This window comes from Sceloporus undulatus, chromosome 1, assembly GCF_019175285.1.
Source record: "Sceloporus undulatus isolate JIND9_A2432 ecotype Alabama chromosome 1, SceUnd_v1.1, whole genome shotgun sequence".
NCBI classification, from domain to species: Eukaryota; Metazoa; Chordata; class Lepidosauria; order Squamata; family Phrynosomatidae; genus Sceloporus; species Sceloporus undulatus.
This window is the reverse complement of record NC_056522.1, coordinates 197,236,446-197,308,534: the sequence shown is the minus strand read 5'-3', so window position 1 is coordinate 197,308,534 and position 72,089 is coordinate 197,236,446. Positions and strand designations below refer to the sequence as shown.

Genomic DNA, 72,089 nt, shown 5'->3' with positions numbered 1-72,089 from the left:
AGGCCATGTGCATTCAGCCTGCCTTGGGAGTGAGCTGTGTGTGCAGTGGGATTTCAACCCACTTTAGGATCAAGACAGATCAAGCCACTTTTTCCTGCCTGTCTGCTCCAGCCTTGAGTCCCTGTATCCTGCACTTAATCCATGTATGTTGACTGATAAATTTTCTACCTCTATGGAACATATCCAGGGGTAGATGAACAAACCAGTGAAAGCTTAAAATATAATGTGCATTTTGGTTGGCTCAAGAAAGGTATCACCGTTTTGCGGATTTTGGATAATACTATACTATGGAACAGTTTGTTTTCCAGCTGAGTCTAATGGGGTGAGATAGTTACTGTGATTTTTCTAAACTCCACCTTGAACAGAGCAAAATTCATTTTTACATTCACAGTACTTCTAAGTATTGTCCCGTGCTTCATGTATTTTTTTTCTCCTTGTGCAGATCCAGCCACTTCAAATCCAGTAGAAACAATCATAGTGCCTAGAAACATTTAGAACCCAGAAGAAGAGTTTATATATTTATTTAATACCTTGCCTTTCTCTTGATGGGACCCAAGATGGCTTACCATAAAGTTAAAATAAGACAGAGCTAAAAACTTGATGATAAAAAAGTTTTTAAAAACCAGTTAAACAAGCTATTAGACTATATTTTTTAAATTATAAAACCATTCATATTTTATTGCATATTTTTTGTAGAAGTTATGCTTTTTGCATAAAAACATGGACGCATGCAAACCCCAATATTTTTACTCACAAATTGGCGCATTTTGTGCAAAATAGAAACTATTGGCTTGAAAACTTGTTTTCTGCTCAGCTAAACAGAAAAGTGTATTTTTGTAAAATTTTGACCTAATAAGATTCCAAAATGCAAAGAAACTGCTGGCTCATTTCTTTTTCCTGGGTGGGAGGTCTCAAGTGTTTGATTTATTAATCAAGAATGAAAATATTATTGAACACGCTTCACATTCTTATTACACAATGCTGCTGGCAACACATGGCTGTAAGAGGTTGACATGGGGATGGGGAAAATGTATTGCACACACTTCTGTAAGAAATAAGGGTTTTTGGGGGATTCTCTGGACAAGTTTTTAAATCAATAGTAAAGATATGTTGAAACTGTTATGTGGAATTTCCCCCCCAAACCGTTTATGTTATGTCCCTAATCTGAAAATCCAAAATCCAGCGTGCTCCAAAATCTGAAAATTTTTAATGGGAGACTGAGATGGTGACGCCTTTGCTTTCTGATGGTTCAGTATACACAAACTTTGTTTCATGCACAAAACTTTAAAATATTGTATAAAATTACCTTCAGGCTTTGTGTATAAACTGTATATGAAACATATATGAATTTTGTGTTTAAACTTGGGTCTCATATCCAAGGCATATCATTATGTGTATGCAAATATTCCAAAATAAAAAAAAATCTGAAATATCCCAAACATTTCTGATCCCAAGCATTTCAGATAAGGGATATTCAGCCTATACATCTATTTGGGAGAAATTTTTTGATCTACTATAATTGTGTGAAGTTGTGCATTAGAAATTCTACTTTAGAATGGTAATAGCATTTTGTTTGTATGCTTGTTTTAAAGAAAGGGTACAGCTTCAAAAATAAAATAAAGAGGTAGGTTGGAAATAGTTAAATGAAGCTTAAGTAGTTATTTTTCTCTATAACTGTCCACTAGGTATCCTTTATTCATTGTGAGTATTCTCACATCCCTGGTGGCATTTTAGCACCAAACAGCTGGAGTATACTTTTTTTATATAAAACCTTTTATTATTAAAACATATCTATACATATATAACATATCTATACATATCTATATATACATAACACATTGACAACATCAAAAATCTCATTCCATTATGCATCTTTTCTTATGCTTATGACTAAGACACACTAAATCTGAAACCATCTCATCATTTGCTGAAGCCTTATTTGAACGTCTAAAGACTTTTCTTTTCCCATTCCATCTCCAGACACCATAACTTCATAATCAAGTCACCCCCTTCCTGATCCTTAGCTCTGTTTTTTGTTAACACCCTGCCTGCTGAAAAGATCTAGCAATCTCAGATGTTTACACATTTTGTGCCCTTTGGGTTGATCTAATTGATGTATTCTCCGGAAATTGATTTTAACACCTTTAAAGTCATTTCTGTTGGTCCCTGTGAGGTTATGGCTGTATATAAATAGCCAATGAAAGGAACATGGAAATTTTACATGGCACCAAGTGATGCTGATTCTCCAAAATTCTTAAATCCTTCTGTTTGGAAAGAAAATAATCATTCAAAGCCTTTCCTAAAATGTAGCTGGCATTTCCTCCCAGCTTACACTACTAGTCTGTAAAAATATGCCCCAAAATTCCACAAATAGAAAAAGATCCAGAGGACTGCCCTTTTCCAGTGGTTTTCAGCAGCTCACCATAACTTTAATCTGATCCTCTTTCACACACAGTAAATGTCTCTCCATTATGCCTGTGCCATGGGCTTTCATTCTACCAGATGTCATTTTTAAAAAGCAACAGCAGTTCCTATTAGAAAGTGAACAGTGTGTGCAGGAATTCAGAGAAAGCCATCGGAAGACAACAGCCAACTGACTAAAACAACTGACCAAGATTTTGCAATAAAGATTACAAATTAAACTTTGTTTTATGCTCCCCAATTGTAACTGTGAATTATAGTTACAAATACAGTGTCTTAAATTATCCTTATTTTCAGCAGGATGTGATATCTAATCGGAGAATTGTTGTCTGTGGAATTATAACATGCCAGTAAGCCGAGTGCATCCAGACTGCACTGCAGAAATAATGCAGCTTGACACTGCTTTAACCGTCATGGCTCAATGCTATGGAATTCGGGGAATTATTGTTTTTTCAGACATTGAATCTGCTCTGGAGCTCTGGATCTGGAACAAACTACCATTCCCATAATTCCCATGGCAGTTAAAGCAGTGTCAAATTGCATTATTTCTGCAGTGCAGATGTAGCAGTTGTCTCCCTTCCATCAGTCTTGCAATCCTAGGTTAGAAATCTCTGTGGCACTCTTTACACATTGGAACAGAGAATTCCTTTAACATTAATTGATATGAGGAAGAGAGAAACTATGCATAGAAGCTCTTTTATCCTACAAATTTCTCCACTTGTCCCCTGGAAGCCTGGTTTTATATTTTTGAAAAATGGAGAATCCAGCTTCTCATGGTTTCCTCTGGTAGAATCCCAAATGGGGCAATGACACATTAAATCTGAAACCATTTCACCATTTGCTAAAGCCTTATTTGAATGTCTACTGTTAACCCTCCTGTGTTCATATGTTCAGATGCAGACTGCAATCTGGAAGACCTTCTGTGTGTGTCCAAGCCATTAAAAAAAAATCAGTACCTAAAAATGGTGCCTCTCTATGATGGGATTTAATGGAGTTTATCACACGGGAGGAATTTCTTTTAATTTCAGATGAAAAGGAAGTGGGGCCAGAACACATTCACGTGAATTCGCTAGTGCCCATTGCTCAAAATAGCTTGCCATTGCCCAAATTTGCATGTGATCACCTCTCATGCAATAACATGAAACCCCATGATTGCGTTCAGACTGACTTCCCATTCCCTGAAATTGTGTGTGGTAGTCTATCACGCAATAACGTTAAACCCCATGATTGTGTTCGGATTGCCATTGGATTATACTTCCAATTTCCCTTGTATGATAAACTCCAATGTTTCTGTCCTTAGAAAAGAAGGACTCTGCCATTCTCAACAAGAAAGCACCTCCATATTCATGTTCATTCACAAATGAATTCAAAGCTGATGAGTCTGAAAGTGATCAGCCAGACTGCAAATGTTTCATATAGTTAAATTTTATTCATTGAAATCTTTCCTGCAGTAACATGAAACAAGCAAATATCACAGCATGGTCTGGAGTAGTTCAAGAGCACTCTGAAAACCCAAAGCAAATGAATAAGTGGACTGTATCTACAGCTTCATCTACACTGCAGAAATAATCCAGGTTGACACTGCCTTAACTGCCCTAGCTCAATACTATGAAATTCTGGGAACTGTAATTTTGTGAGACATTTAGCCCTCTCTGACAGAGAGCTCTGGTGCCACAACAAATTACAATTCCCAGAATTCCATAGCATATAGCCACAGCAGTTAAAGCCATGTCAAACTGGATTCTTTATGAAGTGCAGATGCAATCCCTCCAAAAATCTTATAATTATTCTTTAAAGTGACACAAGAATTTGTTGTTTTTGCTAAAAGCAAAGATGGCTGGATTAGCCATTAGAAAAATTATAAAATACATATTTGAGCAGCACCTAAAAATGTTGGTTTTTGAACTTTGAACACTTATCTCTTTCCCTTCGACTTAAAAAAAATCTTTGAAAAAGAATCCCCAATGGTTGTGCTAATGGCCAAGATGTGCCAAAAAAAATAAATCTATTTACTTAGAATTGCAATGGGATTTCCTCGCAAATAAATCGTCAGCTCTTATGCAGAAAGGTTCTCTCCAGACGTAAAAAGAATAATACTGATCAGGCCACTCTAGTTAATGTCCAAGGAAATAAGAAGTTTATTATACAAAGACTTCCTTGCATTTTCTGGGGCAGTAGTAAAATTAGAAATTGCCAAAAACTGGAAGAGTGAACTGCAAATTTCTTTCCAAATATGGGAAACAAGAATGTGGTCAACTGCATTACTGGAAAATTGACAAACCAGCTGGGGAAGAAAAGTAATAGATCCACAAGGACAAGTCATATTTTATAATACATGACTTACATTTCTCTTATATGCCAACCAGTACAAAGACTCTTTGTTTCCACCATAATACCACAAAAACCTCTTGGAATGCACAATATAATTATGTAATTATAATATGTGCATGTGAGTATATACATATACACATATATTCTTTTAGACTAAACATAAGGATAGTGTCATTATGAAACTTGGTTATATAAAGCCATGTCATGTAATGCTCTTGTGATTTAGTATCCTCCATCTGTTTTAATAGTTTTCAAATATTTTATTTTGGATGTTACAAGAAAAAAAAAACATTTTTAAGAGGGAGAGGGACAAAATTACCTTGTTGCTGTGTTGCCCAGATAAGGCTGTATTATGTATTTATTTGTTAGTCATTGATGGCCTCATATACTTATTGCTTCTAAGAACAGCAAAAACTAATTCTTTAAAATAATGATAGCTCTGATACATAGGAGTTTATCAGACAAGGGAAATTGGAAGTATAATCCAATGGCAATCCGAACGCAATAATGGGGTTTCACATTATTGCATGATAGACTACCACACGCAATTTCGGGCAATGGGAAGTCAGTCCAAAAGCAATCATGGGGTTTCACATTATTGCGTGAGAAGTGATCGCATGCAATTTCGGGCAATGGCAAGCTATTTTCGGGCAATGGGAGGTCAGTTCGAATGCAATTCGAATTCACATAAATTCACTGAACTAGTGAATTCACATGAATGCGTTCTGGCCCCTTTCTTTTCATTCAAAATTAAGAGAAATTCCTTCCATGTGATAAACTCTTCAGTCTACAAGGTTACTGGATGCATTGATCATTAGTTCAGCCCAGTCCTAGCATGGACTAAAGTCACTTTGCAAGTATCATCTTCTCCACATAAGCATTAATTTCCCAGAAATACTTTCCTTAAAATCAAGTCTGATTCAGATTAAAGTCAAAGCTAGTGGGGGTTTTTTTAAAAAAAAAAATCACAGATGGAATTTAAATTAACTGTGCTTCTTCCATGGTTGCAAACTTCCAGAAAAATGCCTTTTGTAATAGTACAAACCGGGTAACCACTAAAAGCTTGGGATACAAAATTGCTATGCCAGATGCTGAGCTATTATAAGAAGAATCCCAGAGATCTATTACTCTGCAGTTTCAAACCACAGTTCTAAACAGCTAACCTGGAAAAAAAACACATGTGTTATATGTTTTATTTCAGTAGAGAACAGTTCTTCTAGGCCCTTTGGGTCAACGATGTGTGCTTCTGAAAACATGAGAGCTTCACATATTATAAAAGGACTTAAACCTACTTCACAGTTAAGGCTTCCAGACAAGAACACCTTTCGACAGAAGGTATCTGGACCCGAAAATATCTCAGGAGATTTTCATATGGGGGGGGGGGGAAGCCAAGAGTAAAAGGCATATTCTGAACAAAGTCGCGTTATTGCACTTAAGATTTTCAGACACATTGCGCTGATGCAGAACTTATTCCTCACTGTGAGGTCAGAATGAGGTACCCAGCCACATGATTGAATATAGGCACCTCATTCTGACCTCAGAAGAGAGCAACCTGCCACTGCAGCACTGGTCAACACAGCAAGACATGTGTGCAAACAGCTTCCTGGTGTCAGAATGGAGGGCTCCAGGTAATGGAGGAAGGTTTGGACAGCTCAGGGGCCAGGATACTTCAGGCTGCTCCTGAAGTCTTCTGACCCATGAGACCAGGGCTCAAATCCATGCTCAGCCATGGAAACCTATTGGCTAGCCTTGGGCAAATCATACCATCTCAGCCTCAGAGGAAGGAAATGGCAAACCCCCTCTGAAACAATTATGTCAAGTACATCCATTCATAGGTTCATCTTGGGGTCTCCAAAAAGTCAGAAATGACTTGAATGTGCACAAGAACAAACAATAAAAACTGTTTTAAAAAATATGTGTCACTTCCAGCACCACACACTGATTTTTAATGGATTGATATGTTACAATGAATTCTGGGAAGAAGTGGCTGACAACTGTCTAGTTTACATTCCCACAACCACAACCACCCCTACCCTGATTCATCTGTAATATGATCCTAATAAATCCCAGCAGCCTTTACCTGTTTAGCTATTGGCTATTAGATGAGGCTTATGTGCTCCAGCTAGTAGTTGGAGAAAAGTGTTCAGCGGGTAGAAGTGGGGACAAGCGTATCAACTCATGTTGGAACAAAGCCAGACAAGAGATTTCCATATACACACTGCCCTATCCTTCACTTTCACCCTTGTTTGTTTCTTGACCATAAAAATAAATATTCTTTTCATACAGACTGAGTCCAGCTGGGGTTTGACATTCTCTCTCAGGCAGATTATTTGAGTTGAATTTTATAGACACATTTATACTATAATATTTGGATCACTCTCTTCTGGAATAACTAATTAAAACTTCACTGACAGCATTTGGTGCAGTCATGCTGGCAATATGACCACCAGAGCAGTCCTTGGACAAACCCTAGCTCTTTGGCTTAGTAATGGAGATGAGCAGTGCCCCCTACAGTTAGTTACAACTAGACATTCATATCAAGGGCTACCTTTACCTTTACATTTTTAACCACTGACATTACCCACTAATAACCAATTTCAAGTCCATGATGGCTCTGTTCTCTCATCCTGCTATCTCAAATGTTTCCGTCACCTGACACTATCTCTGGCCTTGCCGAAAGCTCAACATTTCAGGGAAAGGAAGGAAACTCCCTTAGGAAACCGCTGTAGAAATTGAACAGCTGGGATTCATGTTAAGATTCATCATTCAGATCACATTGTGTTACATTAATTCTGCTTTACACCAAAGTCGGCAACTGCCAGGAAGGCTGCATCCAGGGTTATGCCCATATATTGCAGATCTCCACATGAATGAGCAAGAGAATGATGAGGGGTTGGGGGAGGGAATGTGTGAGATCTCCTCATGAGTGAGTTAGTAAATGATGAGGGAGGAGAGGAAATGCAAATAATAATAATAATAACAATAATAATAAATTTATTTATATCCCACCTCTTCCTTATGGATTGACATGCTCTGCACATGTTCTGATCAGGTAAGGAGAGGATTGAAATGGGGGGAAGAGTACAAAGGGTAAAAGAAAGTGTAACAGTTGGACAAGGGAGAGTATCTCACGGCCAAACATGCAGAGAAGTGAGAAAAAAATGGTGGAACATGCAAGGTTTGCCAGACTCAACCAGTCAGCCTCCAAAAGCAACTCCCACTCCCAGCTCCACACCAAAGCTGCCTTGGAGCACCAGCCACACGCTGGAAAATCTGGATTTTTAGAAGCAGTTACAGGTAAAAGGTGACTTTTTACAAATCAGATCAAAGCCCTCTGAACCACATTCCCTACAAATTCAAAGTGACTTCCCTGTTAATTGTCAAAATTGTTGTATGCGAGGCTCATGGCCTGTGAGAAGAAGCCAGTTTTTTCATCCGTATAAAGCCCTAGTTCCATGACTGGAGCATTTCAATCAACAGAATAATATTATTAGATCCTGATCACAATGTTAAGTAAACCACTTCATGCCATTTTCCTGAAAAGCTATAAAAGCTTAAACTAATAAATAATATGACAGGAACCAATACAAATCTTCAGGTATGGCAATATTTAGAAACCAGTGAGGGAATATTTCAGTTGTCCAGAAAACTGCTTTCCCTGAGCTCAAATGTCTCACTCTCCAACAAGAAAATTTCCAAGAGAAAGTTTGCTGTCAAATTGTTGAATTAAAATTTTCTGGATTCATTACATATATTAGGCTGCAGAAAGGCGATGGTTTCCTGTTCCACTACTACAGGAATTCATGAATCCAGTAAAAATAAGATCTTTGTGTTATCAGCAGTCACTACTGTTACAAATGGTCATTCTGATCATTTTGGCTTTATGAGGAATCGTCACACAAGAATGTTGTGTGCACTGCATAACAATTTGGTCCCGTTTCTCTCCCTCTGTGGTGGACTGTACTTCATTAAAACCTATGCCACGATAAATCTGTCAGTCTTTAAGGTGACAGACTAACATAGCTACCTCTCTGGAAATTAACGCTGTGTTATTCCACAATGTGAGTCATGTTAAAACCAGGCCCAATGCATCCTTTCCAGTTTATTTTTCATCAGATGCTTTCCCGACTTTGTAATCCTGGAGCTAATAAATTAAACTGTGACAAGGAAAATAAGAGTGATGCATTTTCTTCCTTACACAATGGCTCAGGTCTATGAGCTATAAACAGGCAGACACAGCTGGACGGCAAATACTTGTCGAGCTTCGAAATGCTCTAACTATGTTCCCTCTGCCAGGAAACTTTTCCTCTGTGTTTTTAATTATTCATTTGCAGCTAAATTGTTGGTCTGCTTACCTTTTTATAGCTATAAGTATAAACAGGAGGATATCAACAGCTTTTGGGGATTTTCCAACCCCAGCTCTGCCATGTAACAATTGCTCCCTGTTTGGCTCACCATCATGAAATACAATTAGTATTTCACATTTCTATTTGCCTGCACTTTTAGAATTATTATTGTGTTCTTGTTGTTGTTAAAAGTGAGGGACTTGGTTCTAATACAGCACTCCAAGTGAGGGAGTTGCTGGTCTGATATCCTGAGGGATAGGGCTAGCATGAGGGCTAGCATAGGACCTTATCGCACCCTTCCCCCTCCCCATTATGGGCATGAGAAGGGGATGCTCGGGACCGCACAAGTCCAAGAAACGATGCATTTTACTGCACCCTAAAGTGTCCTCAATTCAGGGCTAAGGCTTTGGCTTGAACAGAAATTTTCCGACAGAAGCAAAGGACACACTTCAGTCCTGAATGGGAATGGCTTGGCACCGGGCGACAGAATGGGGCCATTTTGAGGACACTTTGGAGTGCGGTTAAATGCGGTTTGTCTCAGATTCGCACAGCCCCGGGGGGGGGGGGGGAATGGATGCAATAAAGTTAATAGAAATAAGGTCAGAAGGATAACAGTAAATGAGAATGTTGTGACGGTCCTAAGTGAGAGTAAAAGAAAGAAAGAGTGGTGTAACAAAGTGTAACTAAAGAGCAACAAAGTGAAACAATAACAAGCAAATGTACCGACTGAACAAGTGAAGCATTGTTAAACTGTTTTTCAAATAAAGTTTTATTGTCAATTATTTACAAGCTTGTCCGGATCTAAAATAAGTAACGGAGCTACGAGATAACATCTGAAAGTGAATCCTAAAAAGGGAAAACAAACAGTTTTGGTGGTTCATGTTACATAATTTGGTAGCAGCGGTAGGATGACAAAACCCATGGGGCTGTCACAATAAGAAAATAGTTGGGTAGTGGGACTCATTATGACAACATGCCTCTTGGCTTTGGGAAATTTTTAAAAAACTAATTTTGAATGGTCTAGGACCAGATTCCAAATAGGTGGTGACTGTTTAATTTCATAATGAACTGGTTGGTATTCTAACTAGCAGTATTTTATCACTGGGAATGCTTGCTTCTCAGCCCTTCCCCCTTCATTGAAACAGAAAGTACTGTATAGTACAGGAAATTAAAACATCATACAAAATACACTAAGGAATGATAACTTTATTGGCCGCCAAAATGCATCAAATACATAATGCAAGCTTTTGAAGTACCACTGGCTTCTTCTTCAGGCAAAAATCAGACAGTAGGAAGAAAAAGTGACAGTGGGACAGTACAGACTAGCACTAAAAGCCACCTTGTGGGCAGCATGGAAGTGTAGCGTATGCATGATGCCTGGCCTGTGCTGCCCTGACGCCACCCGGAAGCCACCTGCCTGTCCACATGTGCGCCAGCTTCATGGCACTCTGGTGGGACAGTGTTTAGATGCCACATGCTGCCCAAAGCTGCAGCGGCACAGGAAAAGCTAGCTTTTTGCCAGCTCAAAAAGGAAGGGCATTTTGCCACCTCTTTTGGAGCCAGCAAAAAGCTGGATTGGGGCCACAGCATGCGGTTGCTGTGGACCCAATCCAGCTTTCTGTTGGGCAGCTTGAACCCGCTCCTTCAGGGCTGTCCGTTTTGGCCCAGTGTTGCAGTCACAGGCTTACATTTTGTATAGGTGTTGTCTCTACTGAAGTTCAATCGGTTTGGAGGGATCTCAATGCAGGCAGAGGCCACTCCCCTCTTGGCCATGTGGGGTCTGAGACAAAATACAGTAAAATTTAAACCCCATTAGCAGCAGTAAAGTAACTCTCTCTCTTGTGAAGCCACAGGCCTCTTTCTTGGGCAAATAACACTGAATTTTTCAAGAAGTCTCTGTACTGCTACATCTGGAAAAAACCTTTTCAGATGTAACAGTAGAGACATCTTGAGAAAGAAACAGCTTAAAATTTCTTTTCCACTTGCCCAAACGAAAGCAGCCTCTGCTCCCATCAAGCGTTTTCTTCCAGTCTAGTTTTAAATGACTCAAATAATGAAGAATGTTCCATTTCCCTTAAGGAATTATCCCACAGTCTGAATGATCTCATAATGAGGATTTTTATCCCACACTGTTCAGACTTACATTTTCTTCCACTCATTTTACTACTAAGATGACTACTATTTGTGCTTCTTAAAACCATTTTCTCCCTTCTAGAATACTGCAGAATATAGTATTTCAGAGATACATCAGTGAAGGTCAATGTAACTTTACAACATTTGAGAAAAGTCCTACATAAATATCTTCAAAGTGTAAGGTTTGCATTCACATTATTTTTGCTAGTCCCTTCATAGATGAGCAAGAATAACAAGGAAAGCAAAAACAGCAGCAGGTTGGAGGGGGGGGATCAATATCCCAATAGCCATCGTCAACTGTCTGATTCAGACCAAACAAAGTATCACAAAAGTGTCAAGTACACACTCAATTTATTTTTCAGCAGCCTGAACATTTTCAGAAAAATAAGTGTATACACTGATAATCCAGGCTTGTCAGATTGGATAACATAACTTGGAAGGCTCTTCCAATTATCTGTTTTCCACTTTGCACAGGGGACTTTAAATATGGTTAAGAAGAGAAACTATGGTTTAAGCCTTTGTCATCACTATCTTAGGACCAGAACAGACTGACAGGAAGAGGCGGCTTCAAGCCACAACCACCGAACACAACTTGGGTCCGCGGCAACCACACACCATGATCCAAAGGAGCCCTCCACCAGCCACGGCCCCGATCCAGCCTAAATGGAGCCACCCTGATTGGGGCCAGCCATTTCAACCCTAACTTCTCTGTTAAATAGAGAGGTGCTTGTGTGTACATGTATCTTCAAGTCATCTGTTGCCTTATAACAACCTCATTAATTTCCTAGAGTTTTCTTAGGAAAGGATTACTCAGCGGTGGGTTTGCCATTTCCTTCCTCTGAAATGTAACCTACAGCACCTGGTATTAATTGATAGGCTGCCATCCAAATACTAACCAAGGCTGATCCTACTTAGCTTCCAAAACCAGATAAGATCTGGTGCCTTTAGGGTATTTAGGCCCTTAAATACAGATTGTTCTTGTTAACTGTCCTCAAGTCGACTCCAACTCATGATGATCCCATGGATGGAAATATCTCCAAGACGGCCTTTCCTCAACTGGAGATCAGCAGGGGTGCTAAGAAATCCTTTTTATATTGGTAGAAACAAAAAAGTTTAATTTTTTCTACATTTATTTTAATTTTATTTAATTTTTAATTTTATTATATTATTTATTTTATTTAATTAATTATATTTTGAGTTTTTTTAGTTTTCATTTTTACTTTTATTTTATTTTTCAATTTTATTTGACTTTGATATTTAATCTTAATTTTATTTTACTTAATTTTATTTTTAATAAATTATAATAATTTAAATTAATTTTTCTTGATATTTTGTTTTATTTTCAATTTCATTTTTTATTTTTATTTTTAATATTATTTTTATTTTATTTTATTTTTCCACATTCATTTTTCAATTTTAAAATTTTATTTTAATTTAATTTATTATTTTTAAATTTTATTTTTCTTATTTTATTTTAATTTCTAATTTCTAATTTTAATGTTTATTATTTTTATTTTTATTTTAAAATTTAAATTTATTTTTTATTTTTTTATTCTTTTTATTTTTATTTTATTCGTTTTGTATTTTTGTATTTTATATTCTATTTTTAACTTTTAATCTTAATATTTTTTATTTTCATTTTAATTCATTTTTTATTTTTATGTCTTATTTTTAATTTTAATTTAATTTTAATTTATTTTTATGTTTACTTTATTGCCTTTTAAAATTAATTTTTAATTTTTATTTTAAATTTAATTTATAACAAAAACATAAAAAATGAAAGATAATTTAAAAGAAAATAATGAAAATACAATAAAAGAAAATATAATAAAGTAAAATAAAAATTCAAATAAAATAAATAAAATATAAAATGAAAATATAATAAAGTAAAATAAAAAATAAAATAAATAATATAAAATACAAATAAAATACAAATAAATATGTATATCAGCATTTATCTTTTCATGTGGATGACATTTTTTTATCAACTTACCTTATGAAAAACCAAAGAAAGGGCATTTCATAGTGAACATTTACCCAATGGGTTCAAATAACACAAAGCCACCACCAGATTTCTGCTATAAATCCAAAGGATGTAAATACATCTGAAAATATTTTTAAGGCTTTTCAGATGAAAAGAATAGCCCAACTGACTGACAGGAAAACATGGGAAGCATAAAGGTAGTGGACAGAGAGAGGACTGACACAAATGGGCACTCCAGCCATCTCCCTAGGCAGATGCTGTCAACTTGAACTACAGATGTGACCCCTGGTTGATTCTGCCTATTTGAAGAAGAGAGATGGTCCACTGGGATCCCTGGCTGCTTCTGCCTGCCTGAAGGAGGGAGACTGGCCATTGTGACCTCAGGCTGATCATAGGATCATAGAATCCTAGAGCTGGTGCTCGTGTCGCATCCGCGGAGTCGTGTCCAGCAGAGTTGTTCAGGGTAGTTAGGGAGCTATCTCAGCTCCCTCCTGCCCCGAACCAGATCCTTGAACCTTCTAAGGCCTGCTGTGACCAATTTAACAACTTCTTCGCGGATAAAACCTCTCGGATAAGCGAAGGTCTTAACGCCGGCATTAGGGCAGAACCTAGGGTAGAGGTATCCAGAGCCTCCGTGGACTCCATTAAACTGGATCAGTTTGAGTTGGTTAGTACCGATGATGTGGACAAGATGCTTAGAAGCGTTCAGAAGACAACCTGCTCTCTCGATCCCTGTCCCTCATGGCTAGCGGCTCAGGGGGGACCAGTGGTAACTTCATTGTTACACCGGATTATAAATACATCTTTGAGGGACAGGCAATTTCCATCTAGCTTAAAATTGGCCATAGTAAAACCGCTGCTTAAAAAGCCCTCCCTCGACCCCCTGATGCATAATAATTATCGGCCAGTTTCGCTACTGCCATTTTTGGGGAAGGTGATTGAGAGGGCGGTTGCAATCCAGCTTCAATCGATCTTGGATGAAACGGATTATCTGGACCCATTTCAAACCGGCTTTCGGGCGGGCTACGGCGTTGAAACGGCCATGGTCGCCTTGGTCGATGATCTCCGTCTGGGCATCGACAGGGGAAGCGTGTCCCTGTTGGTGCTCTTGGACATCTCAGCGGCTTTCGATACCATAGACCATGGTATCCTTCTGGAGCGCCTGGCAGAGGTGGGAATCTGGGGCACTGCGCTCCAGTGGTTCCGATCCTACCTCTCTGGGAGGTTCCAGATGGTGCAGCTGGGAGACGTGTGCTCCGATAAGAGGGCCCTCATATCTGGAGTCCCTCAAGGAGCCATTCTGTCTCCCATGCTTTTCAACATTTACATGAAACCGCTGGGAGAGATCATCCGGAGACATGGGGCGCGGGGTTATCAGTACGCTGATGACACCCAAATAGTCTTCTCTATGTCTCCGACTGATGCAGTGACTGAGGATGGCCTCTCTCCTCTCGTGGCCTGTCTGGAGTCGGTAATGGGCTGGATGAGGGAAAACCGACTCAGTCTGAATCCAGAGAAAACGGAGGTACTCGTGATAGGTTCTCCTGGCCCAGGGATGGCGGTGGTTCCACCTGTCCTGAACGGGATCACGCTTCCCGTGAAGGACTCGGTATGCAGTCTGGGGGTGCTCCTTGACTTGTCACTCCACCTTACATCTCAGGTGGACGCGACGGTCAGGAGCACCTGTTATCAGCTTCGGCTGATTCGCCAGCTGCGTCCCTACCTGGGCCAGAGGGACCTTGAAGCGGTAGTACATGCTCTGGTAACCTCTTGATTGGACTTCTGCAACGCGCTCTACATGGGGCAACCCTTGTACCAAACCCGGAAGCTACAACTGGTACAGAATATGGCAGCCAGACTGGTCACTGGCATATCCAGGGCCAGCCATATAACACCAGTGCTTAAAGATCTGCACTGGCTGCCTATTCGTTTCCGGGCGCAATACAAGGTGTTGGTTATAACCTATAAAGCCCTAAATGGCTTGGGCCCAGGATACCTAGAGGACCGCCTCTCCCCATATAATCCGCCCCGCACACTCAGAACATCTGGGCAGCAGCTATTGAGGGTCCCAGGAGCAAGATTGGCCTCCACATCTAGGAGGACCTTCACCACCTCGGCCCCAACCCTCTGTAATTCGCTGCCCGGAGAGCTCCGCTCGGCCACCTCCCTGGCCCAGTTCAAGAAGGGATTAAAGACCTTCTTGTTCAAACTAGCATTCCCGGATACAAGCTCCAGTTAGTCTTCCCCCCCTCTGACAGCAGTGGCAAGCTGGCCAGAATTGGTTTTTAATGTGATTTTTAATTGTAATTGTTTTTTATTGTATGTATTATGTTTTGTATAATGTTGTACACCGCCCTGATTGCAAGAAGGGCGATATAAAAATAAAACTTTTATTTTATTATTATTTTTTATTCACTGCAGCCAGTCATTCATTTCTGGCAGCCAAGAGCTATGTCAGTTAAAAGTCAGTCTCTCTCTCTGACTTGTCTGCTGAACCAGACCTGCAAACCTACACTCACAAATTGGACCCACCAACTTCTACGTTAGGTGAGTATCTCCATTAGAAAGCCTAATATCTATCCCACATTTACTACGTTATTTGCTGAGTCTTGTATAAATGTGTGAGCGTATGTGCCTGTATGTTTAAATCCTTGTTTCCAATAAAAGAGACACTGATTGTACTTAGAGCCTCTGCCTCATTTCTGGATTTCTAGTTCCTGGTATACAGATCGAAGGGGCGATCCCTGAGGTGTGGTAACAGGCCTCCTCTTGTGACCTTGAACTAATTAAATTCCCCATTGATAATTTGGTCACTGTTCACTGTTACATTTTGGGACCCTCAGAGGCCGGGAAACTCCGGAGTGCAGCAACCAGAGATGCCCATCGGTCTGTGGCTGCCATCCTCCAAAGCCTGTTTCCCCTTTTAATGACTGGGCCTCAGTCATTTGAAGACTTATGTCACGCAATAAATAGTTAAGGTGGGAGGGAGGTACATGCAAATTAGTAATTACATCACAGTTGACGGAAGACCACTTGGCCAATCAGTGAGCAAGAGTGAGAGTTTCCTCTGGAAACTTTCAACAGAGGGATATAAAAGGCCTCTGGTTTCAGTTGGAGGTGCTTCTGCCGTGGGAGTCTGGAGTGATTATCTCCCTTGATGTGAGTCATGCCGGTTGGGAAAAACTGCAGTGCTGAGCAAGTGTCAAGAAGGCAGACATTAGGAATTTAGTTTGTGCTAGGCCAAGGCCAGTAACTACATCTCCGACCCATCTAGGCCAGAACATTCCATCTCTGTATCAGTTACTTAGGAATGTGTCAGTTAGAATGGTTAGGCCTTATTAATTTTTTCCTTTTGGCTTCCTTGAAATGAATATCTGATAATGCTCAGAGGCCAGGAAACTGCAGAGGGTGGCGACTAGAGGCCCTCGCCTCGCCTCTGGCTGCCTTCCTCCAAAGCCCATTTCCCAGCTTCTGAAGGACCCTTTGGGACCATCAGAGGCTGGGAAACTCCGGAGCGCGGTACCCAGAGGTGCCCGCGTATGGCTGCCGTCCTCCACAGCCCGTTTCCTGGCCTCTGAGAACCCTGAGAAGCCATGAAACTCCGGAGGGTGGCCAACAGAGGCACTCGCTTCTAGCAGCTGTTCTCCAAAGACAATTTCTCAGCTTCTGGGGGTCCCTAAGGGACCCTCAAAGGCTGGGGCACTCAGGAGGGCAGTGACCATAGACACCTGCCTGTGCCTGCCATTCTCCAAACCCCATTTCCCAGCTTCTGTGAGTCCCTAAGGGACTCTCAGAGGCTGGAAAACTCCGGAGGGCAGCAACCAGAGGTGCTTGCCTCTGGGTTCCGTCTTCCAAAGCCTGTTTCCCGGCTTCTGAGTGACTCTTTAGGATCCTCAGAGGCTGGGTAACTCCAGAGGGCAGAAACCAGAGGTGCACACCTCCGGCAGCCGTCCTCCAAAGCCCATTTCCCAGCTTCCTGGGGTCCCTAAGGGAGCCTCAGAGTCTGGAAAACTCCGGAGGGTGGTGACCATAGGTGTCCCCCTGTGCCTGCCATACTCCAAAGCCCATTTCCTAGCTTCTGGGGCTCCCTTTGGGACTGTCAGTGGCCAGGAAACTCCAGAGGGCAGCAACCAGTGGCGATCACCTCTGGTTGCTGTCCTCCAAAGCCCGTTTCCCAGCTTGTGAGGGTCTTTAGGATCCTCAGAGGCCAAGTGACTCTGGAGGGTGGGAACCAGAGGTGCTTGCCTATGTCTCCAGTCCTCCAAAGCCTTTTTCCAGCTTTTGGGGGTCCCTAAAGGACCCTCAAAGGCTGGGAAACTCTGGAAGGTGATGACCAGAGGTGACCACCTGTGGCTGCCGTTCTCCAAAGGCCATTTCCCAGCTTCTGAAAGACCCTTTGGGACCCTCAGAGGTCGGGAAATTCCAGAGGGCGGCACCCAGAGGTGCCCGCCTGTCGCTTCTGCTCTGAAAAGCCCGTTTCACGGCTAATGGGGGTCCCTTTGGAACCCTCAGAGGCTGGGAAACTCCAGGGGGGGAACGAGCAGAGGTACTCACCTGTGGCTGCCGCCCTCCATAGCCCGTTTCCCGGTCTCTGAAGGACCCTTTGAGACAATAATATTGTGCAAAAATATCAATTGCTATAGAGCTACTGTTGCATTATCTTAATAATATTGCGATTACAGCTGAATTGGCTCTGATGTGATGATCTCCTATGTTCCAAGTAGGGAGCATCACTAAGGGGGTCATGTCTCTCTCATTCAGGTCACCATCATCAGCCAGAGGTCACTATGGAGAATCTCTCTCATCAGTTAAGCAGTATGAGCCTTAGGTCACAAGGCCCAAGTATCCCTCCTTCAGGTAGGCAGCATGAACCAGGAGTCACAATGGTCACTCTCTCTCTTCAGATAAGCAACATCAGTGAGTGGTCACCATGGATAAACTCTCCTTCAGTTCAGTAGCATCAGCCTGAGGTCATAATTGCTAGTCTTTCTTCAGGTAGGCACCACCACGCTGAGGTAGCAAAGCCCAGTATACCTCATTCAGGTAGGCACTGTCAGCCAAGAGTCACAATGTTCAATATTTCTCCTTCAAATTTTAATTTAATTTAAATTTCATTTTTAATTTAATTAAATTTTGATTTGTCATTTATTTCATTTAATGTTAATTTAATGTTTTACATTTTATTTTATTTTACATTTTATTTTACATTTATTGTAACTGTAAATTTATTTAATATTTAATTTCATTATAATTTTAATTTTAATTCTAGATTTAATTTTATTTTGAATATTTTTATTTTTATTTATTTATTTTAATTGAAATTTTATTTTTAATTTTAATAATAATAATATTTATTTATTTATTTATACCCCGCTCTTCAGCCAAAAGGCTATCAGAGCTGCTTACAAATTATTAACTAGACATTTATGTTATTTTTATTTTATTTTTATTTTTATGTTATGTACTGTACTGCAGCCATTCACTCAAAACCACAAGGTTGTGAGTTCAAGACCAGCAAAAGGGCCCAAGCTCGACTCAGGCTTGCATCCTTCCAAGATCACTAAAATGAGTACCCAGACTGTTGGGGGCAAATTAGCTTACTTGCTAATTAGCTTACTTGCTGTTCACCGCTATGATCTTTGGAATAGCGGTATATAAATAAAACAAATTATTATTATTATTATTTTACAATCTTTTAATTTTTATTTAATTTTAATATTATATTAATCTTAATTTTAACTTTATTTTATATTCATTTTTATTTCTATTTTTATTTAAATTTTTTATTTTTATTTAATTTTAGTTTTTTAATTTTAATTTGAGACTTGTACTATTTCATTCCATTTTATTTAAATTCTAATTTTATTTTAATATTAATATTAATTTATATATTTAATTTTAATTTTCAATTTCAATTTACTTTTTAATTTTATTGAAAAAATGTATTCATTTATTTATTGTAATTGTAATTTTAACTTTTATTTTAGCTTGAGATTTAATGTTTTATATTTACTTTTTAATTTTTTAATTTTTTTTAAATTTTGATTAATGTTAATTTTATTTTAATTTATCTCATTTCATTTTAATTTTATATTTATTTATATTTATTGATTTTAATTTTAATTGTTTTTTTATTTTTAATTGATATTTATTTCATTTCATATCATTTCAATCACAGTCAGCCACGGCTCCATTATCTGTGGATTCAAGCATCCACGACTTCAAAATATTTAAAAATATATATAAATTCCAAAAAGCAAATCTTGATTTTATCATTTTATATAAGTGACATGATTTTACAATGCCAACTGTATCTAATGGGGACTTGGGTATCCACTGATTTTGGTATCCACGGGGGGGGGGGAGGATCTTGGAAACAAAACCTAGTGGATACTAAGGGCTCACCATATAATTATAACTTTTTAATTACTATTTTACATCTTTATTTTTATTTTCTATTTCATTTTAATTTTTTAAAATTTTTATTTATTACTATTTATTATTATTATTTAAATTAGTTATTATTTAATATTATTTATTATTTTAAAATTTATTATTATTTATTATTTTTATTTCAGTTTTAATTTTACATTCTTCTAATTTTTTAAAAAATATTTTATTTATTTATTTTATTTTATTTTTAATTTAATCTTAATCTTAATTTCACTTTATTTTACTATACTTTACACTCTTAACTAACTGGGTTAGTTGGGACTGGTCTGCACCCTTCATGATTGACAGTGGGCAGCCACTGTGAGCAGCACTTCCGCAACGTGTTTTGAGAACCATAGACAGTAGACTCCAGGAAGAGACGCTCTTGCCGCCATTCCCTCCGAATCTCTATGATCCTTAACCATTTGAGGCTCGCTCAGCCCGCGCGCGACGGAAGCGGAAATGGGATCCGGACGACAGGAAATGGAGGCTGCGTGCCATAGAGTTCCAGGAAATGTATTCCTAGAGCGGCAGTGCCGGTGTTCTCGTGGGGGGCAGAAAAAAGGAGGAGGAGGAGAAAATGGTGGCCGGGGAGCAGCTCCGCGTGGTGCGCTGCGGGGGAAGCTGGCTGAGCGGGAGCCGCGCCGCTTTCTCCGCCGATGGCAAGTGAGTGAAGGGAAGGCAGGCCACGTGGAGCTACGTTTGGGTTAATTCTGTGCTGTTGCTGTGAGCCATCAAGTCCTTCAGCTGCCCTGGCAACAGGGCTCCTGAATCGCGTTCCCTTCTCGTCCTTCCTGTTGCTGAGCTCTTTTGGATCTCTTTTCATAAGACGTCTCTCCTGTGAGAAAGAATCCTGGGATTTGTAGTGTATTGTGGCACCGGAGCGGCCTCTGACAGAGAAGGCTAAATGTCTCACAGAAACTACAGTCCCCAGGGTTCCCCAGAACTGAGCCAGAACGGTCTCAGACTGGGTCTCAGACTGGGTCACTTCTGCAGTGTGTTTTGGGTTCTCTTGGGTTGAAGAACTGGAGAGTAAATGTGGATGTTGCTCTTGTGGTGTGCTTTCTGACTTACGGGGGAACTCCGTAAGGGAACCCTATCATGGTGGTTTGTTTATTTATTGGGATGCTTCAGAGGAGGTTTGCTGTGAGGTTGAGAGAGTGACTTGCCCAAGGTTACCCAGTGGGTTTCCATGGCCAAGTGGGGATTCGAACCCTGGCCTCCCAGAGTCATAGTCCAGTGCTCTAACCACAGCACTGGCCCACTCTTTGCATGCTTTTAATTGTATCATTCTTTTATATCATGAACCAATATTGGGACAAAATAGGAGTACAAATAAATACAACAGCAACGATTGCACCGGTGTCTTCTGCATTACGTTGCGCCACAGGTATGATGCTGAACACGCTTTCATAGGAGTGAGCATCACTGAACCACCATTGGGATTCCTTCTGAATTGACAGAAGTGGTTTTGTGCTCTTGGTGTTTCTTTCTTTTCTTCTTCTTTTTTGTCCTATCATGTCTATTCATGTTGCATTGGGTTCTCTTGGCTTACTCCCAGGTAAGTCAGTACAGGTTGAGTCTCCCTTGTCTGAAATGCTTGGGAGGAGAAGGGTTTGGGATTTGGGGCTTTTTTTTTCCTGATTTTGGAATATTTGCATATACATAATGAGATCTGGAGCAATGGCTGGGAAGTGCCAAGGAGGAAAGCGCCAGGGTTGATGCTGAACTTTAAGAAAACAAAAACAATGACCCTGGAAGATCTACAAAAATACACCCTAGATAATGTGGAAATCGAAATAGTCAAGGAGTTCCCATTCCTTGGATCAAACATTGGTCAGAACGGAGACTGCAGTCAAGAAATTAGAAGACAACTAGGAATGGGAAGAGCAACTATGAAAGAACTGGCAAAGGTCTCTGAACACTGAAGTGAGGATCATACAAGTGGTTGTATTCTCCATTGCCATGTATGGATGGGAGAGCTGGACACTGGAAAAACTGATAGGAAGAAAATCAACTCTTTTGGTATGCAGTGCTGGAGAAGAGTGCTGAGAATACCATGGACAGCCAAAAAGAGAAACAAATAGGTCCTTGAACCGATCAAGCCTGAATCTCTGGAAGCCAAGATGACGAAACTGAGGCTGTCATAATTTGGCCACATCATGAGAAGCCATGAATAACTGGAAAAGACACTATGGCTAAGGAAGTCAGGGCAGCAGAAAGCGAGGGAGACCACATGCCATATGGATGGACTCAATCAGAGAGGCCACATCCCTGAGCTTCAAGGACCTGAGCAGAGCAATGGAAGATAGGCACTCTTGGAGACGTCTCATCCACAGAGTCGCCATGAGTCAAAGTTGATTTGAGGGCAGTTGACAACAAAATGAAACCTCTTGGAGGTGGGACCTAAGTTTAAACATGAAATTAATTTATGTTTCATATACACCTTATACACATAATCTGAAAGTAATTTTAAACATTGTATCTTCAATCATTCTGTGCATGAAACAAAGTTTGTGTACGCTGAAACATCAGAATGCAAAGATGCCACTGTTTAAACCACCCGTCTGGGGGATTTTGGAGTATTTCTGAATTCCAGATAAGGGAGATTCATCCTGTACTGATTTGTGACCTCAGATGTATGTCCAGCTGCCTCCTCTTAGCTAACTGTAATTTGGTGCCTATTTAAGGACCAAAGATGGTCTCTTATTACACAGTGCCATTTTTTGTAGGAATGGGGTACATTCACTTGACATGGAGCACCCAGATGTCAGACTCCTCTACCTTTAAGAGAAATATGGAAGAAGGAATATCTGGCCAGTTCATATCTGCCCAAATAGCTATTAAAGATGCAGGAGTCTAGTTGTACAGTCGGCACTCCTTATCCATGGATTTTTTTATCCACGAATTCAAGCATTCATGGCTTGAAAATATTCCAAAAAAGTATAAATTCCAAATAGCAAACCTTGATTTTCTATTTCATATAAGGGACACCATTTTGCTATGCCATTGTATTTAATGGGACTTGAGCATCCACAGATTTTGTTATCCACGGGGGATCCTGGAACCAAATTGCAACAGATAACAAGGGCCCACTGTATAGATCTGTCTATCCTAATGTGTTAAGATTTTAAGGACACTAACAAATGAAAGGAAGCAAGTAAATACCCTAAATGCCCAGTTCTCATGTGATCTTGGAAGCTAAGCAGGGTCACCTCCTGGTTAGTACATAAATGGGAGACAACCAACAAATATAAAGTGCTGTAGTATTCCTTTCCTGAGAAAACCCAATGAAATTGAGGGGGTCATCATAAGTCGACAGCTGACTTATCTGTGTACAATCTAAAGTTTGTTTGTTTGATAAGCTTCTGGAATTATCCAAGTTAAATAGTTTTTTATGAATTGTTTTGAATATCTTCTAATTTGCTGGGGTTTTTCATTTCATTGTTTTATAGGTACCTTTTGTGTGCTTCAGGTGATTATATAAAAGTCTACAGCACAGCCACAGAAGAATGCCTCCATATTCTACAGGGTCACAGCAACTTAATAACAGGAATCCAGTTAAATCCCACAAACCACCTACAGGTTATTATACGTACTGTGAAGAAAATCTTGAATCTAACATGTAGAGTTAGTAAAAATGACTGTTGTTGAGCTTTTTTCAAAATTTGAGGAAGATAGAAATACAAGATATCTGTATTCAGAAGAGTACAATAACATCCAAAATCCACAAAACAGTAATGTCTTCATTGGTCAACCAAAATGCATAAAATACATGATGCAAATTTAGTTAATTAAGTTAATACTTAAATAAATAAATAATTAAAATACCATTTTTGAATAATGTTTTGCCAAACACTGTAAAGACCAAAGCCCTAAAGCCAAGACTACACTGGTGCAGCACTACTACAGTACTACTTAATTACATTCATACTTTCTTCTGCCCAAAAATATGTGTGATGTTGGCCTTCCCAAGACTGGCCCTGGAATTCCCAGCTTTGGATGCCTGCAACTCACACCTTAGTGCAAGGCCCCACTTTAAAATCCTTGGATTTGGGGTGGCAGGGTCTGCAAGTGATCTCAGTGTGGACTAGTTGTGTTCTTTATGGTAAGCATGACCACCCCTTGGTTTAGAGTTAAAGAAGACAGTGTTAGTCAGAGTTAATCAATTTTGTGACAGGACCTTCTTTAAGACCTAGGTTGATTTCACCTTCCACCCTCAGAAAGTAACTTGTCACTTCTTCTACTTTCACCCTTTTAACACTGTACTTAAATGTATAAGGGTTAGGGTTCTAAGTGTCTCCTTAAACCAGCTTCAATCCTTTAGGTAGTGTGTATTTTCTTCTTCCAATTCTGTTAGAGTCAGCCACTGTAAAACAAACAGTAACTTTTGTTGAGGAACATACAGAAATAAAATGTCTCACGTGCGTTAACTTCAAGCTTAGTATGGTTACATTGGCCCGTTACAGACCGCCCAAAAGGGGTGGTCTCGGGCTGCTGCCGGTTGCAGCGCGGAGGAGTCGCAGCAGCCAAAGCACGCAACTCCTCCGCGCTGCAAAGGAGCGCGAAAATCGTGCTCCTTCCGGCAACCCGGAAGAGACGCCGCAAGTGCCAAAGCGTGCGCTCGTGGCGTTACTTCTGGGCTGCAACGTGCGGACGCAGAGCGTCCGCTACGTCAAAATGGCAGCAGCCGTGTGGAACGGCGTCACTTCTAAGGACGTCCCTTATGGCGGTCTGTAACCCGCCCTAAAAATCAAATGTTTGGTAGGCTTTAGCCACATTTTATCCTACTCCCTTCTAGACACACAGCTCTGTGGGCCGGAGCAGACAGGCAGGAAAAAGCTAATTGATCCTGGGTTTTCTGAAAGCATATCAAAATCCCACTGTCCACACAGCCCACTCCCAAGGAGGACCAAACATCCACACGTCATCAAACTATGCTGGGCTGTTGTTTTTCTTTTCCCATCTCCCAGATATTTCCAGATACCTGACTTTTCAATAAAAGTTGGCTGTATAATAGCTGTTTCACCTGCAGATAATAAGACCACTTTTTTCACCAGTTATTGGAAAACAACCGGGGAATTTGCTCCCATACAGTAGTCTATGCTTCTATGTGCATGCACATATGCACATGTTCACACATTAAAGAGACAGATGGCTTGAATATCACAATTCAAAACTTTCATATTTTCAGTTCTTACACTTATCTTTGGCAGAGGAGTTTGTCTTGGTTCCCAAAATAGTGAATTCCTTTCTAAAAGAATTTTGTTATCCTTTTATTGATCCTCCCACTCATTGTTGAAGAATGTCCTCTCGCTGCCCCAAATATCCCCCCATGCCTGCCTATTTTTAAATTTTAACTGTTTATTTTAATCTTAATTATTTTCAAGATTTAATTAATTTAAATTATAATTTGACGATTATATTTTAGTTAAGGGGTAAGGGAGGGAATTTTAGTTTGTATGTGCTATGTGTTTGCTTATGTAATTTTGTAAACCGCCTTGATCTTTTGGAAAGGCGGTATATAAATAGAAAATTATTATTATTGTCATCATCATCATACACACAGCAGGGATGGAGAATGTGGGTGTTTCCATAATGTTAGGCTGCAGCTTCAAGCAGCCCTTGCCAGCACAGCTAATGATGAGGGATTATGAGAATTATTGTACATCAACAACTAGAGGGCAGATTTTCCCCATCCCTGGTAAAGTCAACAATGATGGAGGGAACTTTTGGGTGATTTTATTTTTCTTATTCAACAGCTCTACTCATGTTCTCTAGATGGCACCATTAAGCTGTGGGATTTTATGGATGGAATTCTCATTAAGGTTTGTTGTGCTTTCTTTCTCGTTGCCTTTTTTCCCTCTGTGGGTCATAAACTTTTTCATTAGCTAAATTAAAAAATGCATCAGGTTAAAAGCAGTCAAGCTTGTCACCTAAAGCCAATATCACACAAGTGTGTGGTGATCAGCATGACTAAGCATTCCTCGCAGGCAGCCCAAATAACAGTAGTGAGGGTTTCTCAACCCTTGCAGGAGATAGGGAAACAATTGTCCCACTCCTTCTTCTGTTGATAGAAGATTATAGATAGAGTAGTACATGCATATAACTAAAGTATAAAGTGATAAAAACCACTTTCCTATCTGCCAGTTAAGTTAGTTGCATGACCTGAACCCATTTTTCAGCAGCATAAATTTTTCAGGTCAGTTATTAACCTGAGCCTTAATATTGCTTTGTTTCTTTGTTCTCTTGCAGACATTTGTTATTGGGTCCAAACTCTATGCATTTTATGCACTTGCAAGTTTTGAAAATTCAGTATTTCTTATCATTCCAAAGGATGGTGATGAAAAATCAGGTATTGCATGATTTGATAATATCTCTTTTTTAAAAAAACTGCTAATTTCTTAAAGAGTTTTATTATAGAATGGAAAGGTGAGATAAATAAAATAAAATTCCTTTTTGTATTATGTGTTGCACATTAAACAATGGAAGTGCTATAACTTTGTTAAATTCAAGGAGCTGGCTATTTAACTCATATTTTTAAAACATTTATATCCCAGCCATGTCACATTTATATCACAAGATTGGTGGTTGCTCTTTCTGAACAGATTTCTTACTTTCTGTGTAATTAAGAAACCTACGTCCAACAAAAAAAAACCTTAATTAAACTTTATGAGACAAGACAGTACTATGGACTTGGAAAACTGAAAACCATCATAGTATACTGAGAAATATATGGTGTAGACCAGTGGTTTTTAACGTTCCTAGTGCAGTTCCTCATGTTGTGGTGACTCCCAACCATAAAATTATTTTTGTTGCTGCTTCATAACTGTAATTTTGCTACTGTTTTTCTATGGTCTTAGGCGACCCCTACGCAAAGGTCATTCCACCTCCAAAGGAGTCACGATCCACAGCTTGAGAACCGCAGGTGTAGGCAGATTTAAATATAATTTTTGGTGCTCAGAGTTTCATTCTTGCTATTCAAGTTGATAAGTATTTGTATTAGGATGATATATAGTAGCCTGTGGTGTGTCCCAATACAGGAAACTCAACCAAAGTTTCCATAAGTGCAGAAGGATGAGCCAGTGCTGCCAAACACCCACTCTCACAGTATCCTAGCTGCACATATCACCGCTTGTGCAAGAAGGGGACAACATTGCATGTTAAAGCACACAGCGTTGCATTACCATGTATCTAAAGCCCTCTAGTGGGATTGCAAATTTATTCCACTCTTCAGAGCAACACAGAAGTGCTTTTTTTAAAAAAATGATTTATCAGTGTAAGCTGGTCTGTTGTAGCTAGGTATTTACAGGATCAAGGAGCTTCAAGCTATGTGTAAAAATGAATGCTTTAGGCCTAAATCCCATTCTTGCTGTTGTGTGCCTTCAAGTAGTTTCTGACTTATGGGTGACCCCAAGGTGAACCTATCATGGGGTTTTCTTGGGAAGAGGAGGTTTGCCACTGCCTTTCCCTGAGGCTGAGAGGGTGTGACTTGACCTAGGTCACCACCCAATGGGTTTCATGGCCTAGCTGGGAATCAAACCCCAGAGTTGCAGTTCAACACTCAAACCATTATGCTACGCTGTTAGTCCCAACTAAAGTAGTGTCGCTGAACCAATGAAACAAGTGTTTACATAACAAGTTCCTGATGATTTAGTGGCTGTAGTTTACTTGGATCAAACAGTTCAGTTTAGGCTTTACAATGCAATTAATGTTAGAGATTGGCTGCATTTGGATACTCTGATATCACTTTAGTAACCTGTATGATACAGATCAATGTTGTGTACCCACATAAGGCTGATTTACTTCTCCTTCCATATAAGCAAGGAAATAAACTAGGAAACTATGATTATTCATAGTTTACTATCACATCTTAGCCAAGAAAATGTGGTTAAATCGCTAACAAGCCTGGATATGGAAGTCACCTTTAGCCTTCGGAAAAGACTTCCGCAAAGGGTGGGGCATAGGTTATTTGGGTAGAAAAGTGTTTATTTTAGGACTAAAGCCAGAGAGAGAAAGATGACCCATGTGTGATTGGTTTGTTGTTACATATGACCTGGGAACTCTGCAGTGTTGCCAACAAGCCTCGAAGATAATTCCCGGAAATGTCTGTCCAAAACCCGCTGAATCCGACCAGATCACACGGAATATTCAGTCACAATTCCCAGAAAATTCCCATAATGTTAAAATGGCAGATGTTTTGCAAATAAATGTAAATATAATTGAATAAAAATAATTGTAACTTATTTCAACTCTCAAAATCACCATTGAACCAAACAAAGAATCTTTCAGTCCTTTTAAGATATTTATTTTGACATGAAGGGGGTTCAGGAAGCTTTGTGCCAAATAGAAATGTGTTCAGATGCAACCACACTGCAGAAATAAATCCAGTTTGAAACCCTTTTAGTTGCCCTGGCTCAGTACTAGGGAATCCTGGGAATTGTCTCTGGAGTTTGGAGTGAAGATGCAGCCTGAGTTGGGTCCAAGACACACTGCAGAAATAATCCAGTTTGTGACCGCTTTAACTCTCCTGGCTCAGTGCTAGGGAACCCTGGGAATTGTAGTTTTATGAGAAAGAGCTCTGGTGCCAAAATGAACTACAGTTCCCATGCATCTGAGGAAATATGCTTAAGTCTAGGAAAGCTCATGCTGCCAACTTTTCTTTCAGTGAGACTCAAAGGTGCTACAAGATCTATCTCACTATCATCATCATCACCATTATTATTATCATTATTAAATCCAAATGCAGCTGAAGAACTGGACTTAAATTGGCAACACTGATATCCTGTAGACTCATTCTCTGGGGCTGTGATCTGGAAGCATGGAGGCAATTCCCTTGTCAAACCAGGGAATCCTGGGAATTGTAGTTTGTTGTGACATGTTGAAACACTGCTTTTACTGGCAGCCAGGGCTCCATGCATGGAATTCTGGGCTTGGTGGTTTGCCCAGAATCCCATCATCGCAGGGAGCCTTGCAGTTAGAAGCAGTGCCAAACTGGATTATTTCTGCATTATGGATGGCAATGGAAAAGGGAACGAAAAGAGAGCCACAAACCAAATTCTTGGAAGACAGGGCAGCAGGGGTGCCAACTGACCAGGTGCTCTGCCCATGCTCAGAGGCATATTTAATCACTAACACACACACTCAGGGACATCGCATTCACATCTCACAACCCAAATGGTTCTCACAGTACAACAACAACCCTGAGAGGTAGGCTTGGGGCACTCTGCCCAAGCTCAGGAATTCAGAAATTCAAATGTCCCTCTCAGGCACACACAGAAGTCCACAATATCAAGCCATGATACCATTGTCAAGTATTGCCTTTGTGTGCCTTAAAACTTATTTCTTACTTGGAAATCCAAGGCAATTGGGATTAAGCCAGCCAAGAACCCTCAATCCCTGCCTCTCTCCAGTACTTTTGCCCCTGGAGCCTGAGAATGCCTGAGGGGGGTGGCAATAATCACTGTCCTCTCTCTGATTGGCTGAACTATTCCTCCAAACGGGCTTGCTCCGTCCTGGCTCTCAGAGGGAGTCATGAGAGAGAGAGAGTTTTTTCCTCCAGCCCTCTTGGCTGAAAACTGTTACACTCCAAAGGGTTTTGGTTGCTCTGCAGCAGGCTGCAGCTGAAACTGGCCAAAGGCACGGAAAAGGCACTGAATTAGAGCAAGGCGCGGAAATCACACGAAAAGCTCTGAAAAGTCCCCGTTTTCGTGTGAAAGTCGCGAAATTGGCAACACTGGAACTCTGGCCTGTTTCTTCTCAGACAAACTTGCACATAGTAATAAACAAGAGAGCCGTTGAAGTGTAGTGGTCTGAGTGTTAAACTAGCAGTCCCCAGGACACCAAAGTTTGAATCCCTGTTCTACAGTGGCAACCCAGGGGGTGACTTTGGGCAAATCCCACCCTCTCAGCTTTAGAGGAAGGCAGCAGCAAACACTCATCTGAGCAAATCTTGCCAAGAAAGCCCTGTGATCAGTTCACTTAAGGTCATCTTAAGTTAGAAATGACTTTAAAATACACAACAAGAACAGCAAATAACCCGTGGTCAAATGCCCCATGGTTTCTTTAGTAGCTTCTGCTTGCAGGAGATGAGCAAAAGTGACACACCAGTCTACACCAGCAATGCTGTTCAAGCACAATAAACTGAAGTTCCCTCAAAATCCAGACTTAGCATTATGTCCAGACTGGACTGATATAAGTGTACATGTATCAGTGATTTTATATTAAGGTTTCTGTTTCAACAGGTATATTTCAACTAGTTTCAGTGGCACTTCCAAAAATACCAGGACAGGAAGTCGAAGCCAAAGAATGGGAATTGATCTTGGAGGGCATAAGCTCATCACCCAAATGTACTTCATTCGGAAGAGATGTATGTGTTCCTTTTATCTTTATGAGTTCTGTAATACTAGAGGATTACAAGGAAAGATCTGGCTGCTGTTTCAAGTCAGCATAGGTGGCTTTTTTGGTTCCTGATAAAGGGAGCTTACATCTCACCCAGTTCTCAGGGCACAGTCATCTGTTTGCCAAGCCCCCTTTTTTGCCAGCACTGCCCTTTGTAGAAGTTCAGCCAGTCACACTCACCCTTCTGCTTGTCCTGCTTTTCTCTGGTGTCAGGACAAGTTGTCTGAAGTTGAGAGCAGTGGCAGCTTGTTTCCATGTCAGCAGGCTGCTTAATCTACTCCAGGTTTTTGTTTAAATTATAAAGACGTTATTCTGTATTCTCCAAAACAGACTCGGCCCTTTGCATAACTCCTTTAAATTCTGAGTTAAAAGCTGGAATGGAATCACCCTAGAGCCACTACTACAGTGGAGAGGAGCATTCCCATGTTGAGAGATGCTGAGGTCATGAACAGAACCAAGTGCAATTCTTATAACTTAGAACATTTCCCTACAAGACTTACAAAACACAGCTCAGATCTGCGCAACCTTTTTTAGCCTTGCAGAGCACAACTCAACTCTGTGCAGAAATAAGTTGACTTTCTCCAGTTACTGTTTGTAAATAAAGAGAAAAGGTCTGTGAGTTGGAAGGTGAGCCCCTGGGTTTGTGGTTTGCCATCCCTATTGTAAATAACATTTCTGTAAAATGGTCATAATCTGAATCTGTGTGATTTGTCTGACTGGTGTAGCATTTAACTCTCTGTTACCATTTTGCTCATCCATTATCACCTTTCTATAGTCACACACTTGTTTCACGCCACTTGGACCCTAGCAAAGGCTTAATTTTAAATTGTGCTTTGATTCTAACAGGATGAATATGTGGCATCAGTATTGGAACTTCACCTCGTTGTTTGTTTTTTCAAGAAGAAAAAAATGTACAGGTGAGGAGAAAAGTGTGTAAGCTCTTATAATACTTATAATTGTTCCTTTGGCTGTATAACTGGATGGGATTTGGAGGAAAACTGCTACTCCTTCATTTCCTGTCAATGTCAGTGTTTGGAAAAACTACTGTGGCTGGCCTGCCCTTTTCAGTTTCTGATAGTGGGCTTTTCAAACCTACAAGTGAGTTCACTTCTGCTTTTAGAAAAACATGGGGAAATGTTTTTACAAACAGACACACACCCTATAGTCTGTTCGTACGGAGGAAAGGCAAGCCAGGGAGGAGAGACCTGGATCAAATTCCCAGCCCTTTCTCCCCCAGCTTGCCTTTCCTTAGCCTAAATGGGCTCTGAGGAGTCCATTTGGGCGGAGGATTAGGCCCAGGAAGGAGAGGGTGAGCGGGTGGACGCCTCCTCCTCCCTTCCAGGGACACCTCAGGACTAGCAAAGCCCCAAGGAGAGGAGCAGGGGCCATGGGCCCATTGCTCCCCCCCCCCCCCCCCCCGGGCCCTTACTGGTCCCCAGCTGGCTCTGAGAGACAGCTAGATGCCAAGATAAGGGCAGGAAGAGCAGACTCGAGCCCGTCACCCCCCCCCCATTTTTCCCGGCTTCTAGCTGTCTCTAGAGACAGCTGGAGGCCAGGAGAGGGTGGGGGGAAGCCCCACCCCCGGCACGCTGTACCAAAAAAGTTTCTCCATCACTGCCCTATAGTAAGGCCTTGCATGTGGCTTTAAAGGAGAATTGTTCTTGTTGAAGCTTCCATTAACAACACATCTTTTGGAGGGATGGGAAGGATCACGAAGATTTGGGGTATCTGCAATAACAGATGGGTGGGCACCTGTGGCTCATATGCTGCCTAGTCCAATTCATCCTTTGTGGGAGGGGTTAATATTATCAAAATCAATATGATAATAAGCATTCAAAATGAGTTAGCAACAAAAAACAGACATCCAGCATAAAACATTATATAAACATAAAGTAAACTCTTGATATCCACTGAGGTTTTGTTCTAGCATTCCCCCCCCCCCCCCCCTTTGTGGGTACAAAAAAATTATGGATGTAACAAGTCCCATTAAATAAAATGGTGTGCTATATATAAAATGGCAAAATCAAGGTTTGCTATTTTTTGAATATTTTTAAGCAGTGGATGCCTGAATCTGTAGATAAAGAATCTGTAAACACAGAGGGATGACTGTATAATGAAAAGCAATAATAAAGACTTAGAAAAAAATTCTGTTTGTTTTTTTCCCTACCCTCTTCTTTGTCACACACATCCCCTCCAGAGGCCTACCTTGGAGCTGGCATAATTCCCACCTATTAATAACAAATGAGAGGAGATTTTTAAAAAAATAGTAGAGGGGAGGAAAAAATAATGCAAACTGCCAGACTCACCCCACTACCATCATAACATATGTGTCCTGACCAGAGTATGCTGGCATGGCTTTGAATTTAGTGGTACATGTGCCACAAAATTCCTGCCTTTGCTATTATGATTGTTTGTAAGGCCAACAGTAGTAATGTTTTTAAATACTGTACATTAGAGGCAGAAAATCAGCTGAAGATGGAGCAGGGTGCTGATTTGATCTAGCAGGAGTCTTTTGTTCTTATCTGTCAGGTTGCGTTGTCAAGGTCTCCAGAAGTTCTGCTGGTTGTCAGTAACAGTCATAGCTTCTTACATGTAGAGATGTAATTTATAGGACGTTTGAAGCCATAGGGGACAGAGTTTGGGGAGAAACTGAATTTGGGAAGGGGGTGGTGGAGCAAAAATATGAGTGTTCTTTATTTTGTTCTTACAGCAGAGAAACTGACACAATTACACAGTTTTGTTTGGCATAAAACTGTTTATTATTAACCTTTATTTATAAAGCACTGTATATTTATATTAAAAGTACAGATCAGTGAAATAATAGTTATAAATTAAATTCCCTTATAAAAGGTTTTAATTTTGATACTAATAGATTTACTAGGTTCTGAAATGTAATGAACCAATTTAGTTTTGCCACTTTGTTAGAAGCAGCCATGTTACATTTTTTTTAGAAATAACATCTTATTAAGATTTTTTTCATTGTTCTAAAAGAAAATATTCTAAAATCATTTTTTCTAATATTTTTGCCAAATTTTTCTGGGGGGGAAATCAGAAAAATGTTTTTGTTCCCCAAAATTCCCAGGTTCTTGGTTTTCCTGGCCTGTCACATTCCCTGTTGTGTTCTGTTAAGGTGGAGGGGTGTCTGTGTTTAATCATATTTCTCTTGTTGATCCACTGTATAAGTGTGAGATTTCCAGTCCAAGGAAGGTTTGATTCATAAATATTATTTCAGTTACCTCTCTTTGGTTTATGTTTTTATTTATTTTATTGAAGTATTTCTGTCCTGTCCAATATCAAAGGAGATCAGGGTGATATAATGACTCTTGTAAAGTCATTATGTATGTTATGTCCTGTTGAAGTGAGATTATTCCCACAACCTGTTCCTGTACTCACTAAGCAATAGCATTAGCAAGTATATTTCCATATTACTTACTGATGTACTAAGCGGTTTACAAAGTGTAAGCTAATTGCCCCCAACAAGCCGGGTACTCATTTTAGAGACCTACGGAAGGATGCCAGGCTGAGTCAACCTGAGCCCTGGTTGCTATTGAACTCACAACCTTAAGGAATCACCTGGGAAGCTTTTCCTAACACCTGAATTGAATTAAAGATATACCTCCTGTTTCTGAAGGTTTTCCCTAGGTTCAAAATTCAAAAGTAGCACAACCAGCCTCTTCACCTGTGTAGCCTGTCATCCAAAGGAAGACTGCATAGCAACTGGACACAAGGATGGCAAAATTCGTCTATGGTGAGGCAAATATTTAAGCAGTATTGGTACTAATGATTTTTGTCTGCTAAGCACATCCTGTATATATGCAACTATAAGTCAACCTCATGTATAAGTCGAAGATAGGTTTTGGATTGTAAAGGATGAAACAAAGGAAAACGATGCCAGAGAACATAGAAAATTCCATCAGGCATAACTGTTTGTCCTTATCCTAGAAACAGGGTGGATGAGGAGGGAACAACAGTAAATGATGGCTGTGTGATGTGTGAGGGAAGGGTCCGGACATGGGTAAGGCTTAGAAAATGTGCACATGTCAATAAAGATGAAAAGGCAAAGCAAAGAAAATGGCAACTAGGTTATCAGTGATTTTAGCCTTTAATCTTAATGTGCTAACTTTGCCTGATTTTAGCCCAGAAAAGCTGACAAACAAACAGAAATATCTTATTCGGATCCTTCAAAGCCTGATTCCTCTCCATGCTACTTTGAAATAAGCACCAAGGACCTGCTACCACTGACATTTTCCCACCCAGGGATTCGAAAAGCTCAGAGGCAGCGCCATAGTGGAGATAGTATAGGGATGGATGGTGCTTCTTTTAGGTGCTTCCCAGATGGGCTAACTTCTCATCTTTCACCATTTAGAGAAGGGGATAATTTTTTTTTTTTTTTAAATACATGTTAAAGGACAGTACTTACATTGACGCGTACTTTAATGACAGTGTATAACCCGCCCAAGTTATTTTTCTTGTTTGAATCTTTGTCCTCCATACATAAAGGGTGATCAGAATTGGGGGAATAAGTGGAGCTTGTGCACTTGTCTCCATTCCCCTTGCATGTAGAGTTTAGGATTTACCAAATCAGTTTCTTGGTTTTTGTTGTGTATGCATAATTTCAGAAACAGTCAGAAAAACCCAGGAGTTAGGAATATGTAGCAATTTGCCAAAGTGGCTTGTAAATTTCTTAATCTTATAGATTTGTTCCAAGATCAGCTTTGCCACTTTTGAAAAATTGATCCTAAATTAAATATTGTTGTTTTATTCCAATAGGAGAAATTTTAATCATAGGAGTGAATACACATTCTCTACTATGCACTGGCATCATGATGAAGTTGTGGATCTTGCTTTTTCTGTTGAAGGTAAAGTTACCCAAGCCAGGGCTTAAATAAGCTGTGTTCTTTCATTCTTTCTCCTCAGTTTGTAGTATTGGAGTAATATTACTCCCCTTCTCCCAATTATGTGATGGGCTTCTGATACTTATAAATACGAAGTTTTATTATACAATGAAAGATGGGGAACTGCTCATTATGTATATCGGAGGTTTAGAAGTCACCTTGGATCCCATTGTGGGAGAAAGACCGAATACAAATTCAAGAAATAACATAATAAGTAAATAAAAGTAAGAGATCCATAGCAAAATTGCTGAGTTGTCCTTTTTCACATCCCAAGCATCTGTCTCTGTGTTGCATAGCATTAAAAGGTAATAAAACATGTAAGCCTGTTTTATGTTACCATTTTGCTTGGCAGGCACATGTAAACAGCTTGGGTTCTTAAGCGAGCAGAAGAAGAGGAAAGCTGAGTCACTGCCTAAGTGGCACCAGGGTGAAAAACATCTTTGTTGCTGTTAGAAACAGCTAAGATAAAATCTTGTTAACCTCATGGGATCTCATACATGACCCCCACACTGTATTCATTTTAATCCTGACTTATCCACAGAAACAGGAAATATTTTCACATGGCAAGTGGGAGAGTTTTGCTGTTGCAGCATTTTAATGCATTTTGCTTCCATAAGCACATTTTAATAACTCCTAAAATAGACTTTGTGTTTAACCTTTTCTTTGTTTAACCAAATGTAAAATTTACAATGTGGATCAAGCCTTCCAAATCATATTTATGAAGTCCTTTAACTTTTATTTTATTATATTTAATTAAATATCTTTATTTTATCATTGAATTCCATAACATTAAAACATTCAAGCAGAAATAATCTGTACAAGTCTGTAAAAAACCAAGCCCCATTGGGTTCAGTTAGCATACTTCCAGATCAGTGTATATGACACATTAGCCTTTCTAGTAGCTGAACCCACATTGGCTTTATGGCAGAATGTAATATTGCCCCATGGAACTGGAATATGTTTTTAAAAAAACACACATTTTATTTGTAGATGACATGACTTAGCATTGACAAATAATATTCCAAGAACACAGTGATAAAGAAAAACTTGAAGTTTTGAATTGCCTCTTCCAGTCAGAATATCTGTTAATAGACCTGACTAGTTGACTGATGCATAGACCACTGTTTAACCAACCTCTGGTAGCCCCAGCAAATGTTGCTTCCATTCTGTCAACTCAGCACAAGTGGAAGACGTTGTAACAATTGAAGGCAATTCAACACTGTTTTTGTGTTTATGGAAGAGTTTCCAACACTATTTCTAGATTCTAGTATAAACTAGACTGCTTCTGAAAGACCCAGGGTCATCTGCCCTTTCCTAGTAGACTTGTCCCTCCACATTTGCTGGTGTTAGGGGCACAGGACCCCCATGAATGTGGAAAACCTGCAAATAACAAAAACAGTATGTTTTTACCTGAGAGAACACCTCTCTGGGAATCTCTAGGTCCTCCAGTGCAACTCTGTAGCCAACATCTGCCAGACATTGACCATAGAATTGCGCTGGAGGAGCTACAAATGCCTAGTGGAGTGTTTTCTCTAGGAATCTCTAAGTCCTTCAGTGTGACTTTTGGTTAAAGTTGACCATAGAGTTGCACTGAAGGATCTAGATATTCCTAGAGAGAAGATATTAATAAAATCCATGGATAATCAAATCCGCAAAAGTCAAAGCTGCAAATGTGGAGGGACACGTGCATATGTCATTTTTCAATAATCAAACATAAACTAGTGGTGAGTAACATAAGTCACCCTGTGTCATGAAGTGAGTGGCACATGGTAGAGTACCCTGCTGGAATTAGACATGCCTCCTTCCTCAGTCTACTGTAATTTTGGTCATGATTTCATAGAAGTGTGTTGTTGTTTTTAAAGCATTGAATATTTGCTTTATACAAACAAAGATTCCAATACATGTTTTATAAGACTTCTGTTGTGCCAGGAAATGTCAGCAATGGACTTGTAGAGAAGTAAGCTCCATTGCACATAGTAGCCCTGATGTTTCAGTAAACATGCATAGGATTCTGTTAATTCTCATTAGCTGAATCCAAAATTCTAGAGTCCACATGCATATGTTAGTGTACATTACAGCAGATGATGGACATTCTTAAGATCTAAAATGGCATGAGCAAAGCCTTTAGACATTCCCAAAATGCCGGTGTTAGGTGTTAGTATTTCTGAAGCAAATGAATTTTATTCCATCCAAGCTAAGGAGCATACATTCATTTGGATTGGTAGGAACTAGCTTGCTGAGTGGAGGGATTGAGTCAGTCCTGGTACAGTGGCGAGATGGATCAGATGCTAAGAAGGAATTCTTGCCTCGTTTGGGATCCACAATACAGCACATTGGCGTCTCACCCGATGGAACTTTTCTTTGTACCTCACATTCAGATAACAGTAAGTACGAATGGTGGAGATGTTTATGTCACATTGAAGGCCTGCCATAACTATGGCTTTGAAACAGTAATATAAATCATTCCTTTGGGCCTCCTTGTCCAAGCAGACCCAGACCCAGATTTCCTTGAGTGCACAGGAAATCTTGGTTCAACATCCAGTTGTTTGATTCCCCTTCTTTCTGCTTTGATGAGCAGAGATATGGGGACCTCTTGGCTTATATTGCAGTGGTTGTAAGTTGGGGAAGAGAGGTGTAAAATGGAATGGCCTCCATCTCACAACTTAACCTTCTCCCTGTTGATTCTCCTGCCTCTTTTTGGCCTAAAGCCAGTGGCTGGCTGGCCTCCTCCAGTGCCAATGATATGCCTATCCTTGGTATTACAAATAGTACCCATTATGCTGTAGTTCTATCTGTGGGATTATTGCAATTCTTGCATGTTACTCAGTTTGTTGTTTGATTGAAAACAGCATCAAGCATTCACTGAATGGAGGGGAGACATAAACGTTTGAGAGAAATTTCTCTCTTGTCCTGAAGTTTATTTTTTGTTTTTTCTTAGCTCAGACGGCAAAAGGCTTTCAAGATAAACCATCACAGGAATGAGCAAGTTCCTGGGATCAAAGGACAGTTTTCTATTCCCAGGATAATATGCTCAAAGCCTAGCTCCCATGCCAGAAATTTAGGGGGGCGGGGGATAAAAACAGGAAGTAATCAGGTGTCCATTTAATAATTGTGGATGGGAGGGACTTTGGGAGATTACAGCAAAACTGCCTGTTGGAGAGAATTCTAGGGATAAAAAATGAGTGAGATTTTTGTTTTGTTTTGTTTTGTTTGTATTTCCCCCCCCCCCCTCTGTTTGTGTGTGTGGTGGGGGAAGGCCACAAAAACCTCTGAGAGAGCACTTGTGTCTTGCTGACATCCTAACAATTTGAACTTACCCGGCAAAAATTGAAAGTTGAGAAAGCATGGTTGGGGTAGCCATTGTCCTGTTGGTCCTCAGCTCCCATGATCACTCACCATGCCAGCTGGAACTATTGAAAGTAGGAGCCCATATCTGTTTGGGCCCTTAGTTACCAGGGCATTCACACTGGTTTTTCCAAGTCTCTTATTTCCAAGCAGAGGTATATCTGGCAAAACAGCTGAAGATTATCAAATGTGCTGTATGCTCCTACCTCCACATGGCTGTTCCAAGAAAATGCATTGGTTCTAGGGACGTCCTGCACCATCAAGCAATAAACTGTTATCTAACTATTTTAAATTAGATATTTTTTCCTGACAAAATTGTATCATGAACAAATACAAAATTCATAATACAGTATTGTGCACCATAGCTTTTCTTTAATACTTGGCAAGCTTTAATTCCTAACTTTGTTATTTTTTCCCCTCAATACATGTAGAAATAGTAATCATACACAGCAACTTGAAAGTATCTGGAATGATTCAAGGATTAATCAGAGGTATGTTTAATAAAAACTAAAACTTTTCTCACTGTCAGAAGAAATCACTGTCTAGTTAGTTAGACCATCTTTTTTCATTTCAGGCAGTGAAGTCAAGACTGGCTTGATGGTTGACCCAAGAACTAAAGCTTTGGTTCTGAATGGAAAGCCTGGCCATCTGCAGTTCTATTCACTGCAAAATGACAAGCAGCTGTACAATGTAAGTTGTTTGTGACTATCTGATACAGTTGTTAAGTGACGCTAAAATGCAGTTTTGTAAATTAAGTCACAAAAATACAGTCTACTGTGATTCCATACTAGTGGCAGAAGAAGGCAAGACGTCCCTATCCAGCCAACAGGATATTAGTTTCTTAGCAAGCTGGCTTTTTAAAAATTGCCTCTGCCAACATTGTGGCCCAGGATGGACACATCTGAAGGGTGGGTGCTCATTTCTCTGCAGCAACCTAGAAACCAAGCATATTGGTAGAGCAGGAATTGAAAACCTCTGCATCCTTCATCATCCCACTTGCCCACCTACAGGGAACCTGTCCATTTGCAGGGAATTCCTCCTCACCTAATGACAACTAGGTGAGTTACATGCAAAACTCAGGATCCACCCAAGTATTTTTTAATGCTTTCACAAAGATAGCAAAGAATGTTAAGACTTATCAGTGTGTCTGGAAGTACTCAACTGAACATCAGGCATGTGCTAAGGGAACGTACTGTATATACTCGAGTATAAGTCAAGAAATTTATGCCCAAAAGGTCACCCAAAAACCTGGGTCAGCTTATATACAAGGCAATACTGTAATAGGATTTTTCCCCATGCGTCTTCCATAGCCCGTCTATCTCCCAAAGTGAGGGCCAAGCCGAGGAAGGGCTTGGGAGGCAAACGTTTACTTTCCCCTCCTCCTCAGCTCAGGTGTTCTCTGAGGAGACGGCTATGCTGTGAAGGGGGAGGAAGGGATACCCTTGACTTATTCACAGGTCATATAAAAATCCCTAATTTTTGTTAACGTGTTTGTGTGAAGTGCATTGCACCACGCTGAAGATGTGCACCACCAAAGAATTATAGTTCCCAGAATTCCCCAGCGAACAGTGTAAGGGATTTTGGAAGTTGAAATTCTGAGAATCAAGAAGACCAAAGCCTGAGAATGTTGTCTTTAATAGAAAGTTATGAGAGGTGAATAAATTAATATATTAAGATGCATCTTGATATTATGTCTACCCTCTCACCCCCTGAAACCAAATCAGGTATCTGTGCTTATTTTTCTCCCCTAGTACTTTTATACTTCATTAACACTGTTGCTGTTTCAAAGTCTTCTTCCACTACAGGGTTGTTTTCAGTGTGTCAGTTCACTGGCCTCTTATGACTCTCTTTCAACCTTTTGCAGTTGGATATTGTGCAGCAGGAATATATACATCAGCAGGGTCTAAACCAGATTGAGGTAGTAAAAGCTGCATTTGATTCCAAAGGCAACTGGCTGGCCACTGTGGAACAGCGACAAGAAGGAGACAATGAACTTGAATTGCAAATGAAGCTCTGGGCTTATGATGAGCAAACACAAAGGTACTTACACTTAGATTTTTTGAACCATTCAGCAAAAAGCAATTTTTCTTATAATGACCAAATGGGCAGCTTCCTCTAGTCTGAAGCTTACCCCTGCCCCCACTGGACTTCGGAGGACACACTCCAGCACCCCAAATTCTTTTACGGTTATTACTGAAAAGGCTCTATATCACAATGGAGCCATAGGGAGGGCAATTTCCCTGGTATTTTGACTGCCCTGATCAGCTGAGATTTTAGCTGCTTAGTGTAGGAAGACGCCTTTTTCCAAGTAGGATTGCCTAGGAGTAGCTTCCAGTTTTTAAAAAAAGTTCAAAAACACATTTTCCCTTAAACCACTTGTGGAGAGGCAGACCTGGAGAAATTCCTTTCCCCCACAGTACCTAGAAGGTTGTGTTTCTGTGTGCCTTCAAGTCATTTCTGACGTACAGCAACCCTAAGGCAAACCTATCACAGGATTGTCTGAGGTGAGAGTGTATGACTTGCCCAAAGTCCCACACCGGGTTCCCATGGCTGAGGGGATTTGAACCCTCGTCTCCAGGGTCGCCATGTATTGTTCACACCACTATTCCACGCTAGAGGGCTTTCCCTCCAGAAATAAATAAATACAGTTTTGGGAGGTAAGGGTGATAATGGCCACATTTGGGCCCTCAGGATCTGGATGCGTCCCATGGGTTGATTTGCCCTTTATTCACCCCTTGTATAATGACTGCTTTGCAGAACATCAGTGTTTGCTGAGATTGTTTGAATGACTAATGTAGAGCTTAAGGTGTATGTAAGGTATGGAGCCAAGATATCGTATGGTTTGAGTGTTGGACTATGAAACCCCACTGATTGGTGAGCTAAAGTTACTGAATGGTTGGAAATTTAAGGACTGAAGGGAAATTGCAGGGAGACAGAGCATGGTGTAGTAGTTTAGGCATTAGACTATGACTCTGAAGAAAAGGATTCAAATACTGACTTGGCCATGGAAACCCACTGGGTGACTTTGCTCAAGTCACGTGCTCTCACCCTCTGAGGAAGGCAAGGGCAAACGTCCTCTGAACAAATCTCACCAAGAAAACCCCATGATAGGGGTCACCATAAGTCAGAAGCAACTTGAAGACACACAACAACAAAGAGTTGTGATTCCTAGAATTGGAAGCATCCTTTTCCTCATACACACTCATCCAGTATTATTCCTCTAAGCAATTTATGGCTGAGTCTTCAGACATGAACTGTCATCCTGTTGGTTAATCCCAAGTAGAGTAGACCTGTTCAATTATTGAATGGGGCTTCAGCATGCAGTTAAATCCCACTGATTCAGTGAGTCTACCCTAATCAGGACTAACCATACAATTTAGGCTATGCAGTATGACAATCAGTACATAGTGATCAAACATTTGGGGTCTGACAGTGGCATGCTATTACTTACATGCTTCACACATTCCCCAAGTGACATGATCACTCTCCAACTCAGTTTGCTGCCACATTGGCATCTTCCCAGCACAATTCCTCAGGCAGCATTTGTATCAGACAAGGTATGCAATGCCCTTCACAAGACTTCTTTTTGTGCCATGGTAAATAGACCCTGTGAGCAATAGAAGCTTCCATGTGGACCTCAAACATTGTGACATCCAGGCAGCTCAGGTAACATGCACGTTGGATCTTCCTCCATATTAGGGTTTATCTACATGGGCGATTTACCCCAAATTCCCGCTGGTTTGCTGTGTCCTGTTTACATGACACAGGCCCAAACCACCAAATCAAATCCAGACTGTTTTCACAGTACCTGCACCCGATTTGGGGCTTCTTCCCTCTAACTCACATTTAAATAACTCACATTTTGCTGCAGATTTTTGACTCTCTTTGCAGCAATGACAGTGGCTGCCTTCACTTATAATCCCATGTGAGCCACCCCACAACGGAACTGTGAGTGCAAGTTGCTCTCAGATCAGAACTAGGTGCCCAGTGTCGATAACATGGCTGGGCACCTAGTTCTGACCTCAGCAGCGGCGATGGACAACAAACAGAACCATGTGAGAAGGCAGTCACCTGTTGTTTGCTATGAGAGCTGTAGTGTTGCAGCAAAACAAAGCAGGTAGTAGTGGGGAACTAAAGACCAGAATACTCCAGGGACATCCTAGCTGTCTGAAATCTTGTGCTGTCCAAAGTGGGCTGCAAGTGAAAGAAAAACTTCATTTACTTGACTATTTATTTGGCCTAGTGTAGCTTTACACTGTATATACTGTGTGGTAGTAGACTAGAATTGTGCAACCTGGTGTTCTCTAGATGTTCTGGACTAACTCCTATAGCCCCTGACCAGGCTGGAGCTGATGGGGGCACCAGGTTACATCCTTCTCATGTGTAGATGACCTGTGCTGCTACCAGAAAAAAAGAGTTGCTGATAGCTAGGGAACCAGTGGCAAGTGCAGTATTTTCATAGCAAGGATGGGAGTTGTGTGGCCCTCTAGATGTTGTGTAACTACAGCTCCTACCAAGCCAGCATAGCCAAAATGGGAAATGCTGGGAGCTGCAGTTCAGCAACCCCTAGATGGCCACACTACAGCATATGCATCTGTTCATGAACCTTGCAGATGGCAGCCAAAAATCAGTTTCCACTTGCCATGGATGTGTTGGTATCTAATGACACTTCAGTGCTAGCTGGTTGTTATAGTAAGCAAAGGAGGTTGCACATCAAGCACATCTTCCTGTACTGCTCAATTTGCATTCGTGGGCCTTGCAGAAGACCACAGATTGATAGATTGTACCTAAGGTGATTTCATGTGCTGGGATGACTTGCAAAGTAAATGCATTGTTACTTGCCAATGAATATAGTGTGGAGTGCAACATGATAAAGTGAAGGTATTTGGTTCAGCAGTTGATCTACTCTCTTAATCGTTTTTCAAAAACGGCATTTGCTTTCTGGAATGGATGCTCACCATTTAAAAAATAAATCCATAATCCATAATCCAGCACAGAATTGGCAGCTTGATTCTCACTGACCTCATAGAAATGTCATCTCCCTTTTTTTCTTACAGCTTTACTTTGAACACAAGAATAAATATGCCACATGAAGATCATATCACAGCTGTGTGTTTCTGTTGCACAGATGAAACTATAAACATAACACCCACTTTGGTAACAACCAGCAATGATGGACATTTTAAAGTCTGGATGCTGGTGACTGAAAGTGATGGTGAAGGTACGTTTGGTGGTGAAGGTTGTTTTTGTTCACCAGAGTTTCTTGACAAGGTTGGGTGGTCTAAAACATGACAGAATTCATTTTTATCCTTTTGTAGTTCAATGTGTAGTAGGCACTATGTGCTGAAAGGAACCAACAGTTTGCAGGGCTTCCAAAATTCCAGCAAAATGTGTACTTTTGCACATAGAAGGAGTTTCCAAAGTATGTAGAAATATTCCTCCCTATTAATAGCCACATACCATTTCTACAAAATCTATACTTGATCATTTGCTGTTAAAAGGAACAATACCAAGTTTTTTAAAAATTCTGGCATCTTTGAAAATAACCAATTACTTTATGCATTTGATTTTGAATCCTGGAGCACACCTACTTCTTAGTAAATGCCCAGACTGCTGTTTCAAGTGCGGTGGTTTTTTCCCCTCCCAGTTTTTATTTTCTGAGCAGTGGAATCTGGACTTCAGTGGCTCTTTTATGTGGAACTGACTTTGAAACACATTCTGAAAGCGACTGTAGCTCTAATCAAGGCCTTGGGCTCATCCCAGGAAAAATAGCTGGGATTGGCATGTTCTAAATCTGGAGGAACATTTAAGTACTACCTTGCATTAAAAACTGAAGTCATGTTTAATCCAGGAAACCTATACATTTGTGGTTGGTGTTGCAGAATTGCTGTTGAACTAGGTGGCAATAAAACCACCTAACTCTAAAGTATCTAGTTTTTAATTTCTACTGTTTTGTTGCACTCCTAAGGAATAGACCAGCTCTGGTATAAACATAATAGCTTTAGAAGTGACTTCCATCATCTTTAGGATGTACCTTGACTGGGGAGTCAGCCCAACATTTGTTTGATAGTTCTTCACCCACTTCCTGTCCTTGAGCTTGGAAGAGAGGTCTATGAGCAGTTTGGTTTCTGCATTGGAAAGGTCAGAGCTTCATGGCTGTGGAGGCTGAAACTAGCATGCTCCATGCCACCATTTCCTGCTCTGAAGCAGGAAAAGGAGGTGAGGACTACCCCATCTTTCCAATGGAGCACAGAGGTACAGGACCTCCTGATATGGTCAGATGCACAAAGTCAGTACTTGGAGAAAAGGGACTTCCTTACCCTCCCCCCCTCTTAGAAACAGGGCAAGGAGCACTTTGACCATGTAAGCAAACCAACAAGGGGAAACAAGCAGGTGGTCAATGCTTCTGGCTCAGCTAGCAAGGTTGGTGGACTTACACCTTATTACATTTTCATGTGCTAATTTTCATGTTTGCAGCAATTCTATAGATCCGTTTGTCTCTTCTTTCAACAGATCAAAACAAAACCTGGGCCTGTGATTTTGTAGGAAGTTATCACAACTACCGAGCGACAAATTGCTGTTTCTCTGAAGATGGTTCTTTGCTTGCAGTTAGTTTTGATGAAATAGTCACTGTGTGGGACTCAGAGACATGGGATCTGAAATGTACATTCTGCCATCCCCCTGGAATTATACTGTATGTAGCTTTCCTTGATTTTTCATGCTCTGCTGTGCTTTGCTTTGCTTAAATTGATAGATGTGTTTGAAAGACATTGTGGCTTTAAATTGGTTTTCTGCAAATGTAAAGCACTTAGCCATAAATTTTTCTGTTCAGAAGCAACTCTTTGGGTATGTGATAAGCTTCCCCATGCTTCTGTTCTTCTTTTGTGTTTTGTTTTTCATTTCAAGACACAATTCTTAATAGAAGCATTACTCTTAGCCAATTTATTTTATGTCTAAAAAACTCACATAAAATTCAGAATAGCATAATTTTGACATGTATTGTCTAGAACTCTTTTAGATTCAGACCTTGGGTTAAGAATAAAGGTGGAGAGTGATGATGGATTAAAAAGATACAGGATGAACTCCTTTATCTGGAATTCTAAAATACCCGAAAAGCCAAAACTTTTCATGGGTGGCTGAGATAGTGATACCTTTGTTTTCTGATGGTTCGTTTTACACAAACTTTGTGTCGTACACAAAGTTATTAAAAATACTGTATAAAATTGCCTTCAAGCTGTGTGTATAAGGTATATGTGAAACATAAATTAATTTTGCTTAGAGTTGGGTCCCATCTCAAGATAGCTCATATGAAAGTATGCAAATACAATTATTCAAAAATTTAAAAAAATCAAAACACTTCTGGTCTCAAACATTCAGATAAGGCAGACTCAGCCTGTATTGGGATAAGAAAGCACTTGCAGAATGTTCCTTGATACTTAAGAGACTTAGTAAATATGTATTATAACAATATGGATATCCTTAGCTTTTAGTACTGTTGTTCTCACATCCTCTGAGATGAGCCTCTTTCAGATCAGCCAGTGTTTTCACATTGTCTGTAAGAACTGCAGTAGTGAAAACTCAAGAGAAGGACTGAAGAAAGCAGTGGCTCGCTAGATGTTAAACTCTAGTCCCTATTAATTCTAGACAGCCCTAATCAGTATGAAGTATTTATAGAAATTGAAGTTCATCTGGTGAGCCAGAAGTTTCCCACTTCTGCTGTAGGACATTCTGGATTCACAGATAAGAGGAGAGAAGCTCCTTATCCCACATAAACCACTTGTATAACATTCATTTTAAATGTGCCTATTAATGGCAGTTCTGTGCAGGTCACAAGGCATATGTGTCCTTCCTGTTTCGTTGAATACCTGCTCAATGTCTGTCTCTGTTTGCAAACTAGTTGCTACTGACTCATTTTCCATGTGGAAAATGACTCCAGGAATTTCAAGAATTGATAAAACTTCTTATGTTGCTTTTTTTTTACCACCGGCATGACCACTGTTATCTTAATTGGTTTCAACAGATGGTTTATGAGGAAGCTGCTGGCTTCTATTTGTCTATGAAATGCCTCCTTTAGGCAGTTTGTGTAGAGTGTCAAATTTCCCAGTTGTCAAGAGGAGGAGGAATCACGCTGATCGTAATTACTGGTCATAAAATAGAATCTGTCCCAAAGTCTACATACAATGTTTCAGGAGAGTTAGGTGAGAATAGACAAAAGCTGCTTGGTGGTGGACTGAGAAGACTAGGGTCAGTCTTAACTACTTAATTTCTGTGTGTCTGAACATGAGTAATGTGCTTCTCATTGTACTGACACATTAAAAGTGTGGCTGGTCACAATACTAATAAAACGTTTGCTTGTGAACACTCCTCATTTTTCATTAAAATGAAATGAACTCTTTAAACTGTATAGAGGTATTTCACATGGAGAAAGTTACAATACCTGAGTGGAGTTACATGGACATTGGTAACGGTCTTTAAGATATGAGACTGTGAGAAGTCATTGCAACACCCTGTCTGCTGCCACACTTCCATCCCAGAATGATAAGCAGAAGAATGAGTTGTATTTCAGTCAGATGAGAGGCTCTGCTAATTAATGTTGTCTTGGCCATGTATTCTCCAGAAGCCTGTGTTTTGGAAGGCTAAGTTGTTCAAAGTACCTCCTTGCCACCACCAGTACGGCTCCTTGTGTGGCTGGGAATTTGCTGAGCTGCACATGTAAGACCGTTCTCTTTCTTTGTTTGGCTTCTTATTTTGGTATTTCAAACACTGCTTATGTTGACAGTACTTGAGAAGGCAATTGCTATCTATTCTCTGCTCTGGGCTCCTCTCAGAGCAGGTGTTGGTGGGGTTTTTGTAGTCCGGCTGAGTTTGGAGGACCCACGCTGGCCTCTGTCTCCGAGGGCTGGGGAGGAAGAGAGCCAGGCGTGCCCAAGGCCAAACGCCAGAACTCTTCTCTGCTGCTGGGCTCCTCCCATGCTATCTATTTCAGATGTCTGCCTTCATGTCAAGCTTTAGCTCAGGGGTAGACAATCTTTTTGAGCCGGGGGCCGAGTTGCTGTCCCTCAGACAACTGGGGGCCGAAGCCAAAAAATAAATAATTAAATTTTTTTTTAAAAAAAAATAAAATAAATAAATAAACTGGGACAAATGTAGGACAACATTTTCAAATGGTGGACACTTTTTTAAAAGTGGAGGACACGCAAAAAAAATGCTGTTTTTAAAAATGTTAATATAAATGCATGTTTCTGAGGCGTCTATAGACAATTGCCCCTTGCCCCTGCGCACGAGAGGCCAAAGGCCCCGGCGGCAATCGGCACAGGACCGGGCTGGGGCCGGTCCCAAGGCTCCCGGGCCGCATCCGGCCCTGGGCCGCAGGTTGCCTACCCCCCTTTAGCTTATCCAGTCACTGGAAACCACCTTGGTGATCATATAAAATCAATAGAGCCTTGTTAAAAATGGCCTTAGTCTCTCTCTCTTTTTCTCTCTCCTGATTACCATTTGGTTAACGCCATATAAATACATTGTCAGTGGACAGCTATTAACTTTGACATGGAAAACCTTAGTTTAAAGTCTTGTACTCTTAGAACTGATTCATAACAAAGCATGTGACTCTAATAGCACTGGCTTCTGATGTAAAGGCCAGCAAGAGACCACAGAACTGAATTTAATTTGCCTGCCTCGTGATGTTGCATCTTATTTATGAGGCTGAAGCTCTTAGATCAATGGTGGCGCAAATGCAGGCCTGCAGAAGTCATTGGACACAAACCCAGCACCCTTGGCCAGCACAGTCATGCTGGGGATAACAATTCAACATCTGGAGTGCCACCTGACTCTCGCCCTGCCTTACTCTCTGAAAAAGCCAAACTTGTCTTACTGGATTGGGCAAGGGCTTGCCTGTCTTAGCACTCTGTCTCCAGAAATGTCTGGGTAGGCATTCTGAGAGGTCACAGACAGAGCATAGCCCCCATGTCCAGCAGCTGATTTTCAGGGTATAGTAGCCATTGACAGCCCGGACTTCCATTGATGCTCCATTTGTGATGTAGTGTTTAGAGTACAGGTGTTCAAGCTGAGCCCGTGCAGCTTAGCTGAAAATCAAAAATTCAACCATATGGGGCCCACCTTCCAGTTTATTCTTTCCTTTGAAAGTCTTGGAAGGGTTTCTAGCATCAAAAAATAAAAATAAAAACACCTTAGGAAGTCTTCAGGAGCAAATAAACGGGGGGTGGTGTTGCAGCCACTCTTAAATTTCTGAGGGTTCAGTAGGTGTTGTTGTGTTAAAGAAGCTCTGGACTTGTGGTATTTGAAACGAGAATAAAAGTTTATTTGAAAACAGAATTGTATAAGATATGATGGATATGAAGTTGTTATTTTAGTCTTTGTTGTCAGGGATGAGGGAGTGTGTGGCTCTTCACCTGGCCTGGAACTCACCACCTGGTTGTGCACCACGCTGACCAGTTTTGGCCAGTTGTTATATCTTTGGCAAGAGTGGCAGAAACAGGCTGAAAGACCCCGACAAACTCTCCAAGCTTCTCACCTTGCCTCCCAAAGTCTTCACCCTCTTCACCAGGGTCCTGCGGTTCTGTAGCTTCACCCAAGACACCAGACAACTCAGTAGTCTTATATAAAAGATCTACTTTATGTACTATATACACAGCTCCAAATAATACCAACTCCTCTCTCTCTCCAACCCACACAACAATCCACTACTACCCACACAATGCATTGGGATGTATAGTCCTATATAGCCAAATCATGGCACCACCTACTGTTGTCTGTTTCCACCCAGTAGGCGTGCACACATCCCATTGGTTCTCCTTGTCATCCCACAATTAATGATTTCATCATCTCAGCCGTGACCACTTAACATTGTCAGGTGTATCCAATTATTCACTATGCACTTCTTGTCCTTGCATTCAGCACTTGTTAATTGTCTTACCATTCACACCTGTGTGGTTCTCTATTGGCTTCTGCTGATCACTCTGACTTCACATACAGTGTTATTTCTCTTACTGTATGTCCCATGTTGCTTTTTCCTTAACATTGTGTACTTAGTTACAGGAGGCGCGTTACAGACCGCCGGACTGCGGCGGTCTGCTGCCGCCGCCGGTTGCTGCATCCAGGAACCACAGCAGCCAAACAGCGTGGTTCCCGGATGCAGCAAAGAAGGAGCGCGAAATCGTGCTCCTTCTTGCAGCCCAGAAGAGAGCCGCCCCAAGGTGCTAGTCCGCGCACTCGTGGCGTCACTCCGCCTCGCAACGTGCGGACGCAGAGTGTCTGTTACGTCAAAATGGCGGCAGCCTGTGTGGAACGGCCGCCGCCATTTGTTATGGACTCAGTCCTTGCTAGGGTTGAGGCGTATGGAAGAGACGCCCCTTTCTAACCCAGCACGGACGAGTCGTCCTAGGGTGCCCGTTTGGTAACGGGCTGAAGTATCTTTTTATTATTAACTCAGCCACTCAGGCTATAGAATCCATCTTTTCTCCACATACCTCCCCCTTAATAAGTCATTGATACATTCAAGCTCTTTTCAAGCTTGCATGTGTAAATGAGTATTCAAGTGATATTTTAAAACAATATATCAGTTTTAAACATTTTAGCTGTTTTTATACTTAGACCTAAACAACATTATACATATAATATATTTTTAAATACTTACTTTATCATATCTCTCTCTATATATATTTTTTCTCTCCATTGTAAAAGCAATATTTAACGATCCCCTTTAAATCTATAGTTATTATCCCTTTACTATAACATACAATATAAGTTTTATCAATAACCAATTACCAAGTTATGTATCTTCAGGCTTTTTCTGTAGTCTAACAGCAAACATACATTTATCTTTTAAAATATATTTTTAATATTAATTTTAACTTGTTTTTAACTCATTAACAACATTTCAACCCAAATTTAGATCCTTATGAGTTCATCTTAAATTTATTACCCAACATATTCAATCTTCTGATCTCTCTTTCTTACTGAATTGAAGATTGATGGAGCATTATCTCTAACCACGTTCCCAGTACGGTTCTGAATTTTTATTTATTTATTTATTGCCATTATATTAGTGGCACACACCACCAACACATTGGTTTTCCAGTCTATTAACTCATTTACACCATTGTCCTTTTCAGGAGTTTTCAATGGATCAGTTCCTGCAACTGCTAACTTATTTATTTTCACCAGCTGAAGAATTAACACCTCATCTGGTAAAAAGTCTCTGTTTCTTCTTATTTCACTGGACCAGATTCTTTGAGTATGTTGTTCAGCCTTTATATTTTCTGCAGACTGTAAAGCAGGGGTAGGCAACCTGCGGGCCGGATGCGGCCCGGCAAGGCCTTGGGACCGGCCCCAGCCCGGTCCTGCCGCCGATTGCCGCCAGAGCCTTTGGCCTCTCGCATGAGGGCGTGGGGCCTGTGGCCTATCAGGAGGAGGCAGGCAAGGGGGGCAATTGTCTATAGAAGCCTCCGAAACATGCATTTATATTAACATTTTTTTAAAAAATCAGCAAAATTTTTTGTGTGTCCTCCTTTTTTTAAAAAAAGTATCCTCCATTTGAAAAGTTTGTCCTACATTTGTCCCGGTTTATTTATTTAATTATTTTTTTAAAAAAATTATTTAATTTTTTATTTTTTGGCTTCGGCCCCCCAGTTGTCTGAGGGACAGCAACCCGGCCCCCGGCTCAAAAAGGTTGCCTACCCCTGCTGTAAAGCATCTCATCGAAGTCATCAAGTTTTTTTATATAGGTCATCTAGATCTCTGGTCCTGTTTTCTCTGCCAGATCTCTTTTTTCTGTTGGTTGATGTCTTTTCTTTCCAACCACTGACCATCTGCCTTTTGGTCTTTACTGGTATGCTTGACAGCGAAGTTCATAGATGCTAGCATGTTTTTTATACACACGTCCATTCTTTTGAGTTTTACTTTTTCAAGATTCTTCCAATCTTTTTGAACTAGGCCATTTTCTTGAGTTACATCACCCAGTTGCCACGTCAAGAATTCTCCAACAATGTCCCATTTAATATATAGCTTCCAGACATATGTCAGATCTGAAAGTATAGAAAGTTCACCTTGCTGGGATCTATGAAATTTGTCTTCTATTTTTCTTTTCCTTTTTGTCTGTGACTCTTAGACTTTATATTGAGAAATTTAAGTTGGATAGAGTTGTATTTTGCTTTTACGTGGCAAAACTTTGTTTTCCAATTTTTGGCCTGTTTACTGGCTCTGTGGTAATTTTTCAAAAGTATCTGGGTTTTTTTTTGTTTGTTTTTGTTTTTGTTTTGCCTTTAGAGTTTTGCCTATTTTCCATTCTAGCAATCTCTGTGTATAGATCCTCGGTTTTTAACTCTAGATTATCAAGCTCATTTTGACCTTTATTGACTTTTTGATGCAGAATCTGATTTTCTTGCTTTAAATCATATAGTTGTTCTTGTATCTTTTTATTCTCTTGCATTAAAGCCTCTTTCTCTCTATTCTGTTGAATAAACCTCTCATTTGTTCCATCTAGCAAACCCACATAGTCCAGTAATATCTTTTCCATATTTATGTAGGGTTTCATTAGCACTTTTTGATGAATGTTTCATATCAGAAATTTACACTCTGAAAAAGTCTTTTCTTTATTATCTAAACTTGCTTTTAGAGTAACCATTTTCTCCGTTTTTCCTTCCATGAGACCTTGTAAAGTCTGGTTTTTGGATTCCAGTTCAGCTGCTTTTTCTTCAAGTGTACTAATAACTTCATCCTGTTTTTGAAACTTCTCTTTAAACACATCCAAGTTTTCTGTTAAGTTATTGCAATTTCTTATTATCTGAATGTGTCTATTTAAATCATTTCCAATAAGGCAGTTTACTGAGATAGAATATTGCAAATCTCCACTGTAATTTGTGTCCCCATAAGGAAATATTTAACTTTGCTAATGGCACTGTAAAAGCAGCCCCCCCCCAGACCTTTTATAAACCTTTCTTCATTTGGACACACATCTTGTTGTTTTACTAAGTGTGGTTTAATAATACACACTTCTGACCCTGAGTCTCAAAAACCCCAAACATGGATTTTATTTACAGTCATCCCTCCATATTTGCGGCTTTGATATTTGCAGATTTGATTATTCACGGATTTCATTAATATGTTCTCGCTAGGACTGTCTAGGTGCTCCAGTGCAACTCTGGTCAATTTTAACTAAAAGTTGCACTGAAAGACCATTTGTAGCTACTCCAGTGCCATTCTATGGTCAGTGTATGTTGGACATTGACCACAGAGTTGCACTGGAGGACCTAGAGCAGGGGTCGGCAACCTATGGCCCGTGGGCCGTATCCGGCCCAGCGAGGCCTTGGGACCGGCCCCAGCCCAGTCCTGCCGCCGATTGCCACCCCCGCCGCAGCTTCCGCGCTGCTCTGGGCACCATTTTGAGTTCAGCCCCCTAGTTGTATGAGGGACAGCAACCCGGCCCCTGGCTCAAAAAGGTTGCCTACCCCTGACCTAGAGATTCCTAGAGAGGTGTCCTCTCAGGTAAAAATAGTGTTTTTGTTATTTGCGTTTTTTCCCCTAACCCTAGTGAATATGGAGGGACAACTGTATTTGTATTAATTCTCTGTGCTCATCTGATTTAAACTCTTGGGATGAAGTTGAGACCATTAAGCAAGGTTTTGGTGAAGGTAAGCTATCAAAGTCAGTTATTCTTCCAACTGTTGTTTCCATGGCGACTGCAGGCTCTGTACGTTCTCTGTGGCAACAATCTTTTACTGCAGGCTTGACTGATTTTATACCTGATTTTATGTTTGACTTCACCTCTTTAGTATAGATTTTAGAACAATTATACCTTAAATGTCCAGGATTTCCAGACTCATAACATGTCCTTTTTATCTTTGTATCAAGGTCACCCTCTCTCAACCCAAAATCTTTTCTCTCAGCTTCAGTTTTGTCGTAGTGCCAAGGTTTAACATTTTTATCCTCACCAGCTCTATCCTTTAAAGTTTTCCAGTTTGGGGGATTTCTTTTATCCTTCCACTGAGAATTTTCCTCAGGTTTTGTCATTTTCTTGTCATCTCCTCTTATTAGCACTAGTTCATCTACCATTCTGGCTGCTTCTGCTACGGTTTTGGGCTTTTTATCTGGTACTAGCCATTTATATTCTTGAAGGATGACTTTATAGAATTGCTCTAAGCCTCTTAAGCTTTGCAATTCTTTTTTTGAAGTTATTTCATATCCATCCACCCAACTTTTAAAGAAGTAATCTAGACGGCACGCCAGTTGGGGAAAAGTTTCGTTTACTTTTCTCTTTATTCCACCTAAGACTTCTACCTCAGGAAATACTTCTAAATATCATTGTCTCAACTGAGTATGAAGACACCACTGGGATCTTGTTGGCTGATTACTGATTCTTTACTTTACCCCAAACTTTTACCTCTGGAATCACTGTCCAAGTTTATCTCTTAAGTGTGCTTTTTTCCCTCGTTTCCTGTTAATCTCTTACCAATACCTCAGCACTTTTACCTCAGACACTGGTCACTATCTAGCGTGGTCAATCCTCAAGTAATCTCCTACTAATAATACCCTTTAGTTTTTACTTCAGAGATTACTCCTCTGACACAAAAGCCTAGATTCTAATCCTTTGGTTTTTCACCAAATTCAAACCTATAACTTCAGCAATCAGATTTTTCAAATCACGGCACTGCCACCAAAATTATGTCACAACCCACTCTAAATTTCTAAGGTTCAGCAGCATGTTGTTGTTAAAAAAAAGCTCTGGCCATGTTGTATTTGAAACGAGAATAAAGGTTTATTTGAAAACCGAACTGTATAGGATACGATGGATACGAAGTTATTGTTATAGTCTTTCTTTGTTACTTAGTTACAGTTGTAGTCTTGTAATCGTACAGTGCGCCCTTGCTTTACGCAGGGGATCTCTTCCAGACTCCCCCACGTAAAGCAAATACAGCGCATGTTCAAGCCCCATTTAACTAAGCCTAAGGGGACGTGTATGCTGAAAGCCGAGTATGACGCGGACACACTGTAATCTTATTGCTAACTCAGCCACTCAAGGCTATAGAATCCCGCAGGATATCAAAGAACTGAACCCCTTTCCTTAGAGTTCAGTTTATTCTGTCTCTCTCTTAAGGTCCATCTCTGGACCTAACAGAACCTTCTTGGTTTAATAATAATAATAATATAGTTTATTTATACCTCCCACCTCTCCCATGTATTGAGGTGGGATTACAACCTTAAAAGACACTTAGTACAATTTACAATCAATACAACAATAAAATACTAATACTGAATTTACCAAGAATTCCTATTAGTTCTCTAAAAATTACAATTCATCCATTAGCCAACAATCAGAGTCAAGGAAGAGCAGTTGTCATAACCTTTTTATATGGAATTCAGTGGATAAGCCTTCCAGAAGAGATCTGTTCTGAGTGCCTTCTTAAAGGCCTCTAAGGTAGTAATGAGACGGATATCTTCCGGTAGGTCATTCCATAATCTTGGGGCCACGGCAGTGAATGCCTTATGTGAAGTTGTCATTAACCTGGTATTATAATATTGTAGTAAGAACTTCCCAGATGTTCTGAGAGTGCAGGGCGGATTATGTAGGGAGAGGCATTCCCGCAAGTAACTCGGGCCCAAACCATGTAGGGCTTTAAAGGTAATAACCAACACCTTGTATTGCACCCTGAAGCTGATTGGCAGTCAGTGAAGATTTCAGTATTGGTGTTATATGGTCAAACCTAAATGTTCCAGTGACCAATCTGGCTGCTGCATTTTGAACCAATTGAAGCTTCCAAATTTGGTACAAGGGTAGCCCCAAGTAGAGCACATTGCAGAAATCTAACCAAGAGAGTACCAGTGCAAGTACTACTGCTTCAAGGTCCTTTCGGTCCAGGTAGGGATACAGATGGCGTATCAACCAAAGCTGATACCAAGCACTCTTGGCTGTCGCATCTGTTTGGGATGTCAATTGTAAGGACAGATCCAGGAGTACTCCCAAACTGCGAACCTCGTTCTTTAGGGGAAGTGTGACCCCATCCAGGACTGGGTGACAAAACTCCATCCCTGGACGTGGGGTACCTATCGCAAATACCTCCATTTTCTCTGGACTCAGTCTGAGATTTTTCCCCCTCATCCAGCCCATTACTGATCCAAGACAGGCATCCAGGGGAGAGATGCCATCCTGAGTCACTGCAATAGTAAGGGACATAGAGAAATAAATTTGGGTGTCATTAGCATACTGATGACACCCAAAGTCAAACCCCAACTAACAGTTCACTCTGGAACTCTCAGAACACCATCCACTCTTGGACTCAACAGATCCCTATCTGAAGTTCCTAACTCCCACAACGGAACTTTCCATCTTTCCCTGCCAGCATCTCATTGGCTGAGGGCAGCTGGATCGTGATTGGCTGCCACTGTTGCTAAGCTAATTCATCTTTTCTCCACAGTGGACTTACATTGTTTTGAGGGAGAGAACTGAAGGTCATAAAAATACTGGGAATCTCATGGTCTTGTTCAAATTTATGAAGTGTCATTTGTATGTGTAGATGAGTCAGCTGACTGATATTTTCATTATATGTCCTCAAGCAGCTGTCGTTTCCCTAAACGTACAGAGAGAGAGTGTGTGTTACCTGAGTTTAAAAAGAAAGCAGCTTAGGCTGAAGGCTAATTTGTCTGCATTGTAGATATCCTCCACTTTGCCCTCCTACGTTGGAAAACTAATTCCGTGGGCTGAGTCTGAGGTTCTTTTTCAAGTCTTTTTCTTTTGCTTTTCAGTGGAATGGAGTGCCCGGTTAAACATCACGGTTCTGCAACCTGATTGTCTGTCTGAAAACATTGCTGCCATTTCATGGAATTCTGAATGCTCAGATGGTGAGCATAAAAGCGTCTTTCTTCTTGGTGAAGAGTGGCTGGCCAAAGTTATTGAGCCATGCAGCCTAGGAAAATACTTGGGGTTTTTTAGACTTTAAAGCCATATAAATCAAGCTTTCTTAAAAGAGGCTAAGTCTATCAACATGGAAACTATACTATAGCTTGGATTCTAACATTCATTAATTTAAAAAACATCACTGAAAGAAGATTTCCCATCCTCTTCTCCTTGTAGTTGCCCAGGCCCACCAAAAAGCCCCTCTGGTGTCATTAATTTAAGTCTCTGCTTTGGAAGATAGGCAGAATAAAAGTTAAATAAATACATTTTGCATGGGCTCTTGTGAAAACATTTTTTGACTTGTAGGTCTTCATTATTGGAAATGCCAAAATGCTTCCTTGAAAAGAGCACCTGGCAATCTTGGCAACCCAAACTGTTTTTTATAACTGAAAATGGATTTCGGCCAGTAGATCTTAATTATAGGAAAAGCAAAGATACTTCCCTGGCAATCTTGGGACTCCAGTGCATTTTTGTAGTCTTTTATTCCAGCAAAGCAGGAATTCCCAACTTGGGGTGCAAGATAGAATTTCAGGGGGTGTAACAAAGATACTTGTGTGAATCTGGATTCAGTTCTCTTTTATCAATCAAGAAAAAGTTTTAAGAATTGTCTGAATCCACAAGCAGACCTGTGGATCACAGTCAGCAAGAAAGTTGCACCGTTTGCCAAAATCATGAGTGAGAAGTCATTGATTTTATATTCCATTTGGGGTGGACTTTACTGTTTATATTTTTTCTGAATAAGTTAGAATCTGCTTAGCTTAGGTTTGCATTTTATGCACTGAGTTAAAAGCTTGGTTTTTTTAAGTTCACTGCATCCACTGCAGAAATAATCCAGTTTGACACTATTTTGACTGCCATGACTCAGTGCTATGGAATTCTGGGAACTGTAGTTTGTTGTGGCACCAGAGCTCTCTGACAGACTAAGCTATAGTTTGTTGTGTCACAAAACTATAGTTCCCAGGATTCCATAGTAATGAATCATGACTGTTAAGGTGGTATAAAACTGGATTATTTCTACAGTGCAGATGCAGCCTTTGAGTGTTAGCACCATCATGATGCACCTTGACCCATACTACTGTTTGCTTGTGGCACTATAGATAGGAGGTTATTCTATGCAGGCAGTTCCAGAGGTTGAACAGAATGGAAGATTCCATGATAGTTTTGGGATTCAGTGACCCTCCAGTAACTAACAGTCTTCCTGAAATATCAGCTGGGGAGTTTTCTTAAAAACTAAAAATGTTCTCCTCTTCTTAGTGTTTGTATTTAAACCGAGTGAACCACGACCCTTCTGCATCCAGAGAAAAGTCTGCAGAGGCAGAGTCCTGTGGGCTGTTTTTGTTCCAAGAGAAGTGCCTGAATGTATTTGCTCCGAAAAATATCAGTGGCTGAGCCAATCTCAGTTTTACTTCCTGACAGAAACACATGTAAGTTCTATTCCTGTTTTGTTTTATTCCATTTGGGTCAGCATTTATAGACATACTGGAAGCACATAAAAGCAGTATTATATAGTAGTACTGTTTATTTTTGTAGACCTTTTCAGTGTAGTACCATGATCCTATCCTCCCAAGTCATGGGAGGAAGGTAGGAAAAGAAAGAAATTGCTCCCTTTTCAGAAAAGAGAGAGTGGTGGGGCGTTTACATGCCGCCAAACCATCATGAAGCCAGCTTCCGGCTGCAGTGTCGGAACAAAGCCAGCTTTGCCATGTTGAGCCCCTTAAGGCAAGTTTTTCTGTAACCTCAAACAATACTGACAAATTTTAATCCATCCATTTATGTTGGGAGGGGAAGACTGTTTCCCACCATGTCACTTAAGGGGCTAGGGTAAGAAATTATCATTTTATCTGTCCTCTGCATTTTACTTTCAATGTTATATATAAATTGATAGATTGTTATGTATATTTGTATTTCACATTGTGATTCTGTTTTTAAAAATAGCTCATTGAAATTCTGAGGTTTTTTACATTGTAAACTTGTTTATTCATTCTGAATGTTTAGGAATTGATGACATTTAGCACAAAAACCCCTGAAGAGAGGCTTACACCCTCCAGCAAACAGGTATTGGTTTTTCAAAGAGCTAAGGGGGAAACTGTCAAAATATTGGAAATCTGTTCTATGAGATCTGTTGCAGCTACCCAGTATTTGTTCTGTTCTGTTCTGTTCTACATTATGCAGGTTGAGTAATCCTTATTCTTTATGTGGGTACATTCATTATGTGAGAAATTAGAGCTTTTCTATCTACTTAAGATTTATGGGTGTTGTAATGACTAGGCCTCCAGTCATTGGAAGACTTCTTCCAGGTACTGTAATAAGAGTAAGCTGGGAGGGAGGCATATGCAAATAAGTAATGACATCACAGCTGATGGAAGGCTCCCTTGGCCAATCAGTGAGCAGGAGCGAGAGCTTTCTTGCAGACACTTCTAAGAAAAAAGCCTCTGAGACCAGGTGGCAGTTGGAGAGAGATGCTTCAGCAGTTAGTGGTTTCTACAGTGAGAATCTCTCCCTTGAGTTAGTCTTACAGGTTAGGAACGCTGTAGTGTTGCGACTATAGAAAGAAGGCATAATTCAGGCAGATAGTCTATGCTAAGCTAAGACCTGTAACTATATTTCAAATCCGTCAAGGCTGGCATATTACATCAATATATCAGTTAGGTGCGAATGTGTCAGATTAGAACATTTTGGCCTCATTTGTTATTTTTCTGGTTGATTGCATGAAATGAATTCTTCTAGAATTACACATATTGTACCTGCAAGGCCCTTAAGATCTTGCATGATTTATATCTTTTTGTTCTGTTTTGTTTAATTATAATATATACTTCCTTTACAGTATCTGCTACTTTGACACTCCTTTACACGTGTCCCAGCTCAGCTGAGGCTTGAATAGATTAGCAAGAAATAGAACAAGAAGTCCTTAACAAGTCCCAACGTGTGTTAAGGGAAATCCAATATGAATTCACTAGGGGGTGGCAGCATGATTTGAGGATCTCCAGAGGTCATTTTCAACTCCACAGGGAGTAGGAACATAGAACTGGAGGCCCAAGGAAAAGCTAAGGATCTGCTGGGACTAAGAGCCAAGGCAGGCCTGCTGTTTGGATGCTTGGACCACAGGGGGGTCATCACAGGTGTATATATACCTATGCATATAAATTATTTTGCTTCCTGAGAACAAAAAGAGACTCACTGAGTCAGACTTGTAGGAAGTCATAAGCACTGGTTCCTGGTCAGTATTTTGTATTTGTCTGCTGTAGGGCTTGAGAACATGGGAATATCAAATATTTCTCTAATACTTCCAAAGATACTGCCCTTTCTGTTCTTTTAATAATGGTCTATTTTTTCATGTCAACTTAGCTGGCAATTGAGGACAGCTTCCCCATGACACCTTTTTACCTGCTACTGGGAAAACACCAGCAACAGACAAAAGAGACTGGAGAAACTGGCAAAGCACGTATGCAGAGCAACATGGCACAGGAATCACCTGCTGTGAAAGAAGTAAGGAAAAATAGGTTGGAAAAAATATATAAATGCTGCGTGGGACCAATCAACCCAGTCTTGATTTCTTTTTAATTCTTTTTTCTCCTCCAGCTGCTTCACACTCCTGCTCATGTCTTACCATCTGCTGCTTACCTGTGTCCTATTTTTATTAATTCACTACTGGTGCCCAAAACAAGTAAAAGGTAGGAAACCTACTGCATGATCGATCAAATATAGACTACATTTTTAAGATGGGTATCTATCAGTCATGTTAACATACCAAGGGGTGTTAATGCAAAATGCAAAAGCATTCCATAGTGGAGATGACCAGGAATGTCATGGCTGTTTAGGCCCAATGGGCAACAGCAGAGATAGGCAACTGTGGGAAATAGGGAACTAACTTAGGCTCTGCCTGGACCTGCTGAAACCTCTGCATCAAGTTTGGTTTTATTCTTATCACCCAATATTTTTTTTTGGATTTTTAAAAAATAAACCCTTTAAAACTCTTACTTTCAGTACGGCAAAACTTTACAGTGGGGGGAGGTGCCTCAAAAATAAACAAGGAGTTGCATGACATAGAATTGGGTGTTGGGGTTGTGAAGGGCACCTAACCTCTACCCCTAACCATCACTGACTAACACTGGCCCCTTTCTATCAACAGTCTTTCCCAGAACCTCCCTTTCAAGATTCCAAACCCAACGGACTAAACCAACTGCCACATGATGGAATCTTTATGGCCTGTGGCTAGTGATTGGCTGCCCTTTTGGTCTTTTCAACCACACACCTCCCCCCTTTAACAGGTTCATTGACACATATAACCAACCAGTTATATGGGTCACTGAAATCTCAGTTATAAATTATACTTACCTGTTTATTCACATTAGACCTACCAACATTTTAATATATATTTTAAAATATTTAACTTATAGTCAACATTCTAATTATCATTGTCCTTTTTTAGAACTTTTATTAAATCAGTTCCGTTAAATGTCCACATCCCCCCCCCCCCCACACACCCACACCAGCTGAAGATCTCTCACTTCATTTAGGGCCAACAGTCTTTATCTCTTCCTGTCTCATCAGATCAGTTTCTCTGTGAGCACTGTGTCTTCTCCCAATCTTCTTCCGCTAACTGCAGAGTGTCTCCTGTCACCGTCATCGGGCTCGCTCATGGGTCATCATCAGTAGGCGTGACAGCATAGTTTATATCCGCCAACATGTCCTAGATATATCTGCTCACTCTTTTTAATTTTACATCTTCGAGATTCTTCCAATCCCTTTGAACTAGAGTATTTTTGGGGGTGTTACTATTTAGTTGCTCAGTTAAGAATTCTCTAGTCAAATCCCATTTATTATATAGCCTCCAAATATCTATCTGGTCTGACAGTTTATAAATTTTATTCAGCTGGAGTTTATGAGGTATGTCCTCCCTTTCTACAAGATTATCAATGTCACCAGAAACTGGATTATAGGATAATTCAGTGCCTTCTTGACTTTGCAAGCAGGTTTTTCCTCTAATTCTGATGTTTTTTCCTCATCTGATTTACCTAAAGGTTTTAAACATCTAGGACCTTTTTTCTTTTGGCTAAATTTTTCTCTCCTCTTGGCTCTTATCATCACAGCCAATTTTCCAGCAGGCTCATTAGACCTATTAATCTCATTGTCCTTGACTGCTACTTTTTCTTCTTTATTTATTATGTCTACTTGCTCTTGTAAGGCTTTTTATTCTTGCTTTGGATCTCAAAGTCAGACTAGTGATTCCTTACTTTACCACAGACTTTTACCTTAGGAATCACAATGTGTGCTTTTCCTCTTCCTACTAGTCTCTTACAAATACCTCAGTACATTTACCTCAGAGACTAATCACTATCTTGCATGGTAGGTTCTTGAGTAATACCCTTTAGCTGTTACCTCAGAAATTACTCCCCTGACACAAATGCCTAGATTTCAAACTGTTGTGTTTTTTTTAACTTTTCAGTTTAAACCAAATATTGGGTATCTGGTATTTCGCACTCAGACCCCTAAACTCAAGCACACTCTCAGCAACTGGATTTTTTGAATCCCAGTACTGCCACTAAATATGTGAAGGACACCTGCCAAACCTTCACCTTAGTATTCTTCTTTAAGATGGCAGTCTTGGGATTTTCTCATCCCACCTCTGCCACCAGTGTTTTGCAATGTGAGTAGTGTGGTATTAACTCCAGATCCCTTCAATTTAGATCTGACAGCCACACAGGGCAATGATTCCCCTCAGGATAGTCTATTCCAACCACTCCCTTTCCCGGAGTCCTGGATATATAATTAACGAAAGGGAGCCTTTTCCTATGACTCTACTCCTAACTGTCACTGACTAACACTGGCCCCTTTCTATCAACAGTCTTTACTCTAGACTCCCCAGAACCTCCCTCCCAAGATTCCAAACCAACTGACTAAACCAACTGCCACATGATGGAATCTTTATGGCCTCTGGCTAGTGATTGGCTGCCTTTTTGGTCTTTTCACCACAGGGGTATGTGTTACATGTCCAGAAAAATATTGAGAAACGCAATATTACTTGCAAGAGAGCCTAGCAGAACACTTACATATATACACAAGTTTGCTGCTAAAAGGTACAGTCTCAAATCACACAAGTGAAGCTCTGTTCTGGCAATGAGACATATCTCCCTCTTGACTCACAAATTCCCCAACCTTTCAAGCAGGTTTTGAAGGTGTGCAGGATGGAAGGGAATATCCATTCTTAAATAGTAAAACTCTAACTGAAAATAAATTGATAGGGATCCCTTTTATTGGTTTCAGGTGCACATTTCTAATTATACTTCCTTTTTAAACAGAACTGATGATGTTCCTAATGACGTTGAAATGCAAAGTGACAATGAAGAAGATGAATCAGAGGAGGAAACAGGCATTACTGAAGTGCATCCAGAGGCTTCAGATGCATTGGATTGTTTGGGGGAAGTTATACCTAAATTATCAAAAGCTCAGGAAAAAGAACTGCGTAAATTAAGAAAACTGGACTACAGCTGGGCATCAGCTCTCTAGATGTATAATGCTGTGGACTTCAAGATTTAAATTTCTTACTGATAATTTAAGAAGATGTTCATGTTTTCAAATAAAAGGTTAATTTTTATTTCCAGGACACATCTTTGATCCTCTGACATAAATATAATGTAAGTCTTCTGTAATGAATTTTTTAAAGCAGCAGTTTGTAAGGATGAGTATAAAAAGAGGTTTTATGATGACTAATTTTAGACTCTTGAGCTTGGTGACAAAAGTTGGTGAACAAGCAAGAGACATGGAGGCTTAATGGGATTTTTTGAGAGGGAAGCCCAGAGCCCTGCTTCAGTGCCTACTGAAGACTACTAAATATGGCCAGTGAGGGAACTACTGTAGTCACCTGCAACAGTTGTGGTATGTTTGTGTTTTTGTCTAAGGATGTGGATAACTTCCCCTGCACCAACTGCAAGTTAATATCTCTGTTGAAAGAGAAAGTCCAGCAGTTGAAGGCCCAGGTATGTAAATTTCAGCATTTTAGGGAGCAAGAGGTTTCCTGGACAGAACAGAATAGACAGTTCTGGATGGGGAACATACAGAGGAAATTTCTGGGGAGGAGATCAGTTCCCACGCACATAGGGTTGCCATAATTCTCTACTATAAACTGGAACAAAATGTAGGACAGAATTTAGATCAAAATGTAGGACAATTGTAGGATAAAATTTAGCCCAAAATGTAGGACATTTAAGGTCCTCCATTTTTAAATTTTGGGCTAAATTTTATTGGGCAAAGCCCCAACAGTGGAAGGAGGGGAATCCATAGGTAGCTAGAGGGGAGGTCCAGTGGTCTTAAATGTCTCTACACTAATGCACAGAACATGGGAAATAAGATGAATTTGAACTCCTAGCACAACAAAGCAAATAGACATCACTGATGCAAACATGCATCACTGAAACCTGGTGAGATGAGCCTTGTGATTGGAATGTAGTAACAGGAATATAACCTTTTAAAGACAAATAGGTCAAACAGGAAAGAAGGAGGAGGAGTGTTTTATGTGAGAGACGTTTACCTGTGAAGAAATTTTTTGGACTAAAATCCTGGAAGCCAGGTGGAGAGCATCTGGATAAAAATTAAAGGGTAGGGAAACAATAGGGATGTTATTATGGGAGTCTACTACAGACCCCCAAATCAGGCTGAGGAACTGGATGATGCCTTTCTAGAACAGATGACCACACACCCTGAAAAAGAAAGATGTAGTGGTGATGCAGGACTTCAACTATGCTGATATTTGCTAGATGTCAAACTGAGCGAAAACTTTAAGATGTAGCAAATCCCTCACTTGCCTGGAAAACAATTTAATTGTCCAAAAGATGGAAGAGGCAACAGGAGATCAGCTATTTTCAATCTAATCCTAATCCACAGGGGTGACCTCATTAATGGAATGGAAGTGATGGGATGCTTAGGTGGGAGTGATCATGTTCTCCTGGAGTTTGTTATACAGTGGAAACAAGAAGCCCAGCATAGTCAGACACGCATTCTAGACTTTAGGAAAGCTGATTTCAGTAAACTTAGGGAAATACTGGGGGTGATCCTGTGGACATGGATACTAAAAGAGAAGGGAGTTCAGGGCGGATGGGAGTTTCTCAGAAGGGTGATACTGAAGGCACAATTTCAATATAGTTCTAATGAGGAGGAAAAATGGGAGGTGTCTAAGAACAGGATGGATGACTAAAGAACTTTGAACTGTGCTAAGTTTTAAAAATGAGACATGTAGAAGAAAGGGGGAAATCACCAAAGAGGAATTCAAACAAATAGCTAGCATGTGTAGCAATAGCAGTAGCATTTACATTTCTATACCATTTAGTAGTGAACTCAGCACTCTCTAAGCAGTTTACAACCTGTAAGCCAATTGCCCCAACAAGCTGGGTACTCGTTTACCGAACTACAAAAGGATGGAAAGCTAAGTCAGCCTTGGAGCCCTGGGATCAAACTCACAACCCTGTGCTGTAGTACCAGCATTTAACCACTGTGCCACCAGAGCTCCCATATGTAGGGGTAAAGTCATAAAAGGTAAAGCACAGAATGAGCATAGGCTTTCTAGAGAGGTTACATTTTCTGTTATAATGCCCACATCTAGACCGACTCTTATCTGAAAGATTTTATCTGCAAAGAAGTCACTGACAGCATCACAGCAGGCTTTAGTTAGTTCCAATAGAGAGTTCAGGGTGGGAGGCAGTTGGGTTAGCTCTTTAACCACCCTGAACAGCTCTGCTGGACGAGACTCTGCAGATGCAATACGTGCAGCATAGAAATAATTCTTTGCTGCGTCTATTGCCACTCCATAGGAATCCAAAAAGTTCCTATAACGTGTCTTGTCAGCCAAAAGTCAATGTTTCCACCAGCAGCACTAGTCATTGTGCAGTCCGCTTCATTATACGAAGATTACCCATTTACCAAGGTTTTTTATTTGAAGCGGGCTGGAAAGGACGCTTGGGAGCGATAATGTCTATAGCCCTGGTAAGGTCGTTGTTCCAGGTATCAACCAAGGCGTCAACAGAATTGCCGTCGTTCCCAACCATAAAACCCTCTAGGGCTTCCTGGAACCTTTTGGGCTCCATCAGTCTTCGAGGGCGGACCGTTTTAATAGGTCCTCCTCCCCCGAGGGGGTTGTGGGTAGTAGCCTTCAGTCCCACCTTGACCAGAAAATGATCCTTCCATGACAGGGCAGAAGTATTAATTACCTCTGTCCACAGATACTCCTGATTTGTACTAAAGACCACATTGAGTGTATTGCCTGCACAATGTGTAGGAACCAAGACTAATTGGGACAGGCCCATGGCTGTCATGGAGGTCATGAACTCCTGAGCTGCACCTGTGGGATCTGATAAGCTGTCTTTTAAGGAGATGTTGAGGTCCCCCAGGACAAGAAGCCTGGGGGACTCCAGCACCAGCTCTGAGACCAGCTGTGTCAGCTTGGCCAGGGAGTCTTTTAGACAATGGGCAGGGACGTAGCCAGGATTTTAGGAAGGAGGGAGGGGTCCAGACTAAGTGCCACCATTATAATGGGGCTTGGGTGCAGCGGCACAGCAGCACACCATTTTTCTAATGGAAGGGGGGGTCCGGACCCCAAGAACCACCACCCCTTGGCTACGTCCTTGCAGTGGGGTGGACGGTATGCTAACAGAATCCCCAGACTGTCCTTAGCCTTCAGAGTCAGATAGATACACTCAATGTGGCCTATTTTCCAGATAGGTTTCCTGGCCAAAGTGAAGATGCTTTTGTGGACTAAGGAAACTCCGTCCCCTCACCCGCTTTCCCTTACCAGTTCCTTGATGTTATACCCACCTGGGAGGGCTTTAACCCAGGGCTGGGAGGGCTTTAGTTGTCACAATGGAAGATCTCTCCTCCAAGTAGTCATCAGCCTGAGGTCACAATGGCCAATCTCTGCTTCAGGTAGGAAGCATCAGCCAGGGGTCATAATCAGCAATCAGCATCAACTATGCAGCATCACCCTGAGGTCACCTATTTCCTTCAGGGTGTCAGCATCAGCCAGGGTTATAATGGCCAGTTTCTCTGTATCAGTCTCACTCCATCTGCAAGGTGTGAATGTAGCCAATATATCTCTTTGAAGAAGGAAGAATGAGGCAGGGCTCTCAATAGCCAATCTCCATCAGGTAGGCAGCAACAGCCAGGGGTCACAATGGGAAGTTTTGCTACTTAAGGTAGGCAGCATAAGCCTGAGATCACAAAGGTGAGTTTCAATCCTTCAAGCAAGCAGAATAAGCCTGCATTCACAATAACCTATCTCTGTCCTTCAAGTGTCAGCCAAGGTGACAATATCCAATCTCTTTCTCATTCAAGGATGCCCTGTCTGACTGAGGCCATTTTTTCCCCTTCATTTAAACAGCATCAGCCAGGAGTCTCAATGGTCACTCTCTGTTCTTCAGGTAGGCAGCATCAGTCACAGGGCAGTCTCTCTCCACCAGTCTCTCTCCATCAGACAGGTGTCACAATGGCCAATCTCTCTTCTTCAAGTATGCATAATCAACCAGGGATCACAATGGCCAATCTCTGTCCTTAAGGTAGGCAGTTGTAGCCAGGGGTCACAATGGCCAATCTATCTCCTTCAGCTAGACAGCATCAGCCTGTGGTCACAATCTCTCCATTGGGTAGGCAGCATCAACCAGAGGACCTGGTTATCTGGATAACAGTGATCTGGGTTCAGAGGAACTTCAGCAGTTCTGTTATCATGGACTGATCACTAACTTGTAGGGACAGACTTACTGGGACTCAGAGTCTGCAAGGAGGGGGGGGATTAAGATGGTCTGCCCTAATAGATTTATGGATCTGGATGGATTCCTGATGGCTCTTGGGGAGTTTCCTGTTGCCTTGGCAGGTGATCCTGTCAAAGCCCTGGCTGATCTCTGGAAGAAGGGAATTATACTTCCCTGTGACCATTGCATCTGCACAGTGTAGTACAGCAGAGCTGTTCTGAGTGGTCAGAAGCCTTTTGTATTCTGGCCCAAACAAAGAAAAAGAAAAAAAAGACCACTTGACAGCCTACTGTGAAGAATTTGCAAGACACTTTGCAGGCAAAGGGGTGAAGTATACAAGCTGTGAGAAGTGGGGGAACATACAGTATACAGAAAGGGGAAAGTAATAAGCTGCTCCATATAAAAAAGAACAGTATACATTTTTGGGTCTTCAACTTTGCAGATTGATGTATAGATGTCACAAGGAACATTTTCTTTTTTAAAAAGTGAGAGGTGAGGGCTCTTGTGTTCAAATCCATTATGTATTGACTGGATCCTATAGAAATATGCCACAAAAATTAACATGCAGTTGGTCATAGATTCTTCTATAGATCAGCTGACCCATAGATATTCAAAATTAACAGATGAAAATTTTGCAAATAAGCACTAATATCAGAGTTAGGCAGAGGGTGTTTGTGTAAGTATGCCAATTCTGCTGACTGGGGGAAAAACCCTTGATTCCCTAAGCTATGCACTTCTAGAAATGCAGGTGGTTCAACTGGTGCTTTCACTGACCACAAGACTTGTGTCTCAAGTTCCTTCTGTGATGATGAAAAAGTGCACATGCAGCAAACATAGCAGCGAAATGGAAGAATCAGCTAATTGACAAAAGCTGTTCCCAGGCTCTGGTCAGCTTGCCAGGCACAATATTTCAAATACCACATCAGGAGATTTACGATGAATGTCTTCGTAATTTGGTTTCCAAGGCATAATAAATTACTGAATTTTTATGGCCCATTAATTTGTTCTTCTCTTCTGCCAATCACTGATCCTGAACTTTTTCTTAACATTTAATCTTAGAATTTATTTAGACAATCTTCCAAATTCTCCTTTAAGGCCTATTCACTGGAATTGTAATTATTTTTTTAACACAGTAATAATATTATTTAGTTAATATATTAAATTCTGCCTTTCACTAATATGGGGCCCTCCAGATGGGACAAATGTGTTTCACCCTGTGGCTTGTTCTGAAATAAATGGGACACCCAAATGTTTAAAAGTCAAGACCACCATGAAGTGTCTTCTTGTAATGTTAGAAAAAGTAGGCAGCGACAGATGGTTATTATAATATGTATGCCCCATATTTTTTTAAAGTTCCAGGATAGTTTACATAGGGGCCTTTGCAGTGGCTTCCTGGCAGCATGGGATATGTCATTTAGACGACGCACGCCCATGAGTTGGCAGGAAGCCACTGTGAAGCTGGCTGCCTTAGCACATGGCAGGCAGCTTTGCAGTGCTCCGGTAGTGCAGCATTTATACACCACACACTGCAGGAACACCACAAAGCTGCAGCAGTGGCAGAAAAGCCAGCTTTTTGCTGGCTCAAAAAGGAGCTGCTTCTTTTTGGGCCAGCAAAAAGCTGAATCAGGGCCACAGCGTATGGTTGCTGCAGCCCCTATCCCGGTTTCTCATGGCCATCTGTTTTGCTCCTTATGTATATCAAAGGCGATCCATTTAAAATAAAGTTATCTACAGTGCAAAACAATGCCTACTTATAAACCCCACTGAAGTCAAGCAGGTTACATATATATAGAATTCTGCTATGAAGTACATAATGAAAGTACATAATGTTTACCACAGCCCCATTCTGTTTTGGGAAGAGGTGGCTTAAAGCTGTCCCTTCTGACATGTGTTTCACCCCACAATCGTTATGTATTATTACAGAAAATTATTTAAGAAGGAAGGGAGCTACTCTGTTAATCTGTTTCTCCCTCAATGTCAGGTGAAGTTGAGTAAATCTGTCCTTTTTTTCCTAGAGGGAGGAAAAAAGATACAGGGTAAAAAATACAGATATTTTGGGATGTCCATGCACTGAGATTCTTTTCAAAGAATCTCCACTGCTATCTCAGGTAAAGTGGAGAAATTCATCTTTACAAAATTCACATTTCTAAAATTCCCTGCCTGGAGAGGTTTACTTGCCATCAGTATTATTCTTTTCCATGCAGGTGTTTTGTTTTTCTTCCAGGAGTTTGTGTTTTGGATGTCAATGCAAAAATAATGTTCATATGTTGTTAATATTTTATTTGTATTTTGTTTCTGTAACTCTGCTTAGAAGCGCTACAGAAGGGTAGAAGAAAAACTTCATTGTTACCTTAAATATTATTACTGTATCATTATTAGGGGCAAACCACTCAGCCCAAGAACTCTCAGGAACAATTTAGTGAGTCTTGCAGTAAGTTACCTCCATAGAGGTCGGTCAGAGGGGTCTACGTTTACCAAGACTTGGGTGTCAATAACAAATACCTTAAATGTTATTGAGCACAATAGATTAGCTGTGGTGTAGGTAGTACCCACAGCAAGGAGCACAGAGGATCTTGGCAGAAATACCAAGATACACAGAAGGAACATTTCATTCCTCATTCTGCCTTACACCCGTACATTCACCTTATGTTACTGCAGTTCTTCCCATATATGTGTGTGCTCAGTACTGAAAACAAAACAGGACCAAACAAATCTTGCACTAAAGAAGCAATCTGTATGAAACTGAAATAGAATGATGTGCATGACTGTAAGAGCAATGTCCTTAATAACCTTATGAATTCTGCACAAACAAGCAAAGCAACTTTATATTAATCAGGATTTAAGTAAAATCTGAGCACTCTCAATGCCAATGTGTATGGTATTTTCCGACCCCACTCTGACCCCGGGTTTGCAAACATATCACCTAGTAAGTCAGAAAACATTCTTCCTCCCCCCCCCCCCCCCCCCCCCCCCCCCAGATGCAGGTAAGTCAAGTTGAACATGAATCACCATCAAATTGATATATAGCTAGGCATACATCTCAACTAATATCTGTGAGTTCAAATTTACCTGTCACATTGAGAATTTCCTTTGTGTTTCCATTTTATATCACCCAGTAATTAAATCTTTACTATACTCAAATACATGGCACAATTTTGGGGATAATAGTTTGCAAAAGTGTCATCATTCCATATTCCATATTTTTAGGTTGAAAAATCCTCTCTTTGTGTATATTCACATACACAAATATATATGTGCACGTACGCGCACACACATAACTGATAATTTATTATCCTGAGCTTTTAAATGTTTACAAATCATTGAAGATTTCTCCCCCTCCCCCTCCATGCATCTTGCATTTAGGCGTCACTGAAGTAAGGCAACCATAGACCCTGTTGCATATCCTAAACTGTTGAAATGCTTTGACTATGATGCTTCCATGGATGAGTATGAAAATGATTCATGGAAAGCACATTCATTCCCCAAGTTAGATATGGTAGCTACATTATGATATTTGTTCCAGTACAATTATGTTACAACACCCCTTTGGAATATTGTCCAAAGTAGCAACAGTGCTTCGATTTTTATGCATGTAATTTTCACTGACATAATTGCAATCTATTTCAGAATAATTACAACCTTATGGAGCATGATCCTTCTCTCCAGTGGCAAAGCTAAAAGGCTCCGTGGCCAAAACTGCAAATGAATCTGGTTGCCATAGATTCCTCTGTGAGGTTACACTTCTTAATCTTTTTGCACAATTCTTCCTGTACTGTTTCATTAAGGACTTGCCTTCTTCTTTATCTTTTGTACCTGTGCATTTAATTTTAAAGTGATTAATAAATAGTAATAATCCAATCATCTGGAACCATTTCACACAATACAGTTCCACTTTAATTGCCATGGCAACATCCTATGGACTCTTGGGATTTTTAGTTTAAGGAGGGACATTTTGAATTCTCATCACAAATCTCCTCTAGCACTCCACCAAACTACAAATCCTAGGATTCCACAGGATGCAGCCATGCCAATTAAAGTAGAATAATAGTGCTACGTATAACTGTAGTCTTTAAGGGCACCCAGTGTCCAATCCATTTTGTTACTTTGTTCATTTAGAAAGTCAAGTGGAAACTGCACATAGAGCATTTGAGAGAAATAAATTCTCAGGCACAGATGGCATACCAAAAGAGCTTCAAGCTACAGGGACAGAACCCACACAAAGTCTAACTAAAATTGCCAACAAATATGGAAAACAAAACAATGGCCTACATACTGGAAACAGTCTTACAACATAAAGTCGAAGGCTTTCAGAGCCGGCATCCATAGCTTTTTGTGCATTTTTCAGGCTATGTGACCGTGTTCTAGAAGAGTTTATTTCTGACGTTTCACCAGCAGCTGTGGCTGGCATCTTCAGAGAATACTGGCATGGAAGAGAATGGGTGTCAGCGATGGGGAAAACCTGAGTCCAGAAGAAAATCAGCCTTTGCTTTATAGCAAAGCCTTTGATTGTGTAGATCATGAAAAAAACCTCTGAGTTTGTGAAAGAAAATGGATTTCCTGTAATATTTTAAAGAAATGGATTTGTCACAGCATTTAATGAATGAATGACTTTTATTTACGGCACATGACCAGCTCATACAAAAAGCAACAATTAGCAATCAAGACACTAATCCCAATAATACAAATAATGGATGTCATCCTAATGTAGTATGTTCCATCAAAATACATATATGTTCATAGCTGAGACAACTAGATCCTAAATGTTCCATTATGTAATTAAGTTGGGAAGGTTGACAATATATTTAAAATATAACTGTAACATATTTGTTTATAAGCATAATCCTTTAATACATCTCCTACACCATTGTCATCCTAGGGAGGATGATCAGTTTAACAAGAGTATAAAACAGTATAATTTAGATGGGATGTTAAAGATTGTATCTCAGTCATCAAGTAAAAACTAAAACAACTTCATGTGAAGCCAGGGAACAGACCAAATATAATACAGACAATGTATTATCCAGTTAACAAATAAAATCAAATTAACTATGCTGTAGGGTTTGATTATAAAAACCAAACTTAGATATTAATCTAAATTCCCTCAGGGAATTTTTGCATCTGTTTTAAAAAAAAATTGCGGGAACTAATCGCATAACCTAT

At 40.4% G+C, this 72,089-nt stretch overlaps 1 protein-coding gene across 1 annotated transcript; it reads left to right on the top strand.

The window, feature by feature from the left end:
* The first annotated feature begins 20,169 nt into the window (after positions 1-20,169).
* On the top strand, positions 20,170-62,791 carry WDR75 (WD repeat domain 75). Its single transcript, XM_042445289.1, has 21 exons — positions 20,170-20,313; positions 23,103-23,232; positions 25,410-25,475; positions 25,903-26,002; positions 29,892-30,016; positions 30,895-30,965; positions 33,680-33,796; positions 34,819-34,907; positions 37,169-37,327; positions 38,720-38,779; positions 38,863-38,978; positions 40,153-40,328; positions 43,346-43,509; positions 44,802-44,982; positions 46,906-47,000; positions 56,046-56,141; positions 57,451-57,620; positions 58,192-58,251; positions 59,542-59,682; positions 59,776-59,867; positions 62,496-62,791. The coding sequence occupies exons 1-21, from the start codon at positions 20,228-20,230 to the stop codon at positions 62,701-62,703; spliced, it is 2,502 nt and encodes an 833-aa protein (XP_042301223.1). The 5' UTR covers positions 20,170-20,227; the 3' UTR covers positions 62,704-62,791.
* The last annotated feature ends 9,298 nt before the right edge of the window (positions 62,792-72,089 follow it).

What these genes read in the sequence shown, in the direction of transcription:
- WDR75 (XM_042445289.1), top strand. Translation starts at nt 20,228, where the DNA reads ATGGTGGCCGGGGAGCAGCTCCGCGTGGTGCGCTGCGGGGGAAGCTGG. An exon ending in GATTCAAGGATTAATCAGAG is followed by an intron (nt 38,780 to 38,862) that starts GTATGTTTAATA and finishes TTTTCATTTCAG; the next exon opens with GCAGTGAAGTCAAGACTGGC. An exon ending in TTACACCCTCCAGCAAACAG is followed by an intron (nt 58,252 to 59,541) that starts GTATTGGTTTTT and finishes ATGTCAACTTAG; the next exon opens with CTGGCAATTGAGGACAGCTT.